We start from the raw sequence: 72,089 nt of genomic DNA on the forward strand, positions 1-72,089 counted from the left end.
ACTGAGCGGTTGGTAAGGTGGATAAGTCTGGCGTCTGGCAGCAGCATTCATGATAGACTGAAGAGGAGAGGAGCCTATGGAGAGGCAGACCAATGAGAAGGGAGTTGTAATAGTCAAGGCGAGATATAACAAGGGAGTGAATGAGGAACTTGGTGGTTTCATTTGTTAAAAAGGGGCGAATTTTAGAGATGTTTCAGAAGTTAATTCTACAAACTTTTGACAACGATTGGACTTGGGGCTGAAATGACAAGTCAGAGTCTAGGGTTACACCGAGTACCCGGGCGCGATGGGAGGCACTGATGGTCGCATTGTTGATTTTGATGGAAAAGTCACGGAGGGGGGCATGGGCGGTGGGATGTTGATTTAAAATTTGCACCAATCCTGTTCCTTCCACATCACACCTATAATAACTTGCCCACTGAGGATGACGTACAGACGCGTTTTGTCCCGGTCACACGGATGGTATCAGCAGCAGCAGCAGAGCGGTGGGAAGCAGAACCCATAAACTGTGAGAACCTGGAATAGAAGTGGAATGATATAAGCAGTCCATATAATGAACTTGGTATGGAGTTATTTACTTCAAACTTATCACAAAGGAATTATATCTGGAGGAAAATAGATGTAACCTCCACGCATGGAAGGACTTCTTCTCAATAGGAGCCGTGAATATGAGAAAAAAAGAGTCCCTCAAGAACTACTTCTGGACAGCTCAGTAGATTCATTTGGATACAAGTTGGATGAATTCCCAACTACACAAAATGTAACTGCATACTAACATGATCCAGGGAATTCTAGATTATCTTTGGGGTGACCGAGGGAGGTATTTTCCACCCACTGGAGCACCACAATGTTTTTTCTCTGCCAATGGTTTACTCCAACTTTATGTTAGGACGGAACTTTGGCTTATTGAGCGATTTAAAAAAATCGCACAAACGTTTGCCTCGCCACCCCCCTATTTGGTGGAAACCAAGTATCATGCTGTACACACAAGTGGTATTTCTGCCGTTTCTATATATGACAACTTCCTGCTGGCACTGGTTCCCAAAGAAGCAATGGATGGTTGCACCCTTCATGTCACTTGGACCCGCTGACATCGTGCCATCTCGCCTTACATGGCTGCAGATCTCCAGCCAAGTGGCATTGATAATGATGACATCACTACCCAAATATTTCAGCTATGTTTCCTGCAGAGTGATCGGTGATTGGCCCACGGCTGCCGCATAGTACCTGGGCCAATCAGAGCACATTGACCCATGTGATTAGCTGTAGCCAATCACAGATCAATAGTAATCACAGTGTCACGATAGTTTAACCACTTCAGCCCAAGAAGGATTTACCCCCTTAATGACCAGGCCATTTTTTTTGTGATACGTCACTGCGTCACTTCAACTGACCATTGTGCGGCCGTGCCACGCTGCACCCAAATAAAATGTATGTAATTTTTTCCCCACAAATAGAGCTTTCTTTTGGTGGTATTTGATCACCTCTGCGGTTTTTATTTTTTACGCTATAAACAAAAAATATATATATATTTTTTTAAAGCTATTTTTTTTTTACTTTTTACTATAATAAATATCCCACCCCCCCCCCAAAAAAATATATATAAATAAATAAAAATCTTCCTCAGTTTAGGGCAATATGTATTCTTCTACATGTTTTTGGTAAATTTAAAAACAAAAAAAAAAAAAAAACGCAATAAGCGTATATTGATTGGTTTGCACAAAAATTATAGCGTCTACAATATAGGGAAAATATTTATGACATTTTTATTATTTTTTTACTAGTAAAGACGGCGATCTGCAATTTTTATCAGGACTGCAACATTATGGCAGACACTTCGGATGATTTTGACACTTTTTTGGGACCATTGACATTTATACAGCAATCAGAGTTAAAAATAGCCACTGATTACTGTGTAAATGTCACTGGCATGGAAAGCGTTAACACCAGGGGGCGATCAAGGGGTTAAATGTGTGTCCTAGGGAGTGATTCGAGCCAAGTTAAAATATTGACTCTTAAAATAAAATTAGCAAATCTGTTGTTAATTTGGAAGGATTACCCCATATACTGTAGAAAAAAAAAACCTTTGTATGATCTGACAGCTGCTACAGTCATTATATTGTTATATCCACCCTGATGGTTTAAATAATATATATATATATATATATATATATATATATATATATATATATATATATATATATATATATATATATATATATATATATATATAATATATATATTAAAAAAATAATAATACAGATAATAGTTAATAAAACGCAAACTTACTACTGATGGCAGAGGAGTTGGGATCTGCAGAGAATAGAAAACATAACATTGTATTGATTGTATCATTTATATGACATCAAGCTTTTTAATTTTGGTAATTGATAATAAAATATAACACCATAATTGGCATAGTTGATATTCATCTATATTTGTAAAATTAGAGATGATATTCCCAGGCTGAGGGTCCACATGGAACTTTGTGGCCAAACGATCCTCTCATTACACTTGAATGGGCTCCACCACGTTATTATATCCTTTATAAAGACGGGTTTTGTGATTTTCCTGCTCCATCTCACAACCACTCAGTAGGGATTGTGCTCTCTACACCCCCTTTCCATAAATACATTAGATAAAGTGTTAATCAGAGAAGTTTCCATATTATTTAGCAGTCGGTGAGATGCACCATATTGGTGGCAGTCATTTAGAGAAGTCCTTTGGCATAGTATCATCTGGACAAGGACAAAGTGATTCTGTTCCCAAAGTTGGTGTACCAAACCGGGAATGAACCCCTAACTCTAATTGACAAACAAACAAACAAACTCCAGATATATTATTGTAATGAGAGGAAAATGTTCTTATCCATGCCTAAGTGTACCTGAGCGGATGATTGGTCCAATTCTCAGACTGTGGGAGTCCAACTCGGTTCTTTGACTTCTTCTTGAAGTACAAGACTGGAACCAAACACAGACATTTAGACAAGAGACGCTGATAATAAATGTCGTCTATATAACGTTATCACATAATTTGGAGGAGCTATTCACAGAGGTTCATATAAACGGAAAAGCTGATATAGTTGGATAGAGAAGGTACAATGTTACATTATCATTTTCATAATAAAATAATATCTTCAATCCCTTTGGGTTTCAATGACTGAATTTTGTCCGTCGGATCTTGTCCGAAACTGTTGCATACACACGGTCGGACAAAGTTGTCGGAAAATCCGATCTTTCAGAACGTGGTGACGTAATTTCGTTACGATGGGACTACGTTCAGGCTAGTAGCCAATAGCTTTGATGTAGGAATTTGATCTGAGCATGCGTGGCACTTTGTCTGATCGAAATTCTCTACACATGATTGGAGTATGTCCTATTGGACCAGTTGGTCGGAAAATATTTTCAGCAAGTTGGAAAATTTGGTCCGTCGGATATTCCGACGGAAACAGTCCGATGCAGACCACTCACAGTTGGATTATCCGACAACACGGTCCGATAGGACACATTCGGACGGATTCTCCGACCGTGTGTACAAGGGCTTAAAGGAGTTCTAAAGGCAGAAGATGCAGTCTATGCATTAAGATAAAAAATATTTTGTGGGTAGCAGCCTCCCTCAACACCCCCCCCCCAATACTTACCTGAGCCCCTTCACTCTTCAGCGATGTCCACAAGTGTCTTAGCCATCTGGGACTGATCAGGGACTCCTGATTGGCTGAGACACAGCAACCACGCCATTGGCTCCTGCGGCTGTCCATCAAAATCAGTTAGCCAATCAGGAGAGAGAGGGGCGGGGCAGAATGGCAGCTCCGTGTCTGAATGAACACAGGGAGCTGCAGCTGGGCTTGGGTTGCCCCCCATAGAAAGCTGCTTGCTGTGTGGGCACACGAAAGGAGGGAGGGGCCAGGAAAGCCAAAGAGGGACCCGAGAAGAGGAGGATTGGGGCTGCTCTGTGCAAAACCAACTGCACAGAAGAGGTAAGTATAACATCTTTGTTATTTAAAAGAAGAAAAAAAAAAACGGGACTTTACAATCACTTGAATGAAACTGCTTTATATCTTTTCAACTTGGATGATGCATCCGGTGAAGGGTGTCCCCTGAGGCAATATTTCAACAAGACCAGCCCATGTCTCCACCCAACTTCGATCTTTATATGCAGGTCTACTCACCGGTTGGCAGGCTCCAGATCTGACTTCGCACAGGCTCACAGCACAATGAAGGTAGACAAGGTCATAATCTCCCACAAATTTAAACATCTGGACAGATACCCGCCCCTGTCTGGAGACTCCGTTCTCTAGAACGTTTATGCTTTCATCTTGCTTGTTGGGACAGCTGAGGGAGATAAGAAAAACCTTAAAGTATTATACATTTTATGCACTTTGCCTATGATAGAACTTTATTCATCAAATAGAATAGAATTAAACATTTTTTTTCTTTTTTCAAAAGAGGACATCTGACCAAGTTGATGTTTTAGTGTTGGGTAGATGTGGGTGAAGCGTTTTTTGGGGGAGCGACCTCTAAACTGAAATATCCTCAGACTTTTTCATCTGCTATGACCATCATGAGGCATCCAACATTCCCCATTGGAGCCTACATACTGTACACACCAGTGTTTTTCAAAAAAATTTCAGTCAAGGCACCCTTTAAAATGATACACAATCTCATGGCACCCCAATGCAAATAATTGAACCAATACTTTTACATATTGTAGCACCATCCACTCACGTAGGACACCCAATGTTAGAGGTGGTTCATTCTTCCCAAGCAAACTGGTGCTGACTGGTATTCGAATGTTTCTCTTCTCCCTTCATTTCTCTCTCTCTCTCTCACTCATCTAGAGGCAGGGGAGGGGTCAAACAAAGATGCTATGCAGAGGCCCAACTCCCCGCCCATCAACCAATGACATCATAGGTTGGTGGGACACCAGCAGCTAGAAGCTTGTAATGGTGAACAATGAAAACCTGTGACTTTGTGTAGCTCGAATGCAGTCTTGATCCCTCCACCGGGTTATAAGCAATTTTTGGACACTTTTTAGGCATCGTGCCAGTGGTGGTACTGGACGCACCGCCACTGGCACAATGCCTAAAAAGTATCCAAAAATCATGTACAACCCAGCAGATGGGTGCCGTCCCCTCTCTTCTGCCACCACCCTCAAGCACTAATAGATTCATGCATTGCATGAATCTATCTATGGGCGCCGCTGCCCCCCCCCATATTCTGAATTACAGCAGTGGGGGGTGTTTTTTAAGCACCTGATTATAACCATAAGCTCTAAAATGTGTCAAAAAAGGTGACCTGCGAGCACCATGCTGGGCACTCGCAGGTCACTCAGCTGTGTTAGAAAAGCAAATGAATAGTCGCCTTCCTAACACTAAACCGCCACTCCTCCAATCAGGTGCTCGGATCTGTTACCCGTCACCTGATTGGCTGAAACAACAGGCATCCAATCATAGCAAAGGATGGCAAGAGAGGACAGGAGAAGACATCGAGAAACTGTCTCACCGAGACAGGTAAGTGCAGACGGAGGGCTGGCGGGGGGGCACACTGGCATTTGATATGGCACAGTGGCTGCGTTTGATGGGGCACAATGGGAGCAACAGATGGGAACAGTGTCGGCAATTGATGGGCACAGTGGGAGCAATTAATGGGCACAGTGGGAGCAATTGATTGGTACAGTGGGAGCAATTGATGGACACAGTGGAAGCAATTGATGGGCACAGTGGGAGCAATTGATGGGCACAGTGGGAGCAATTGATGGGCACAGTGGTGGCAATTAATGGGCACAGTGGTGGTAATTGATGGGCACAGTGGGAGCAATTGATGGGCACAGTGGTGGAAATTGATGGGCACAGTGGGAGCAATTGATGGGCACAGTGGTGGCAATTGATGGGAACAGTAGTGGCAATTGATGAGAACAGTGGTGGCAATTGATGGGCACAGTGGGAGCAATTGATGGGCACAGTGGGAGCAATTGATGGCCACAGTAAGAGCAATTTATGGGCACAGTGTCAGAAATTGATTGCCACAGTGGAAGAAATTGATGGGAACAGTGGAATCAATTGATGGGCACAGTGTCAGCAATTGATGGGCACAGTGAGAGCAATTGATGGGCACAGTGTCAGCAATTGATGGGCACAGTAGGAGCAATTGATGGGCACAGTGTCGGCAATTGATGGGCACAGTGTCGGCAATTGATGGGCACAGTGCCAGCAATTGATGGGCACAGTGGCAGCAATTGATGGGCACAGTGGGACCAATTAATGGGCACAGTGAGAGCAATTGATGGGCACAGTGGCGGCAATTGATGGGCACAGTGGGACCAATTGATGGGCACAGTGGGACCAATTGATGGGCACAGTGGGAGCAATTGATGGGCACAGTGGGAGCAATTGATGGGTACAGTGGCTGTGTTTGATGGCAAGTGGCTGCAGTTGATGGTACAGTGAGGCTGCAATTGATGGGGGGGGGGGGTTCAGAAATTTTCAGTTTGTTTGTGCCCCCCAAAAATTTTGAGCACCAGCCGCCACTGCATTGTGCCAAGGCACCCCTGAAGCAACCCAAAGGTACCCCAGGGTGCCTGGGCTCCCTGGTTGGAAAAGACTGGTCGATACTATATTATAGACAATGCTTTAGAAAGAGAAGATACCTGCAGAAACATTGCTAGAGTAAAGGCCCGTACACACGGTCGGACTTTTTGACAACAAACATGCAAATTAGCTGTTTTGGAGCAACATCCGACTGTGTGTACGCTCCATCGGACAAACTTTTTCCGTTTTCATCGGACTTTTGTTGTCTGTGCGAACGGACAAACTTTCTGGCAACAGAAGTCCGATGGAGCAAAGTCCGACCGTGTGTACGCAAAAGCATCAGACTTTTGTACAAGGTACAAACACGCATGCTCAGAGTCTATGCAAACGATCAGACTACAATACAGAAGTTGACCAAAGGTGGCGCTGGAGTCATTGAACGTCCTCTTTTGAAGCGGCGTCAGTGCGTTGTGACGTCATTACGTTCGTGTTTGTTGTCAAAAAGTCCGACCGTGTGTATGCAATACAAACTTGTGGACCACGCCCTTTGTACAAAAGTCCACGGAAAAGTTTGTACAAGTCCGACCGTGTGTATGAGGCTTAAGAATGAGCAAGGAAGTCTGAAGACATTCTTGGATTCATAGATGGAAGGCTTTCAAAAAATAATGTAATTAAAACCTGTCCATATCATACAAATATATAAATATTATTATTATATGCAGTAAATGGAAGAATTAACCCAACATATTTTGGGAACAAGGTGCACCCCTTAGCCAGGTAAAGTATTCATGTCATACTGGTGTTGGTCCATGGAGCCCACATCTATCAGGCCGCGTACACACGGGCGGACTGTTCGCCCAACCTTGTCCGCTGAACAGTGTTTGGGCGGACAGTCCGCTCGTGTGTGGGCTTTCAGCGGACAGTTTCAGCGGACAGTTGGACGGACAAAGTCTTTCGGAAATTCCGAAAAACTGTCCGCTGAAACTGTGTTTGAGCGAACAGTCCGCCCGTGTGTGGGCCTGTCCGCTGTACTTTCGAAATGAGCGGACTGTTCCCGCTCGGAAAGTCCGCCCATTTCGAGCGCGTGTACAGGTAGGCGGGGCCCGCGAAGGAGACGTCGCGGGCTCCGCCGCCTGGAATGGGCTTAAAGGGGAACCCCAACGCCGAAAAAAATCGGCGTGGGGGTTCCCCCAAAGTCCACACCAGACCCTTGTGCGAGCACGCTACCCGGCCGGCCAGGAAAGGGGGGCGAGCGAGCGCGCCCCCCCTCCTGAGCCGTACCAGGCCGCGTGCCCTCAACATGGGGGGTGCCTTGGGGAAGGGGGGGGCCGCGCGGCCCCCCCCACCCCAAAGCACCTTGTCCCCATGTTGATGAGGACAAGGGCCTCTTCCCGACAACCCTGGCCGTTGGTTGTCGGGGTCTGCGGGCGGGGGGCTTATCGGAATCCGGGAGCCCCCTTTAAGAAGGGGGCCCCCGGATACCGGCCCCCCACCCTATGTGAATGAGTATGGGGTACAATGTACCCCTACCCATTCACCTGTGAAATAAAGTACAAAAAAAAACACAACACAGGGAAAAAATATTTTATTGCACAGCTCCGGGGGTCTTCCGTCTTCGGGGGTCTTCTCGCCGGACTCCTCCGCTATCTGTGTGTAGCTCTTTTACTAGCGGAGGAGTCCGGCTTTCTTCCTCCCCGCCGCCGGCCTCTTCTCCCGACTTCGGGGGTCTTGTCCCCCTCTTCGGTTCTTCTGCCGGGCCACCGCGCCTTCTTCTAGCTCTTTTACAGGCGGTGGCCCGGTCTTCTGTCGCCGCTGCCTTCCGTTCTTCTGTCGCCGCCTTCGGTTCTTCTGCCGGGCCACCGCGCCTTCTTGTAGCTCTTTTACAGGCGGTGGCCCGGTCTTCTGTCGCCGCTGTCGTCGCCGCCGCTGCCGCCTTCCGTTCTTGTTCTTCTTCTTGTTCTTCTTCTTCTTCTCCTGGAGATGTTGACTCGACGAGCTCTCCGGCCGGAATGCCAGAGCCGCGCTGTGCGGTCACTTATATAGTGACAATGGGGCGGTGTCACATGGTATATGTCACATGGGTTGGTCACATGGTGACCCCGCCCCCTTACGATGTCATAGTCCCCATGTGACATCAACCCATGTGACCAACCCATGTGACATATACCATGTGACACCGCCCCATTGTCACTATATAAGTGACCGCACAGCGCGGCTCTGGCATTCCGGCCGGAGGGAGCGACGTGTCAACATCGCCTGGAGAAGAAGAAGAAGAAGAAGAAGAACAAGAACGGAAGGCGGCGGCGGCGGCGACGACAGCGGCGACAGAAGACCGGGCCACCGCCTGTAAAAGAGCTACAAGAAGGCGCGGTGGCCCGGCAGAAGAACCGAAGGCGGCGACAGAAGAACGGAAGGCAGCGGCGACAGAAGACCGGGCCACCGCCTGTAAAAGCTAGAAGAAGGCGCGGTGGCCCGGCAGAAGAACCGAAGGCGGCGACAGAAGAACGGAAGGCAGCGGCGACAGAAGACCGGGCCACCGCCTGTAAAAGCTAGAAGAAGGCGCGGTGGCCCGGCAGAAGAACCGAAGAGGGGGACAAGACCCCCGAAGTCGGGAGAAGAGGCCGGCGGCGGGGAGGAAGAAAGCCGGACTCCTCCGCTAGTAAAAGAGCTACACACAGATAGCGGAGGAGTCCGGCGAGAAGACCCCCGAAGACGGAAGACCCCCGGAGCTGTGCAATAAAATATTTTTTCCCTGTGTTGTGTTTTTTTTTGTACTTTATTTCACAGGTGAATGGGTAGGGGTACATTGTACCCCATACTCATTCACATAGGGTGGGGGGCCGGTATCCGGGGGCCCCCTTCTTAAAGGGGGCTCCCGGATTCCGATAAGCCCCCCGCCCGCAGACCCCGACAACCAACGGCCAGGGTTGTCGGGAAGAGGCCCTTGTCCTCATCAACATGGGGACAAGGTGCTTTGGGGTGGGGGGGGCCGCGCGGCCCCCCCTTCCCCAAGGCACCCCCCATGTTGAGGGCACACGGCCTGGTACGGCTCAGGAGGGGGGGCGCGCTCGCTCGCCCCCCTTTCCTGGCCGGCCGGGTAGCGTGCTCGGACAAGGGTCTGGTGTGGACTTTTGGGGAACCCCCACGCCGATTTTTTTCGGCGTTGGGGTTCCCCTTTAAGCCCATTCCAGGCGGCGGAGCCCGCGACGTCTCCTTCGCGGGCCCCGCCTACCTGTACACGCGCTCGAAATGGGCGGATTTGCCTCCTCCTTACGTGGGCGAGTCCGTTCATTTCAAAAGTTGAGCGAACTGTTTGCCCAACCTTGTTCGTCAAACAGTCCGCTCGTGTGTGGGCAAGTCCGCTCATGCAAATTTTGAGCGGACTGTTTGCCGAAACTGTTTGACGAACAAGGTTGGGCAAACAGTCCGCGCGTGTGTACGCGGCCTCACTCTCAATGTAATAATATGTCTGGTTATAGATAAAGAAGGCAATCAAAGTATATGGTGCGGTAGAAAGATGTAATACCGAGCTGAATATTCAATAAATGTTCCCCTTAATAGAACATAACAATTAAAAAGAGACAAGATATATATAAGGGGGGAAGAAGGTGAACAACGGCCCCCTAAGGTCTACTACTCCAGGGAAAGTCCTTAGGGGTTTGTGTATTCCATCAGTAACCACTTATTCAGGCAGCTCCAACTAGAAAAACACAAGGGGGCGCCACTGAGTGCAGCATTAAAATATACCTTTAATAAATGCAGCCAATGGAACACTTACATTTCGTACTATGCTATTAATTTATCAGTGTATTAGATGGGTGTAAAAGCTGATCCGCCCAGAAGGACAGTCCTAATGCTGTATGTCAATCCCAGAAGCCACCATGGAGCATGTGCCAATCAACTGAGCCACCATGGAGCATAGAACTGGAAGTTACATCACATGGGAGGGCCTATAACCATGGTAACGGGTTTCAAAGCTTTTTCGGCTTTTTTGTCATCATTGATTTGACAAAGAAGAAGGCAGAAAAGCTTTGAAATGCCTTACCGTGGTTACATGCCCCCCCCTCCCCATGACGTTACTTTGGATTCTATGCTCCATGGCGCCTCAGTTGACTTCCGAGTTTGGCATACAGCGTCTTCCTGGTTCTCCCTTCACCGCTGGTTGCAGCTTAGGACTGAATTTTTGGGCGGATCGGCTTTTACACCCGTCTATTCTACTAATAAGTGTATTGCATACTATGAAATATGAGGGTTCCATTGGCTTCCTTTATTAAAGGTGTATTAAAACGCAGCACTTAGTGGCGCCCCCCTTGTGTTTTTCCGGTTACGGGGAAGGGAATGAGTATCTGACTCTGTATCTGATACATCCACGTTTACCTGTCTTTGATGATGTAGTATTTCAGGGTGTCGTTAGCAGATTGCGTCGGGGTGGCGTAGCAGTTCCTCATCACCAGAACGTACTGCGATGTGTCTCCACCCTGAATGAAGACTCCAATATACAAGATGGTCTTAGAAGACAAGGAGACCTCCAACCCTTCATATGGAGTTGTGTAGCTGCTGTCTTTATACAGAACCATGGAGGCCTTGAATTGTCCCGTCCCTCCAACTGTGATATTTACCGAGCTGTGAGAGTTCGAAATCACTTATTAGTCATTTATTTGTGAATTTAAGGTAAAAAACATATACAAAGAACATACAACCGAAACATAAAAATAAATAAAGGATGGAGGATTTTGGTTGGTTTTCTGTTGTTTTGTTCTGTTGAATTGGGTAAGAAGGCAAGTTTTTCTTATAAAGAAAAGCAAACTCATGTTGCAATGTTCAAAATAGATCTTTTCAGTACGACCAAGTCTACGAGAAATGATATGTTCAGAGTCAATGTGCAGTATATGAGTATGGAAAGGGATGGTCAGCACTCAGGGTGACATCCAAAATAGTATTTCTTATAAACATGTAAAACACCCTTACGCGTGTCGGACATTAGTCCTTAGCCATGGCTGATTAAAAAAAAATGCAAAAGGAATAAAAAAAAAAATGCAAAAGGAGTGCAGCTCTAATAATACCAAACTGAATCAAATGTCAATTTAAGAAAAAATAAATTAAATAAATAAAATGATAAAAAAAATGAATAATCCCACTAAAGAGACATAATATAAATATATATAATACCCTTCAAGGTGACGTGAAATAAATAGAAATTTAAAAATAGAAATTTAAAAAACTTAGATAAATAAAAACAATACCCAAGTAATGGTGAAAAATAGATAAAAAACAAAAAACAAAATAAGTAACACCTAAATAGTATATAAAAAGGTCACATGACTAATCAACATTAAAAATTAAATGAGCAATCTTTGAATTCAAAATTCAAAAGGGAAAACCCGACATGACTCCACTCAAAGGAATACATCACAGAAGGTATAGGCGTTTTTCGGTCATGTCGGGCACCCACCCACCCCAGTGCTCAAGAGTGCGAGTCCCCAGAGGGGCAAGGCTCTCATGGACATCGCTGGGTCGAAAGGGGGCTCAGGTAAGTATTAGGGGGCTTGGGGGGGGGGGGGGGGCGCTGCAAACAGAAGTTTTTTTGTTTTACCTACATTTATAGAATGCACCTTGTGCCTTCACAACCACTTTAACCACTTCAGCCCCGGAAAGATTTAATGACCAGGCCATTTTTTGCGATACGGCATTGCGGCGATTTAACTGACAATTGCGCGGTCGAGCGATGTTGTACCCAAACAAAATTGATGTCTTTTTTTTTTAACACAAATAGAGATTTATTTTGGTGATATTTGATCACCTCTGCGGTTTTTTTCTTTTGCGCTATAAGCGACAATTAAAAAAAAAAAAAAAAAAAACTATATTTTGTACTTTTTGCTATAATAAATATCTCTTTTTTAAAAAAAAAAAATATATATATATATTTTTCTCAGTTTAGGCCAATATGTATTCTTCTACATATTTTTGGTAAAAAAATAAAATAAAAAAATAAGCGTATATTGATTGGTTTACGCAAAAGTTATAGCGTCTACAAAATAGGGGATAGTTTTATGGCATTTTTATTAATATATATTTTTTTTACTAGTAATGACGGCGATCAGCAATTCTTATTGTGACTGTGACATTATGGCGGACACATCGGACATTTTTGACACATTTTTGGGACCATTGTCATTTATACAGCAATCAGTGCTATATAAATGCAGTGATTCCTGTGTAAATGACACTGGCAGTGAAGGGGTTAACCAGTGGGTGGCAGTGTAGGGGTAAGGTGGGCGAGATATTTTTAGAGCATTTTTTTTTTTTTTTTACTAGTAATGGCGGCGATCTGCAATTTTTATCATGACTGTGACATCATAGCAGACACATCAGACAATGTTGACACTATTTTGGGACCATTGACATTTATACAGCGATCAGTGCTATAAAAAAGAAGCACCGATTTCTGTAAAAATGTCACTGGCAGTGGAGGGGCGATCAAGGGGTTAATTGTGTTCCCTAGTGTGTGTTCTAACTGCAGGGGGAGGGGACTAGGGGAGATGACAGATCGCTGTTCATACTCTGAATGAACGGACAATCTGTCACTGAGAGGGTTCTGAGAGTTTACACACAGAGATCTCAGGTCTGGTGGTTTTACGAGCGATCGTGGGTCATCGAGACTGCCGAGCACTCGCAACGGTTCGGGGGGGGGCAAGCAGCGGGTACGTGCGCACCCCCACCTAGTGGCCGCCTTAAGAACCGACGTAACATAACGCCGATTTGCATGCTTGCACCATTCTGCCACAGTGCACCTGAGGGCGGCTGGTTCGGCAAGCGGTTAAATAAGTCAATGAAAAGACCATGTGACCACTGCCTTGGAACTAATAATGTAACCATGTGGTAGAAGGAGCTCTGATTTTCCTAACTGGAGCAACAGGCAAGTTTTTTTTTATTTTTTATTTCCCTTCTATCGTCCTGTCTGAATTGTACAATAACAGTACAGGTCCACCTTAAACCTCTCCACCCTATGAAATCGAAATCTTCCTTACCTGATTATAGGTCGCAGGGCTAGATTCAGACTTGTGATCATATCCAGCTCATAGACACAGGACAGGGTTATGGTCAAGGTGTCGTTCCTCATAATTATCCCTCCATCGTGCAGCTCAACGACAAACGTGCTCCGATATGTGACATGGCTTCCATTTTGCTACAGAAAAATTTACATAAATATATATTTCCATATCATATTATATTTTTTACAACCTGTGATTCATGGGAAATGCATACTGTAATAAAAAAAAAAATTAAAACTAGAGCTGTGGAAATTAAAGATTAATTCCTGGATTAATCAATACATTTTTTTGATCGATTAAAAAAAAATTTGATCGGTACTCACCTCTCCGCCGGCTTCAGGGATTTCCGGTGACGTCACGGACACCGACATCACCGGACTCCTCCCCCTTTTCCCAAGTGCCTCCGTCTGCTAACAAAGGGAAGGGGGGAGGAGTCCGGTGACGTTGAAGTTCTGATTGAACATAGCGCATACAGGGGAGGAGCTACGCATGACGTCACCCGCCACTGCCCTACGGAACTAACACGATTAGTGTTTTTATCATCTTTATGTGAGTAGTTTGTGTTTTGAACACAAAAATGAAATCTTATACTTAAGCGGTGAGCACTTCGATCTTTTTTTTCTACCCATGACCCGGCATCCTTGCTGAGATCTAAGGAGAAGTGAGAGAAGTTTATGGTCCGTGTTAACTCTTTTGATACCCGCTTGCATGACCACCTCTTTGCACAGGGGTCCATGCCATAAGGTGAGAGTGATTAGTTAGACAGGAGGTGGAGGGATTGTTACGCTACTGTGGAAAAAATAAAAAAAAAACTTATGTCAGTGCTACAGTTTGAATTTAAAACGTATTTGTGTGGACTGTGAAGTCAAGTCATGGATTGTGGAAACTAACTAGTGTCGGGTGATTGTATATATAGTGTATACCACATTTACCACTGAGTAATGTAGAGTTGCAATGCAAGGAGATCAGCTAAGAGTAGTTGGATCTGTATGTGCGTTATAATTAATCGAAATTAGTTGATTAATCAATAAAAAAAAAAAAAAACGATTAATCAAACACGAAAATTGTAATCAGTAACAGCCCTAAAAAAAACACAGAGCCACGCTTTTGCCTGGGTATGACATCTGTCTATAAAGATGGGATGGTCAGCGCGTGGAATACATGGGGGGGGGAGGGAGACTCAAGCCTTGTACACACGATCTGACTTTCCGACAACAAAACCATGGAATTTTGTTCGAAGGGCGTTGGCTCAAAACTTGTCTTGCATACACACGGTCACACAAATGTTGGCCAACAATTACAAACGTGGTGACGTACAAGATGTGCTACGTGGTTTTTCAGATCTTTAGCGCCACCCTTTGGGCTCCTTCTGCTAATTTTGTGTTAGTAGAAGTTTGGTGAGTGTTGATTCGTACTTTTCTTTTCGATGTTTTTCATTTTGTGCTTTTCCGTTCATCAACCAGACATGTTGCGGAATCGGAGGAGATAACGTGTTATTTATTATTGGCCTTGGAGTTATTGCTTTGACATTATTTTTTTGGTTGAATAATAATGATTTGATTGGGTATATTTTCTATATTTTTGGATGCATAGAATGCACTTTTTGGTTTAATTCTATTGGCAGATTGCATGGCTAATTTTTTTTTTTATGCACAATAAAAAAAATTGTGTAGAATAATACTTGGCTGTGAGTTTTACTTCAAATGACAATTTGGTAGTATTATTCTTGATATCACTAGAAAAAAAAAGTCTTTGAAACTTTGTTTGCAATAACTCCATCAGTATCACCAGCAAAGCAGCTTCATTACCCTGTTTACCCGAAAATAAGACCTAGCGTGCTTGTTGGTAATGGCTGCAATATAAGCCCTACCCCCAAATAAGCGCTACCCCGTTTCCCTGAAAAAAAAAAAACTTGTGTCAATTCTCCGTTATGAATGTAAATTCTCAATAACAAATATCAATTCTCTGTTACGAATGTCAATTCTCCATCACGAAGGCTCGTTTACAAGACCGACCGCTTCCAGCTCGTCCTTGCTTCTGAGCAATGCGTGTTTGTACTTTGGACTTTTGTCCGACGGACTTGTGTACACACGATCGGAAAGTCCTAAAAACACACATTTGTTGGTGGAAAATTTGAGAACGTGCTAGCCAACATTTGTCCGTGGAAAATCTGACAACAACTGTCCAATGGAGCGTACACACAGTCGGACTTTCCGCCAGCAAGCTCGCATCCAACATTTCCCGTCGGAAAGTCCGATCGTGTGTTCGGGGCATTACAATTTTGGGACTTTACTCTTTTTAATGAGCCGGAGATATTTTACACATTGTCGTAGGGGTGAGCCTAGTGAAGAAATAATAATATTAATAACGGCACTTACATAGGACTGGACTCCGCATCCGCCAACTTGTAGAGCGGCCAGAACGGAAAACGTATTTGTGACACTGTTATCCTCAAAGCCAAAGCAGCCGCCGTCCTTCACATTCTCCCGACCGAAATAGGTGTCCAACTCCTTCATCTGACACTTCTGGAAGGAGGCTCTCATCCCGTCCAGTCCACAGGTCAGCTGGGGACGGACGTCTGACAAACCTAGAGACACACAACATGTTCAGATATCACATCAACGTTCAGACGTCCCATTTCGTGTTCCAAAAAGTTCTACAACAGGAATAATATCCGGGGTATGTTCAATGTAATGGAGGAGGTAAGAAATTCTCTCTGAATGTAGAAATGAATTCTGGGTTCATTGGGACATTGGGGGGACTCTCAATGGGTTACATACTCAGTAGGTTTTTAAAGTGTACCTGTGCTTAGATGAAAGCTGATAGACTGCTACCCGAGTGTAACGGGCCATCTACATACACATTTTGGTGCTTTGATGGTTGTCTTGTGTGGCCTTTGCCCTTTCATTTCTTATCGGCCATTACCAAGCTTCATCACACAATGAAAAAAAAAACCTGAGCCATTTTTTGGCCAACGATCCACAAAGACCTTGCAACTGTATTCATTTATGGGAAGCTGGAGGGTCAGGCGCCTTGTTTACTAATTGATGGAGGGTTTTAGATATAAATTAAATGACCCCCAAAAGGCATGTAAAGTGCACGTTTTAAACACAACTCAATGAGCGTGTGGGGCTTGCCTAACCTAGGCCGCGTACACACGCGGGGACTGTTCGCCCAACTTTGTCCGCTGAACAGTGTTTCGGCGGACAGTCCGCTCGTGTGTGGGCTTTCAGCGGACAGTTTCAGCGAACAGTCCGCTGAACAAGGTTTTTCGGAAATTCCGAAAAACTGTCCGCTGAAACTTTGTTTCAGCGAACAGTCCCCTCGTGTGTAGGCTTGTTCGACAAACAAAGTTCCGCGCATGCTCAGAAAGGATTTACACGCCGAAAGTTATAATGCAGTGTATAGGACGTCGTATTTTTCGTCCCGTCGTACGTGCCGTTCACGTCATCGCGCACGGTTTCAGCAAACTGTTCGTTCGTCGTGTGTGGCCATGTCCGTCCATGCTAATTTTGAGCGGACTGTTTGCTGAAACTGTTTGACGGACAAAGTTGGGCGAACAGTCCCCGCGTGTGTACGCGGCCCTAGAGGTGCCTACACCCACTTTGAGATTTATTTGAATAAATTAAATTTGTCTTTACCAGTTTTCCTCTATTGGTATTATTTATTTACTTAAACCTCCCGTGTCCGCCCCGAGAACGATGAAGCCCAGATGGTGGGAGCCACCCGTGTTCCATTTTTGGTTCGTAACTTGGTTCCTCATAGTGGTGAGCCATCTGCTCTGTAATACTAAAGGTGTTTATGGCTGTAAAAATACTCTGTACAATATGATTTTGAGATGTGTTTTGTATATTATATCAACAATGTTGACGTTATATATTTAATTGTAGATTTGTACCAAGATTTTCCTGAAGAAGTGACATTAAGACGCGAAACTAGTTGAAAAATACGATCAACTTGGACATCAACTATACCATCTAAATACACTATTGCGTGTTGTAATTATGTTGTTTGTCAACAAATGTTTTTAAATTTATATTTTTTCTTTGTCTAAATAAACATTATTTTAATTATATCTGTTATATTTTTCTGGGTATCTTCTGGGTATCAAGATAGTCCTTTACTCCACTGGGGGATGTTTGGCTAGTTCATGGTTGGAGTGTTCCATGTATAGGCCCTTTCCCTATTTTTGTTTTCTGTATAAATTTATGAGGATGAGGATACCGACTATATCATTACTACTTTTTTTTTAATTTAGGCACATTTTTCTATTTATCTATTGTTATTATGCCGTGTACACACGATCGGAATTTTGTCCAGCAAAAGACAGATGAGAGCTTTTCATTGGAAAATGAGACCGTGTGTACGCTCCATCGGAATTTAGCTGTCCGAATTTCCGGCAGCAAAAAAATGAGAGCATGTTCTCAATTTTCCCCAACGGAAAAAACTTTCTATCAGAAATTCCGATCGTGTGTATGCAATTCCGACACGCAAAAACTCAGGCATGCTCAGATTCAACTATGAGATGGAAGCTATTGGCTACTGGGTATTGAACTTCCTTTTTCTAGTCCCGTCGTACATGTTGTACGTCACCGAATTCTTGACGGTCGGATTTGGTGTGACCGTGTGTAGGCAAGACATCTTGAGTGGAATCCTGAAATTTCATCAGGAAAACCATCAGAGATTTTTCCGACGAGAATTCCGATCGTGTGTACGTGGCATTAGAGGAGTAAAGTGAGAAAAAAAGTCCATGTATTACTTTTTTATAGTTAAGTTGGTTCAAGTTTTTTTTTACCTTCATGCATTGCGGGAAGGTAAAAGAACAAAAACTTCTGCATGGAGCTGCCTCCCCAATACTTACCTGAGCCCCATCACAATCCAGCAATGTGCACAAGAGCCTTGGGTTTTCCAGGGTCTCTTTCTTTTCCTCATTGGCTGAGATGGCAGCAGAAGCCATTGGCTCCCGCAGCTGTCAATCACAACCAGTGAGCCAATGAGGGGGCGGGGCTAAACCATGGCTCTGTGTGTGTGAATGGACACACAGAGCCACGGCTCGGGAACGAGCCTGCTGGGTGCCTCCATTGTAAGATGCTTGCTCTGGGGGCAGGAAGGAGGGACCAAGAGCAGCAGTGAGGGACCCAAGAAGAGGAGGATCAATGCTGCTCTGTGCAAAACCATTACACAGAGCAGCTGAGTATGACATGCTTGTTTGTTTGTGTTTTCTTGTTGTTGTAAGGAAGCCTTTAAAGCGGGAGTCCACCGGGACTCCGCATTTTTTTTTTTTTTAAAGGCCAGCAGCTACAAATACTGCAGCTGCTGACTTTTAAAATAGTGACGCTTACCTGTCCAGCGCGCCCGCGATGTCGGCACCCGAAGCCGTTCACTAGGTCATCTGTCGGGTCTTGCCGCCGCCATCTTGGGTATGGGAATCAGGAAATGGAGCCTTTCGGCTTCATTTCCCGGTTCCCTACTGCGCATGCGCGAGCCGCGCGGCGCAATCCGGACGGTCCCCGCTGCCTCTGGGAACTGTGTGTTTCCCGGCAGGCAGCGGGGCACTTGCGCAAAGGGGCGGGCAGTTGCGGAAAGGGGCGTAATCTACGCCCCTTTCCGCAGACAGCTATCCCAGAAGTGGGTGCAGTTACCTGGATTATCCAGGTAACTGCACCCCCCTCCCCCCTGAAAGGTGCCAATTGTGGCGCCGGAGGGGGGGGGGGATTCCGATGAGCGGAGGTCCATTTTAGGGTGGACCTCCGCTTTAATATCACTTTCATTCTTCCTTATCTCTATTCATATGGCTCATGCCATGGTACAGGTCACATGTGAACTGTCACGTCAGAGAACTTTGTAAACAAAAACAAAACAGACAATCTCCTGCGCTCAAGGTGGGTGTTTCGGCAGTGGTGGACATTAGATCTTCAACAATATAAAGCTAAACAACACCATGCAGCCCCCTAGGGACTGGACTGGGGAAGAGCACTGAGGAAGAGGGGGCCCACCTAAAAATGTGCCCGATATTTGGTGGATATCTTCCCCATGTCGGGATTGGAGCAGTGGACCACTGTGGATATTGATGGACTTGATATCATATGTTGTTTGTGAGTACGCACTTGTTTTATTTCTTCAATAAAAAAGATTTATAAAGGCAACGCACAAGGCTGGTGCACCCTCCATTTCTGTTTTATTTTCCACTTTGGGAAGTGATCCTGTCTCTGATTGCACAAGCAGACCAGGCGCTGTATGGGTTTTCTTGTTTTTAGTGTGCTGCATGCAGGGCCAGGACAAGGGGTGGGAAGGAGGGTCACTGTGGTATCATGGGGGGGAGGGGGGTGCAGGGGCGCCATGAGGAGATTGGAAGAGAGGGGGATTGGAGATGGGTGGCGGAATTTGGAGGGCAACAGGGAGTAAGAATCATTCTAGGAGGGGGAATTTGGAGGGCAGCAGGGAGTAAGAATTGTTCTAGGAGGGAGAATTTGGAGGGCAACAGGGAGTAAAAATTGTTCTAATGCCGTGTACACATGACCGGACTTTTGGACATCAAAGGTCCGAAAGAACGATTCGGGCAGACCATTTAATCGTGTGTGGGCTGCAGCGGACTTTTGATTTGCAAAAATCTGACAGACTTTAGAAATAGAACACGTTTCAAATTTTTCCGCCGGAACTCCACCGGACCCAGTTACTACCGAGAAATCCGCTCGTGTGTATGCTGGTCCGACGGACAAAAACCGACGCGAGGGCAGCTATTGGCTACTGGCTATGAACTTTCTTATTCTAGTCCGGTCGTAGGTCATCACGTTCAAATCCGTCGGACTTTGGTGTGATTGTGTGTGGCCAAGTCCGTTCATTCGGAAAGTCCGTCAGAACTCTGTCAGAACTCCGTCAGAACTCCGTCAAAAGTCTGTCGGACCTAGTCCCTCGAAAAGTCCGGACGTGTGTATGCGGCATAAGAGGGGGAATTTGGAGGGCAGCAGGGAGTAAGAATTGTTCTAGCAGGGGGAATTTGGAGGGCAACAGAGAGTAAGAAGCGTTGTAGGAAGGGGAATTTGGAGGGCAGCAGGGTGTAAGAATCGTTCTAGGAGGGGAATTTGGAGGGCAGCAGGGAGTAAGAATTGCTCTAGGAGGGGAATTTGGAGGGCAACAGGGAGTAAGAATTGCTCTAGGAGGGGAAATTTGAGGGGAGGGTGCTACAAATGGTGATTTGGGGGGATTTGTATTGGAAGGGAGGTTGGGGAAATATGATTTGTGCTAGAACAGGTGATGTGGTCGAGGGGATTTGTGCTAGGAGGAGATGTTTTTTTTGGGTGGGGGGTTTGTGCTATTAGAGATGATTGGAGGGTATTTGTGCTAGGAGGGGAAATTTGGGGGGAGAAGATTTGTTCTAGGGTGGGGGGGGAGATAACTTGGGCTGGGAGGGGGGATTTGGAGTGGGGGGGGGGGATGTGTACTCGAAGGGGAAATTTGAGGGGTAGAGGATTTGTGTTAAGAGGAGTGTTTTTTTTCTTTTTTGGGGGGGGGGATTTATAGAAAGAGGATTTAAGCTGGGGGGGTGGCAAAGATTTGTGCTTGGAGGGACAATTTCAGCAGGGGAGAAGATTTGTCCTAGGAGAAGGGAGAACTTCTGCTTAGGGGGTAACCATGAAGGTTAGAGCTCAATTTTTTTGGAGGGGGGGTATTTTGCCAACACATAGCTTTTTATGGGGGGGGGGGAGCAAGTTTGGCTCCTTAGCCCTGGGCTCTAGAAGACCTTGTCTCGGCACTGGCTGCAGGGTAGCACAATGGTTTCTGTACAACAACCTCAACACGGTCATAGCAAAAAGAAAGCCGTTGTTAAGCAGAAGGAATCAGAATTTCAAGATGGCGGCCCTCATCAAGGTTCTTCATGGGGAAACACAAGATATACTATGATATTAGGAGGTGAGGATTTAGGTAAATGCATTTAAATATTTATCCCATGATTAGAATTGAAGGAACAGTGAGATGCACTTCAAATTCATATATACGTACTGGAGACTTTATATTGATCCTTGCAGTAACATCTGTCACCTTTGTCCCCCTCCTTCCATTCCTCGTCTGCTGAGCAGACTTCTTGAACCGCAAGTGGATCTACCAGGGAACAGGAAAAAAAATGACCATTGCTTAGTGATACAACCATAAAAGACACAACACGTTACAAACCATATCAGTAAAAATTGTGTAACATGCATAAAAGAAACAATAAATATTCCTACGATTAAATCTTACACGATCAGTCCGTCCCAAACATATAATTCAGGTAATTTGACATCTGGGGAAAGAAATGACCTTCTTGCAGCTAAAATCTTTCAGGGATCCCTCTAATGGGGTTTTTACCTCCCCATCCGAACCTTTTATGGAGTCCCTGACCTGATGGAGTAGGAGGAGCCTCTATTTTTAATTATTTTACCCACCGGGCGAATTCCAAGACTCCTCTCCTGTAAAAATTAATCATTTTGCTTTTGCTAGAAAATTACTCAGAACCCCAAACATTATATATATATTTTATTTTTTATTTTTATTTTGTGATCGTTGCAATTTTTTTTTTTTAAAGTCACGCGATATATTAATGCAGCAATTTTTCAAAACACAATTTTTTTGAAAAAAAAAAACACTTTCGTGGATAAAAAACAAACAAAAAAACAGTAAAGTTAGACAATTGTTTTTGTATAGCATAGTTTTTTTCTTTGTATAACGCGGCAGCTGATGATACGCCGAGTAAATAGATACCTAACATGCCACACTTATGGTATGGTGCCAGGGGCGGACTGACAACTCATGGGGCCCCCGGGCAACAGGAGATTATGGGGCCCCCGGGCAATAGGAGCAGATTATGGGGCCCCCCGGGCAATAGGAGATTATGGGGCCCCCAGGCAATAGATTATGGGGCCACACAGTATACACACACACACACTCATGCAGAATACACACACAGATGCACAATATACACACACAGTATGCACACACAGAATACACATACACACACTGAAAGGGTACTGGAGAGGCGGGGCGGGGCAGCTATAATCTTGTGATTTTTTTTTTTAAAACACAGATTTTTATATACTGTCCCTGGCTTTATTGAGGCTTGCAACCCTGATGGGGCCCCTTAGTGGCATGGGGCCATTGGGCAGTGCCCGAATGGTCAGTCCACCCCTGTATGGTGCCAAACTTCAGTACTAAAAAATCTCCACAGTTGACAATTTAATTTTTTTTTTTACAGGTTACCTGTTTGGAGTTACAGAGGAGGTCTAGTTCTAGAATTATTGCTCTCGCTCTAACGTTCGCGGTGATACCTCAAATGTGTGGTTTGAACGTTGTTTACATATGCGGGCGTGACTTATTTGTGCGTTCGCTTCTGACGTGCGAGCTCACGGGGGGCGCTCTCATTTTTTTTATTGTTTATTTTACTTACTTTTTTATTTTTACACTTTTTCTTTAAAAAAAAATGTTTTGATCACTTTTGTTCCTATTACAAGGGATGTAAATATGTAAAAATCTCTTGTAAAAGGAGTGGTGCCTGACAGGTCCTCTTTATGGAGAGATTTGGTGTCTATAAGACCCCACATCTCTCCTCTAGGCAGGAAAGGCTGAGATAAAAAAAAAAAAATTCACAATCCCAGCGTTTCCTGCCGAGTCCTGGGCTTTGTTTACTTCCAGCGATATTTGATATTTATGTAGTATATATGAGTGTATATGTGGCGGATGCTAGACATATCATCTCCACAGGGCAGGGCAGGATTAGTTTCCCAGCCATTTTCATAAGTGGGTGCACTTAGATGAGGTTGTCTTGCCGTACAGCCAATCCCTGGACGAAGTCGGTATGACGAAGCGCGTCGGCACGTGACTGTACAGCAACCGGAAGTGACGATCACGTACCACCAGAAGTGAATGAGGAGAAAGAGCAAAATTTGAATACTTCTTATGCTCGTCGCCACTTGATATCTCTGGCATTATACACGATACCAATGAGATTATTTCTTGGCCTTCTGGTAAGTGCCCGACCATTAGGCTGGTGATGTAAGGATTGTTCAAATAAACTTTTTTTATAAATGGTTTCACACTATTTGGAGTTTATTTTCTCCACATATTACGATGACTTTTGGATCTCCATATACTGGGATATTGCTGTCATTTGATTTGATGACTGCTTTTTTTGCCAAAAACACGAGAGTGGGAGGCAGTATCATCTGGTGAGTGTACATCTGATGGGGGAAGTGGTGCCACGTTTTCTCACACAGTGTGGTGATAGCTGGAAGCTCAGTACCAAAAGTCTGACATTGAAACTGTTTATGGACTATTAATGGACTATTATTTTTTTTTCTATTTTTCCTATTGTATATGCATAGCAGGGCACAGCACTACTTATGTTGGTTTGTGCCAGGTATTGGATACCCTTCCTTAAATGTTGATGTCAATTGATAATGATCATTCCCTTCCAAGTAATTGTACATTACTTTATTTCTTTCATCAATAAAAAAAACCAAAAAAAAACACAAATTGCTCTGGTTTTGAGGGGGTAAAACCTTCCAGAGCTTAAGTGGATCATTAAAATGGGCATTAAATGCAGTGGTTAGGCTACATTTAGTTAGGCTAAGGCCGGGTTCACATATGTTTGGCTGCGGGTTCATGCCTGGGGTCAATGTGCGTCTTTTCACTGGTTCAGGTCTGAATTTTTGCCTGAATTCGCACCTGAACCAGATCCAAACATACACAGGACCCTTTCGCAATCCACTCCGTGGCCAACCCAGACCCGTGTGAACCGGCTCCATTGAGAGCCGGTCACACTCGCCTGTCATGAAAATTGGATGCGGGGGAACCCGGATCCAGTTCACATATACAGTATGTGAACCCGAACTCAAGCCAATAAAACACTTTGAGAATTCAAGAACGTGGGCTCCTTGAGGGTGGGCTCCTTGAGGGTGGGCTCCTTTGTGGGCTCCTTGAACGTGGGCTCCTTGAGGGTGGGCTCCTTGAGGGTGGGCTCCTTTGTGGGCTCCTTGAGGGTGGGCTCTTTTGTGGGCTCCTTGAGGGTGGGCTCCTTTGTGGGCTCCTTGAGGGTAGAGACCAATGTGAGTGTGCAATGTACAATGTACAGGGATAGGGACAATTGTAGACACTCACTCAGGTTAAACTGGATGGACTGGTGTCTTTATTCAACCTTATTAACTATGTAACTATGTAACGTTCTACACATCCAGTAAATCTTTGATACCTCTAGATATTTCGCAACCTGGAGGACTTTATATATTTTTTTAAACTAGAAAAAGGAGATTCATCGCTTACCTGTACAAAAGGACGCCGTGCACATTGACTGTGGAGTTCCAATTATTTTGTACACGTGGTATCCCAGGGGACAAGCCTTAACCTGGATGGTTGATGTCCATTGGCAGCAGTTTCCACCCCAATGGGCACAAGCCGTGCGATTCACGATGCCGTCTTTCATGGCCGGGTGTTTTCCATTCATCCACACTGGAGCGTCCGTATTACATCTATATATGGGTACACAGGTTTCGGGTATACGGATACCTGCACTGCCAACAAACTGATACCATCCGTTCTTGGAACGATCACAGTTTGGGGTCGAGGATCGTGGATTGTCTAGGCTTCTCCAGGGCTCATTGAGCACAGTGCGGCTTACACAAGGATCAGAGCAAGAATAGGAGCCAAGGGCCTTGGTACACTCCAATCCAAAGCCACAGGCGCCTCTCTGGCACTCATCAATTTCACAATGGGACCCGTTCCCATAGTATCCGTTGGGACACACACAGGTATATCCAGAAAGCTCATTAATGCATTGTGCTAAGGGATGACATGTGTTGAGACTAGGGTCGTCACACTCTCTGATGGGTACACAGGAACCTCCAGAGAAGATAAAACCACTTGGACAGAGGCAGGTATAAGAGCCAAATGTGTTCTGGCATGTGCCGGCGGAGCAGTTGTGTGTCCAAACATAGGCACACTCATCGATATCGGAACAGTTGAATCCGTCTCCAACGAAGCCGTCCTTGCAGACGCATTGCAAATAATCGGCATGTTCCTCACACAGAGCGTGTAGATGGCATTCTGAACAAGATGCTGCAGCTGTTGAAAGCATGGAAAGAAAAAATAAATCAATAATCAGATTGGAACCAATACCATCCATCCTATTATCTGTTCCTGCCTCAATTGGCTCTCCCCAGATTTCATAAATGCTGTTTGATTTCCTTTCTACGTATTCAGTTCCTGGCCGCCGATTACAAAAATTCTAACTTCTAACTGCAACCTACAAAGTCTTCTACAATTTGGCTCTTCGATGATTTTTCTTGCTAGCCTCCACATACCAGTGCCCAAAGCACTCAACTCTGAGAGGTTCCAGAGTAGGAGTTGTCATTCTATTCTATGGCTGCTATGGCAGGGCAAACAATTAATCAAGCATAATCTGTGCTTGATTAGCTGCCGTGGAGGACAGGAGAGACATTGTCTAAGGCCAGCCATACACAGTGTGAAATTCAGACAGTGCTGACAGGGGAATCAGCAATTCCCTTCCTGGGGGGGGGGGGGGCATACCTGCTGGGAGAAGGCAGTGATTACTGCCAGCAGATATAGCAGCCTCTTGCGATGATTTCAAATTTTGAATCCAACAGGCTGGTTGTACCGAAGCTGATCGATCGATCAACCTGGTACCTTCAGCCTGCCCATTAAAAGTTCAAATCTTGCCTAGTTCCCTGAAGAACCGGCCAAGATTTGGCCCGTGCATGGCCGACCTAATAGACCCCTGATGTCTCCATAAAATGCACCTATCACCTACTCAATGTAGCACCCACTAGCTAGTATGCTAGTGTACAAAGTTGTTAGAGTAGATAAATTTGGCTTGGCTGTCGGCCAAGCTTGGGTTGAATCTAGGTCAGGGCTACAGTGACTCAGGAAGGCTCGATGACTTAAAAGGCAGCTTCTCTGGTAACTTCCCCTGCTCAATGGAACCTTGGAGAAGCTTCCAGAAGTAGAGGATGGAGTTTAGGAGGAACTGTCTGGGGTATTGATGAAGGCCCCAGCGAAACCCCAGTAAATGTGTTGGCTGTGCAGGGTGGGGGATCCCAAAGCACTAAACTCTGAGAGGTTCCAGAGTAGAAGCTGTCATTCTATGGCTGCTATGGCAGGGCAAACAGTTAATCAAGCATAATCTGTGCTTGATTAGCTGCCATGGAGGACAGGAGAGACATTGTCTAAGGCCAGCCATACACAGTGTGAAATTTGAATGATTACACAGACAGTGCTGACAGGGGAATCAGCAATTCCCCTCTTCCGGCAGGGGGGGTGGGGGGCATCCCTGCTGGGAGAAGACAGTGATTACTGCCAGCAGCTATAGCAGCCTCTTGCGATAATTTCAAATTTTGAATCCAACAGGCTGGTTGTACCGAAGCTGATCGATCGATCAACCTGGTACCTTCAGCCTGCCCATTAAAAGTTCAAATCTTGGCTAGTTCCTTGAAGAACCGGCCAAGATTCGACCCATGCATGACCAACCTAATAGACCCCTGATGTCTCCATAAGATACACCTACTGTCATGGTCGGTTCCGAGTTCCAGCAGCCCAGGGAAGACTTACCCACAGTGTTGGTCCGTTGAGCGCTAATAGGTCTTCCCGGGCGCGCGTTAGCGCGAACGGACGCACGCGGGTGCGAGCAAGTACGATCGGGCGCACGCGGGTGCGCAAGGTTGCGAACGTGCGCACGCGGGTGCGCGGGGTCACGGTCGGTTGCACGGTTTGACGTGGGCGCGAACGGGCACGCCGTGCGACCGTTCTTGGCGCCCAGAGGGCTTCTTAAGTGATTCATTCTAGTGGCCCGTTGCTGTCCTGTCTACAGCGTTCCTGAGAGTTGCCTCTGATTACCTGATTATTCCTGTCTCTGATCTACTCGGCTCGTTCCTGATTATCCTGCTTGCTGCCAGCCCTGACCCCCGGACCTCCTGACTATTCTTCTGCCTCCTCCTTCGGTACTTCTGCTGCCTGCCCGTTGACGACCCGGCTTGTGTTTGACCCCGCTTCTGCCTGCTGTTCCAGTCCGTGTTCTGTGACCCCTGCTGTCTGCTGTCTGCCTGCCAGCCGTTCCTGTGTGCCCACCTGCTTGCTGCCAGCTGCCGACTTCCAGCCACTCCAGAACCACCTGTCCTTATCCACTGCTGTCTGACGCCAGTTCCTGGACCAGGCCCACCTACACGGACTTGGCACTTGTGCCCTCTGCCCTCCAGAGTCCCTGTTCCCACTCTCAGGGGATCTCGAGCCAGAGGCTTACGAGAGGCCGCTCCCTGCACTCCGGGCTCCCACCACCAGGTACGTGACACCTACTCAATGTAGCACCCTCTAGCTAGTATGCTAGTGTACAAAGTTGTTAAAGTAAATAAATTTGGCTTGGCTGTCGGCCAAGCTTGGGTTGAATCTAGGTCAGGGCTATAGTAACTCAGGAAGCCCGGATGACTTAAAAGGCAGCATCTCTGGTAACTTCCCCTGCTCAATGGAACCTTGGAGAAGCTTCCAGAAGTAGAGGATGGAGTCTAGGAGGAGCTGTCTGGGGTATTGAGGAGGGCCCCAGCGAAACCCAAGTAAATGTGCTGGCTGTGCAGGGTGGGGGATTCCTTTCTACTTGTGGCTTCTACGTAGGGTGTGCTATATCAATGCTATAACATAACAGGTTTGTCCGCCCCATAGGTGTGCACAGCCTATTGCAATAGGGTGTACACCCTTAAGCTCAAACATACATGCATGTGTATGTGCCTACATATACAGTATATGCCCCCGGCACATTGATCCCCCTGCCGGCACAGTGAAAGAGAAGATCATAGACACTTCTCTTAAACCGAGACCGTGTAGATCAGGATTACAAGGTCTACTTAGACATTCGATTGGTCACAATGGTGTATGAGAAGGAGAAGAAGAAAGGAAGGTAACATGTACAGAAATTCTCAGAGTTTCCTAATGGTAGAAAAAATAAATACTCACATGATATGTTCGTGGCTGGAAAATAAGAAGAAAAATATAATTAATCAGAAATAAAATCATTCAGTTGTACAAAATCTGCCAGTTCAGGTGAAAACAGTTCTGGGCTTTCTGATTATCAAGTTCAGAAGTTTTTAAATGTAATAATAAAGATATTATACACAGCATCTCACAAAAGTAAGTACACCCCTCAGTCTTATTTTTGTAAATCTTTTCTTCTCTCTTTTCATGTGACAACACTGAAGAAATGACACTTGTCTACAATGTAAAGTAGTGAGTGTACAGCTTGTATAACAGTGTAAATTTCCTGTCCCCTCAAAATAACTCAACACACAGCCATTAATGTCTAAACCGCTGGCAACAAAAGTCAGTACACCCCCTAAGAGAAAATGTCCAAATTGGGCCCAAATTAGCCATTTTCCCTCTCCCGGTGTCATGCGACTCATTAGTGTTACAAGGTCTCAGGTGTGAATGAGGAGCAGGTGTGTTAAAATTGGTGTTATCGCTCTCACTCTCTCATACTGGTCACTGGAAGTTCAACGTGGCACCTCATGGCAAAGAACTCTCTGAGGATCTGAAAAAAAAAAGAATTGTTGCTCTACATAAAGATGGCATAGGCTATAAGAAGATTTCCAAGACCCTGAAACTGAGCTCCAGCACGGTGGCCAAGACCATACAGCGGTATAACAGGACAGGTTCCACTCAGAACAGGCCTCGCCATGGTCCACCAAAGAAGTTGAGTGAGCATTCTCAGCATCATATCCAGAGGTTGTCTTTGGGAAATAGACATATGAGTGCTGCCAGCATTGCTGCAGAGGTTGTAGGGGTGGGGGGTCAGCCTGTCAGTGCTCAGACCATACGCCACACACAGCATCAAATTGGTCTGCATGGCTGTCATCCCAGAAGGAAGCCTCTTCTAAAGATGATGCACAAGAAAGCCAGAAAACAGTTTGCTGAAGACAAGCAGACTAAGGACATGGAATACTGGAACCATGTCCTGTGGTCTGATGAGACCAAGATAAACGTATTTGGGTCAGATGGTGACAAGCGTGTGTGGGGGCAACCAGGTGAGGAGGACAAAGACAAGTGTGTCTTGTCTACAGTCAAGCATGGTGGTGGGAGTGTCATAGTCTGGGGCTGCTATGGGGGGCTAAGTTTTCACCCTCTTTAGCCAACCTTTATATGGGTTGGTGGGAGCGGTCTTGCATATTTGGAGTAGCGAACCCCTTTAGGTCCTCCATTAAACTATTTTTCAGGTTTATAGATGATTTGATGTTTGTTATGGAGGACAGGACAACTAACTTGACTCCATTCTTGGAATATCTAAATTGTAACAATAAGAATCTTACTTTTACTGGTGATGCAAATGATAGAGAGATTCACTTTTTGGATGTTCTCCTGACAGGTGTCAATCGGAGGGTCAATACCACCCTATATAGAAAACCATTATCTGGCAACTCCCTCCTGTTGGCACAGTCAGGACATCCAAAGCATACCATTAAGGGTATACGTGTGGGACAGTTCCTATGGGTGAGATGAATATGTAGGGATGGTTCAGATTCTGAACGTGAGGCAGCTGCTCTGTATAGTCCATTTTCACAGAGAGGCTATTCGAGGTGGATGATTAACAGCAAAGATAGGAAAACTCTTGTTGGTAGAAGGGCACAGAACAATGGCAGTCCATATCAAAATAAAATTACCCTTTCAACTTTTGAATTTGGACAGATTAAAGATACTATGAATAGACATATCCCTGTTGTGTTTGCAGATGATGCCTGTGCAAGCATTTTACAGGGAGGTGTCAATATGGTATCCCGGAGGGCCCCTACATTAGGTCGCTCCTTATCCCCCAGTTTCTTTGCCAGTAAGACCATAAAATCAGTTTCGGAGGCCCTGCCCCTTATGACATCACCCCCCGGAGCATTATGGGGTGATGATGTCATAAAGGGGGCCTCAGTATAACATCACCCGGTGACCCCGCCCCATGCCAATATAAGTAGTGGCACACCGCGCACCCATCCTTAGAGAAGGAGAGAGCATTGAGTCAACATCGGAAGAAGAAGAAGCAAAGAGCGAGAAGACCGTGGAGAAGACCTGGTAGAGGCAGAAGACAGAGGGAGAAGAACCAGAGAGGGCTAGAAGACATCAGCGGAGAAGAATTGGAGAGGGGAGAAGAACTTATAGAGGCAGAAGACAATAGTGGTGGAGGCAGAAGAGCCGGAGAGGGGGAGAAGAAGTCGGAAGGAGCTGCCTTAATAAATTACTTTAACACCCTGTGTGCTATGTTTTCTTTTTAAAACTTTTTTTCAGGTGAATGGGTAGGGTTGCAACGTTACCCATACACATTCACATAGGGTGGGGGGTCCGGCATCTGGGGCCCCCTTGTTAAAGGGGGCTTCCAGATTCCGATAAGCCTCCCGCCCGCAGACCCAAACAACCAACGGCCAGGGTTGTCAGGAAGAGGCCCTTGTCCTCATCAACATGGGGACAAGGTGCTTTGGGGTGGGGGGGCGCAGGGCCCCCCAGCCCTAAAGCACCCACATCCCATCTTGAGGGCATGTGGCCTGGTAATGTTCAAGGGGGGGGGGGGCGTTCGATTGCCCCCTCCCTTTTTGTAAACCTACCATGCTGCGTGCTTGGATAAGGGTCTGGTATAGATTTTGGAGGATCCCCACGCCCTTTTTTTCGGCATAGAGGGCTCCCCTTAAAATCCGTACCAGACCGAAGGGCCTGAGATGCTCTTGGAGGGAGAACCCATGCCGATTTAAAAATAAAAAGGCTGGAGCTCCCTCCTGAAGATTCATACCAATCTCGGGGATTAAAGTCGGATCCCTGTTCACTGAAGTCAGATGGATGTAGGACCAAGGTATGACCGATGTAGGACTGATGTTGCAGAGCAAAGTAGTATCCGCGAGAAACCAGCCTAAGCGCATGTGTTATGTGTGAAACGCGTCTACCCAGCATTCTGGTTCTTGTAGTTTCGGGATGTCCTAATAAAAAGGATTTTGATTTACAGTGGTGTGCAGCCATTTCTTCTATCCTCAGGGTTAAGGCAGTGCTGGAAAATAATGGCGGCCCACACAAAATATTGACACTTTGGGCCCAATTTGGAGATTTTTACCTAGGGGTGTACTGACTTTTGCTGCCGGTGATTTAGACATTAATGGCTGTGTGTTGAGTTATTTTGAGGGGACAGGAAATTTACACTGTTATACAAGCTGTACACTCACTACTTTACATTGTAGACAAGTGTCATTTCTTCAGTGTTGTCACATGAAAAGAGAGAAGAAAAGATTTGCACACATGTGACTGAGGGGTGTACTTACTTTTATGAAATACTGTATATTATGAAGAAAAAAAAAATTAGCAACTAGTAAATAAAAAATAAGAAAAACAAACATACAAAACAATCACTACAATCTTTGCTTTAATATTGCTAATGCTGTGGTGTTACCTGTGAATCCTTGTACTCGAATGGCATGCACCCCTCCGGCATTTATATCAATACTATAATTTCCTTTTGCGGGATTTTTCAGGAGACGCACAGAGCCCCAACTTTCTGACACCAGCACCTCCAGGTGAATAGTACCTGCCATGCAAATTATAAAACAAAAGGGTTTGGTTTTATAAAGCAAATCATCAACTCTTAGATAAAGCGTCTAGATGTCTTTTGCCGAACCAAAATATCTAGATCATTCTGTTCTTTGTTTCCCATGTACCGGCTTTACCTAAGTTAATCATATATGGGCCTGGTTTCCACCCAATTTGACTTCAGTTTGGCCAATGTCGATAGCTGTTTTGGTGCTTTAAGCAGTGGCGGCCCGTCCATTAGGGGTGACGCCCCCTTTATCCATGGCCGCCACCCCCATGCTTTGGCCATCGCCGCTGTCACCCCCTATTCAGGGCTCGGCCACTTTCAGGATGCCCTGAATTACCTCCTTGGGGTGGGGGGATTTGAGGTGCCACAGAGAGGTTTGTTTGCTGCCCCCCCAAACAAAAAACATGAGCCACCACTGGCTTTAAGAGCCGGTTCACACAGGGGTGCCTGACAAGTCGCGTCCCGCTCTATGCAATGGAACCATTCTAATCGGAGCGACTCAAGGCGCTCCGACTTAGAAAAAGGTCCCTGTATGAATTTTGGGGCAACTTGCATTGACTTCTATACAGAAGTCATTTCACAAGCCGCCGCTAAAGTCGGATCCCGGTCGCCTGAGGCAGTCGCGCTGCAAGTCGTGCTGCCTCAGTGTGAACGGGCTCTTAGGGCTTTATATTCAAATATTTTAAAGTTCTAATGAGTATGAGAAAATACACCAAAAGCTGCCATGTTTTACCTCTAAACCCTTGTACACTCGGTCGGACATTCCGACAACAAAATCCGTCTGATTTTTTCAGACGGATTTTGTCCGAAACTGGTGTTGCATACACACGGTCGGACAAAGTTGTCGGAAAATCTGATCGTTCGGAACGTGATGGCGTTCATTCCTTACGACGGGACTACGTTCAGGCTAGTAGCCAATAGCTTTGGTCTCGTAAATTTGATCTGAGCATGCGTTGCAGTTTGTCCGATCGGAATTCTCTACAACACAATGGTATGACTGTATGTCCTTTTCGTAGCTCTACCTTCGGGGACCCCTCCTCCTCTCTTCCTTCTCCTTCCTGTCTTTTCTTTCTCTTCCTTTGCATCCCCTTTGTCCGATCGGATCATGTTGTCGGAAAAATTTATATCCAGCTCTCAAACTTTGTTGGTCGGACATTCCGACGGAAAAAAGTCTGATGGAGCCCAAACATGGTCGGATTATCCGACAACACAGTCCGATCGGCCATTTTCCGTCGGCATTTCCGACCGTGTGTACAAGGGCTTAGAGGTTAATTTGAAATTTTTTTGCCCATAAGGGTCAATGTGTGAAAATATCACCAAGAAAAGCGATCCAACCAAAGTCCATGGATGTCCAACAGAGCACAATGTCAAGCCTTTCGTCCACAGGTATCCTCATTCAAACATTTTTTTTTATTGAAAAGATCAATGAATAGCATTACATATAATATATAAAGAAATGCCAGATGGGTTGAATTAAGTATAGCACGGGGGAGGAAAAAACTAGCTGTACATGGCCTATCCATTGGCAATCTGTGTAACTAAAGTCAGAGCAAATAAGATTATAACTTATCAAGCTGCTCGAGGGTTAAACTTATGTATATAGACTCATTCTAAACAAAATCTACATTCAAAAATCCCTCAAGAAAGGGATACCATGGTCTTCCAACTGCTGAGTTACGGCCTAGTTACATCACTAGAGATTGATTGTGCTATACAAGCACAATAGAGGTTACCTGGGAGAAGAGGAAACATGGGGGGGGGGGGGACAAAGGAAGAGAAAGAAAAGACAGGAAGGAGAAGGAGGAGAGGAGGAGGGGTCCCTGAAGGTAGAGCTACGAAAAGGCCATACAGTCATATCGTTGTGCTCTTTCTACTAAGCGCCTAGGTATCAATATGATATGAATCCCCCCCCACACACATAATATTGGTGCCCTGACAATGAAAAAAAATTTTTTTTTTTCGCTTACGTGCAACAGGCCCAGCAAGTTGCAAAGAATTAATCGGACCATCTGTGGTGATCATTAGTGAAGAGAAATTGCCGTAGACTAAGAAACGTTCAGTGTGAACAAGAGCCGTGAAGTCGCCAGAGAAGAGCAACTCTGAGCTGTTAACTGGTATTGAAAGGGTGAAATCCAAGTAATGAAATACCTGAAATACAAAAGTGATAATTAATATACCGCATTCCAAAATGAGGGACATAATATAGCCCCTGGAGGATGTTGGACGATGAAACGCGTAGGGAGGACGTGATAACACTATACATACTGGGTCTGTACTCGCAGTCTTGGATCATGGCTTTTTTATGGAACCTGAAATACTAGTGTCAGTGGAGACACACACCATTGGGAGTGGTTTGGATTGCGGAATAAAGATTTTTTAGATGGTTTTACTCTATGCAAGCTTTTTTTCTTCCTCCTTCATGTGACACGATGAGATATATGGAGTGGCTATTTTAAAGGGCTTGTGAAGGAAAAAGATGCATTCAATGCATTAAGATTAAAACCCTTCTGTGTGCAGCAGCCCCCAACCCCCCCCCCCCCCCCCAATACTTACCTGAGCTCCATCTCGATTCTGTGATGATGCATGAGAGTCTCACTTGTCCAGGACTCTCCATCCTCCAATGGCTGAGACACCATTGGCTCCCACTGATGTCAATCAAAGTCAGTGAGCCAATGGGTAGAAAGAGGGGGTGTGGCTTAGTCATGGCTCATTGTTTGAATGGGCACTCCTAATAATTACCAGAGCCCCATCACGATCCAGCAATGTGCACAAGGCTCGGCTCTCCAGGGACTCTTCCTTCTCATTGCCTGAGACAGCAGCAGAAGCCATACACAGCCAGTTGAGACAATGAGAAACATGTTATACTTACCTGCTCTGTGTAACGGTTTTGCACAGGACTGCCCCATTCTCTTCTGTTTGGGCCCCCCAATGGCTATCTTTTCTGCTCCCTCTGCCCCTAATAGCAAGTCTCTTGCTGTGTGAGCTCTTCAGCAGGCTTGCTCCCAAGCCATACTCCTGTGAATAGAGATTGTCCATTCACACATAGAGTGTGGCCTCAGCCCCACTCCCTGCTTTCTCCTCAATGGTTCACTGGCCAATGGCTCCTGCTGCTATGTGAGCCAATGAGGAGAGAGAGAGATTCAAGCAAGCCCCTGCTCTCATGAACATTGTTGGGTTGAGATGGGGCTCAGGTAAATATAAGGATGGGGGGTGGGGGAGTTGCACTCAGGTTTTTTTTTTTTAACCTTCATGCATAGGACCACTTTAAAGTCAGATACTAATGTTGGACTAGAAGACCTGACTCACAATTGGTTTTCCAATTACTCCCAAAGGTGCAATCATAGATACATCTGGATGTACCAGGTTTATAATAAGATCAGAGCTCTGTGCAAGACCTTTACATTCCTCAACCCCAAACTGGTCAAATCATGAAGGTGGATTTATAGAAATGGGCACAGTCATGCCGGAACAGGAAATGGCAACAGGGAGAAAATAGTCCAGTTAGAGATATCTGTTAATAGAACTCAACATTTAAAAATACTACAGTTAACATTTTAAGGCCAACCCTTGCCAAAACAAATATGTCTTATGCCGCGTACGCACGATCGGATTTTCCGATTAGAAATGTTGGATGTGATCTTGTTGGTGGTAAGTCCGACCGTGTTTATGCTCCATCGGAGTCCACACATGCTCGGAATCAAGGACGAGCCGGAAGTGCTCGGTCTTGTAAAACTAGCGTTCGTAATGGAGACATCACGTACGTCTTGTACATCACCACGTTCGTAATTGTTGGCCAGCATTTGTGTGACGATGTGTACGCAAGACAAGTTGGAGTCAACATCCTTTGAACAAAAATCCACGGTTTTGTTGTGTGTACGAGGCATTAGAGTTTGTATGGAGTGGTCTCTTCATTATGATGGGACTGGGAAAAGTCTTATTCTTCCATAGTTGGATTTCTATTATTTGTTTATTCTAAATGATGGAGAAGGAAGTTGGAGATAACACTCCATACTATGACTTTGAAGTGGTGACATTTGGACGGAATGGGGAAATCTTTGTAGGCATATATTGGTACTAAAAGAGCCTGAGAAATGTAAAAAGCCAACCCTTAAAGCAGTAATAAACCTTAATCAAAAAAAAAAAAAAAGGACCCCCTGTAGGCTCTGGTCATAAATGTCTGGTATGCACATCATACTAGCGCACTACGACAGACTTAACTGAAAACTGAATCACTCCAAAGACACTCTCTAATTACTGACAGGGATTCCATCGTATCTTCACCCGGTCTTCCTTTTGGGTTTGGGCCATTTGAATGGCTAAGCCACAGTGACGTCACTCCCGTACTAGCGGCAGTCATGGCCATGACACAACTCTCTCAATGGACAGCATGTCATCAGTAGTGGCCCTTTCAGAGGGGGGTGCAGGGGCACCATCGTCATAATCCATGCGCCCGGCCCCTAATCTACATGTGGGTCGCCAGACGCATGGATGTCAATGTTTTTTGTTTTAATTTTTTGAAGTACATGATTAGAGCCTAAGGCTCTAATTGGCTTCAAAAAAGGGGTAGGCTTGGGGTGCAGAGGACTGCACACTGAGCCCACCCAGTTGTGGGACAATAGTGAATTGATAATCGCTATTTTCTCCCTGATTCTCCTCCCGGCCAATCAAGAAGCGCGTCCTAAGTCTTAGGACTCAATGGCCAATTGCTTCTCAGGACCCACTTCCTGTTCGGCCGGCAGGAGAAGCAACAGCCCAACTCTTCTTTCCCCCTGCTTCCTTAGGTAGACCCTCTGCTTGCCACCTTCCCATCCATCTCCCTTTCGGGGGGAGAGGGGGGTCATTTGGCGCATTCCCGTTGGTCTCTAATGGGGGGGAAAGGGTCGACGGCCGTGGGTCTCATCAATCTCCCATGGGGGGGGATTGCCGCCTTCCTGTACCACAAGAGGAGGGGGTGGTGTTTTTTTTGCCACCCTCCCCAAAATATGGAGCACGGCCGCCACTGCATGCTGTCCATTGAGAACACAGCGCACATATTTTTATATATGTAAAAAAAAAAACAGACCCCTGATGTCTTACTTTTGAGATAAAAAAAAAAACTGAGGACAGAGATTCCCCAGTGCCTTTCTCTGCAACCGGCAGTAAACATTGTTTACTATGCTTCAGTTAAGGGTAAATACTGGAGCGATTGGTACAGATCACTCACTGTGTTCATTCATAAAAGGAAGGGTCCGGTTAATGAAATATTTACCAACCCCTTCCCGCTCCTGAGATAAGGGGGAGAGAAGCTGGCAGCACTGCAGGGGAAAGACAGGAAGCAGGGGGATTTGGGACCACAGGGGGTGATTAGGGTGTACCCAGGCACACCCGGCACACCCTGTCCGCACGCCTATGCCTACAAGTACAAGATATAAAGCAGAGTTTACTACCGCTATAATGTAGCTCATTGATTTGTTGTGTTGTGGCAAAAAAATAAAATAAAAATGACTTACTTTATTCAGATCTGAAAGGGGAACGTTAAACACGTGACCATAGCTGAGATTGGCAATATCTCTGTATATAGTATAACCTGGATCAAAAAAACTTCCACACATTCCAGTGATGAGGAAAACTACCTACAGTGAGAAAAAAAAAGCACAACATAGATAAAAATGAATGGCGGATGCTATCCTACAGGGAACAGTCACAACCAGAAAAATCAAAAAGAAATGGCTGTGGGCCCAACCCTTCCTAACTTATTAGAGGAAATATATCCTAAATGAAATAAACACAAAAGTCAAGGAGAAAGGAAAGAGAAAAAAGCCCAACAAGAGCGCGACTAATCCCATTTATGTATAAAAGTGTATCGTTATTGTGTTAATGTTAAAACACCTAAAAAAAAAAAAAAAAGCCACAACATAGCACATGACTTTTAAAATTGCCTTTCCAGCTAAACCTGATCACATTTCTTAATGCATTTATATTCATGTGAGAAAAGTCATTACTGATATCAATTCAGAATTTGGTTATATACCGTATTTATCGGGGTATAATGCACACTTTTTTCCCCTTAAAAGCAGGGGAAAATCGCGGGTGCGTGTTATACGCCGATCCCCCGCAATTCTGAGCCTCTGGGCGGCTTTCAGCTGCCTTCGGCTCTTCCCGGAGGCTTTCGGCCACCTTCGGCTCTTCTCTGCGGCTTTCGGCTGCCTTTGGCCATTCTCGGCGGCTTTCGGCCGCCTTTGGCCGTTCTCTGCATCTTCCGGCCGTTCACGGCGGCCAAAAGCTGCCAAGAAGGGCCGAAAGCTGCAGAGAGCGGCCGAAGGCAGCCGAAAGCTGCGGAGAAAAACCAAAGGCAGCCTGAGGCCGCCGAGAACTACGGCGCCCCTCACACAGGGCACAGGACATCCGGCTCTGTATATCGGCGGCGGCATTTAAAAAAAAAATACAACTGACAAGGCTGCAATAGTGGACAAGGCTGACTGACAACGCTGCAATGGTGGGCAAGGCTGACTGACAAGGCTGCAATGGTGGGCAAGGCTGACTGACAAGGCTGCAATGGTGGGCAAGGCTGGCTGACAAGGCTGCAATAGTGGACAAGGCTGACTGACAACGCTGCAATGGTGGGCAAGGCTAACTGACAAGGCTGCAGTGGTGGACAAGGCTGGCTGACAAGGCTGCAATAGTGGACAAGGCTGACTGACAAGGCTGCAGTGGTGGGCAAGGCTGACGGACAAGGCTGCAGTGGTGGGCAAGGCTGATGGACAAGGCTGACTGACAAGGCTGCAATGGTGGACAAGGCTGGCTGACAAGGCTGCAATGGTGGGCAAGGCTGACTGACAAGGCTGCAATGGTGGACAAGGCTGACTGACAAGGCTGCAATGGTGGACAAGGCTGACTGACAAGGCTGCAGTGGAGGACAAGGCTGACTGACAAGGCTGCAATGGTGGACAAGGCTGACTGACAAGGCTGCAATGGTGGACAAGGCTGACTGACAAGGCTGCAGTGGAGGACAAGGCTGACTGACAAGGCTGCAGTGGTGGACAAGGCTGACTGACAAGGCTGCAATGGTGGACAAGGCTGACTGACAAGGCTGCAATGGTGGGCAAGGCTGACTGACAAGGCTGCAATGGTGGACAAGGCTGACTGACAAGGCTGCAGTGGTGGACAAGGCTGACTGACAAGGCTGCAGTGGTGGACAAGGCTGACTGACAAGGCTGCAGTGGTGGACAAGGCTGACTGACAAGGCTGCAATGGTGGACAAGGCTGACTGACAAGGCTGCAGTGGTGGACAAGGCTGACTGACAAGGCTGCAATGGTGGACAAGGCTGACTGACAAGGCTGCAGTGGTGGACAAGGCTGACTGACAAGGCTGCAGTGGTGGACAAGGCTGACTGACAAGGCTGCAATGGTGGACAAGGCTGACTGACAAGGCTGCAGTGGAGGACAAGGCTGACTGACAAGGCTGCAGTGGTGGACAAGGCTGACTGACAAGGCTGCAATGGTGGACAAGGCTGACTGACAAGGCTGCAGTGGTGGACAAGGCTGACTGACAAGGCTGCAGTGGTGGACAAGGCTGACTGACAAGGCTGCAATGGTGGACAAGGCTGACTGACAAGGCTGCAATGGTGGGCAAGGCTGACTGACAAGGCTGCAATGGTGGACAAGGCTGACTGACAAGGCTGCAGTGGTGGACAAGGCTGACTGACAAGGCTGCAGTGGTGGACAAGGCTGACTGACAAGGCTGCAATGGTGGACAAGGCTGACTGACAAGGCTGCAGTGGTGGACAAGGCTGACTGACAAGGCTGCAATGGTGGACAAGGCTGACTGACAAGGCTGCAGTGGAGGACAAGGCTGACTGACAAGGCTGCAGTGGTGGACAAGGCTGACTGACAAGGCTGCAGTGAAGGACAAGGCTGACTGACAAGGCTGCAGTGGTGGACAAGGCTGACTGACAAGGCTGCAGTGGTGGACAAGGCTGCAGTGGTGGACAAGGCTGCAGTGGTGGACAAGGCTGCAGATGGACACTGTTGAGGCTGCATTGATGGGCATTTAAATGTAAGGTTTTATATATATATATATACACAGTATCTCATAAAAGTAAGTTAGACAAGGGCTTAGCAAGGTCAGGTTTTTCGAATGGATGGGGTATCTCAGCCAATTTTCTTTAGTCTCTTTAGTCTCATTCTTTAGTTTCTTTAGTCCCTTGGCCTACTTATTAGCTTATTTATTTGGGTGGAGTCAGGTGATCGGGGTTCGTTAAACCTAGGCGGCTGTCTGGGTGGACGTGTGATATGCTGCCCCGGGGCTGCCAGGCCGGAAGCCTGAGGCCTAACCCGGGGACACCTGGCTGTCTGAGGCAAGAAAGAGACTGTGGGGGGCACCTCTTCATTCTGTCTGATATAATGGCCCCCAAAGAATGTAATCCATATGAGTAGTAATGAAGATCAACTGACATAAATAAATTCCATACCTGGGACTGTGTGGACCTTATCAGTGAAAAGACTTCATTCACCAGAGCTATGTTTGAATAATCTTTAGCTGAAGCGTCTGTTAGTACGAGGATGAATGACTGGCGGGGGGAGGACAGGAGAGCCTGCTTTATTCCTGCTACTGACAGTTCCGGACAGTCTCCTCCACCTGTGGCTACCAGTTTGTTAAAGAACTCATCAAATGTTTCCTTCGACTGCGTGAACCTGACGGGTCCAACTTCTGGAAAAACAAGTCTCAATCAGTTCTGTACACTGATAAAAAAGATTCCGTTGGCTTGTAATTTTAACATAAAAATTGTATCATTTTCAACATAAAAATAAATGTTAGTTAATTTACTTTGATATTTTAAGTACCTTACTTCATTTTCGTTGTTTCTTAAAACACACCTTTTTTACTTACGAAAATAATGTATAATATTGAGTAATCTACACAAAACTTTTAAGGCACGTGCATTTCCATATTCTAATTGAGTTACATTTACTTAAAAATGTATCTTTTTTTTTTTTAAATCTTTTCACTTGACTTAAATTGCGGGAGTTTTGATGCTGTATATCAGGGATATCCAATCAGAGGACCTCCAGCTGTTGCAAAACTACAAGTCCTATCATGCCTCTGCCTCTGGGTGTCATGCTTGTAGCTGTCAGAGCCTTGCTATGCCTCATGGGACTTGTAGTTCTGCAACAGCTGGAGGTCCACTAATTGCATATCCCTGCTGTAAATTTTAGACGCTTCAGCAACGGAAGATTTGGCTGCTGAATGACCAGGCCATTTTTTGCCACACGGCACTGCGTCGCTTTAGCTGACAATAATTGCGCGGTTGTGCGGCGCTGTACCCAAACAAAATTGACATCCTTTTTTTCCCACAAATAGAGCTTTCTTTTGATGGTATTTGATCAGCTCTGCGGTTTTTATTTTTTGCTCTACGAACTGAAGAAGAGTGACAATTTTGAAAAAAAAAAACACATTTTGTACTTTGCTATAATAAATATCCCCATTTATTTAAAAAAAAAATTTCCTCAGTTTAGGCTGATACGTATTCTTCTACATATTTTTTGGTAATGAAAATCGCAATAAGCGTATATTGACTGGTTTGCGTAAAAGTTATAGTCTTTTGTCTAGTCAGTCACAGCGCTGGAGCCGCGATACCTGGAAGTCACTTCGGGATAAATGGCGGCGTTGGAGGAGGGCAACGAGGACCGCTTCAGGGCTTTGATCTCAGGTAAGTAATTCATAATGAGCTAGTATGCTATGTATACTAGCTCATTATGCCTTCGTCTTGCAGGGGTTATTTTTTTTATTTTTTTCTGAGGCTTTAGTTCCTCTTTAAAAAACTATTGTGAACAGGAGGAGGGGAGCGGGGTGGATGCCTTTGGTGGCTTTGACTCATTTGTGGTGGTGACCTCAGCAGTAGTGATGACGGTTCTGGTCAATGTTCCCGTAATTTGCATCTTAAGAGAGTGGAGAGGTGAATACTTTGGATGGGAAGAGAAGCAATATGGTAATGTAAGCACATTGTACGGTGTTGCTTTACAAAAGGGATTTCTGTGTTCCTTTAAACTATTTAAAACTCTTCAACTCTTTAATAATGTCGAATGTTGCTGATTTTGATTATGATATGAGAATCAAAAGACATACTAGGATCGTTAAACTCCACCATGGTATACTGCCGGACGCCACATGGAAATTTGGCTTCCACGCGATCAAGAAGCCAGCTGTTCACTTTCTTCAGCTCCATGAAATCATCATACATGGATCCAGTGGTGTCCACCGCATAGGCCAAGGATGAAGACTCTGGGGAAAAGAGAAAAAACAGACATTTGCCAGGTTGACTAGAGAGTGATTTATGTGTTTTATGGGTGCCGGTATGCTGAGGCCCTCCTTGACTTGTGACTCTAGAGGACTCCAACCTCCTGAGAGCCCTGAGCCATATATACTCACCTGACAGCTCTTTCTTCCATTTGTAGCACCCTGATGTCTAGGCAGGGTTGCTCGCAAATTGACCTGTCAAGTGATAGTTGCCTTGGCCGATTGACAGGAGGTCAATTGATTTCATCCTAATTCTGGAGTTGCTGCACTTCTCTCTTCCGTCACCGGGTACCTGGTGGCATTAGATAATACAAGGGCATTGCAAGGACAGATTATGAATGAATGGGGTGTCTTAGCCAATAGGCAGGAATTTTCTTGGGTCCCTTGGCCTGCTGGGAAAGACTATTTATTTGGGAGTTGTCAGGTGATTTGTGTTCTGTTCCACCTGGACGGCTGTCTGGGTGGACATGTGTTGTATTGCCCCGGGCTGCTAGGCCAGAGCCTAAGGCCTATCCCAGGGACATCTGGCTGGTAGGCTGTCTGAGGGCTATCCAGAAGCAGGAGAACAGCGTAGGGTTTGGATTGCGGCTTGCAGTCCAACCAGAAGTAATGGTTCTTCCAACTGGAGAACCTGTTGTGGTCGGAGGTAGAGAGGAAACTGTCGCCACTAATGACCATCCACTTTATTACCAGGGACCAGAGTGAGTAGCTGAAGCAAGCACCAGGGCAGAATTCTCACCAACCCAGGACGGTGAAAAATTGGGAAACTTCAGCAGATGTCAAGCCAGTGGAGGAGAACCTTGCAGAGCAGCCTTGTGTGCCAAGCCAGGGACCGAGCCGGCCAGTGGGGTGACGCTGGAGGAGAATCTGTGAGTGCCAAGTTAGGGACCCAGCAGGGACGAGGGGGTGACGCTTGAGATAGATACTGAGTGAGAAGGTTGGACGAGCTCAGGAGATCCAGTGGCAGTGGATCAGCAGGTCTAAGTGATAGACTGGGAGCTCAGTTGAGTAAAGATTTGAAAAGGAGATTGTGGAGGAAGTGAAAGAGTTCATTACAACCTTTGTTAGAAACCGTTCAAGATTGTTGCCATAGGAGACAGCGTGTCTACCCATGCACATGTGGTGTCCGGCTGGGTGCCTTTCCCTGCATGGCTGTCTACCTATAGAAGTCTTCGAAGAACAGGGACACACCGGACCCCCTACTGTGAGATCAAGTGTGAACCCAGCCTTAAATAAATGGAAAACATCCAAGCAAGTAGACCTCCCCCCCCCATACCGCATAATATTTATTTACTACTTATGAAGGATAAAGACTAAAATATACAATGGCGGAATTTACCTAACTCGGAGGTGCATCTTCCATCAACTCTTCCATCAACTCTGCTGAGACCTGTTGGGATAGACAAAGCAAAACACCTATGAAAATCCAACCAAAACTTTATTTCACGCTTCGCACACAGTAGGGGAGTGTTGGATCCTCTGTCAGGGTTTCATTGCTAGAACCCAGGAGAACCAATTCACAATAAAGAAAATATATATATATATATATAAAAAACCTCAAGGGGAAAAAATAAAATCCACAAAACTGGGGACAACACCTTGAATCCAAAATATAATGCTAAGAGGAAAAAAAATATGTAAAGTGCTTTACATGTCCCTTAAAAAAAAAAAAAATCAAAAGGTAAAATTAGTAGATAGAAAAGATTTTTTTAATAAAAAAAAAATCTTTATTCACCTAACTGTATTCCTAAACCCTAACCCATAAATAAAAACAATTAAAATAGTCACATCCTTGGGAGTAACGCATGAGTAGAAATAAAAACCTAGCAAAAAACAAAAATACTCAAAAAAATCACCAGGTCATTTTATTTTTTTGCGATGCGGCACTGCATTACTTTCACTAACAATCGCGCGGTCGTGTGACACTGCACCCAAACAAAATTGACATCCTTTTTTCTCCACAAATAGAGCTTTCTTTTGGTGGTATTTGATCACCTCTGCATTATTTTTTTTATTTTTTTTGCTATAAACAAAAAAAGAGCGTCAATTTTTAAAAAAAAAAAAAGCAATATTTTTAACTTTTTGCTATAGTAAATATCCCCCAAAAATATATAAAAAACTAATTTTCTTCCTCAGTTTAATGCGATACGTATTCTTCTACATATTTTTGGTAAAAAAAAAAAAATCGCAACAAGTGTATATTGATTGGTTTGCGCAAAAGTTATAGGGTCTACAAAATAAGAGATAGATTTATGGCATTTTTATTATTCATTTTTTTTTATTTATGGCGGTGATCTGCGATTTTTATCATGACTGCGACATACACTTTTGACACTTTTTTGGGACCAGTGACATTTATACAGCGATCAGAGCTATAAAAATGCACCGATTACTGTGTAAATGACACTGACAGGGAAGGGGTTAAACACAAGGGGTTAAGTGTGTCCTAAGGAGTGATTCTAACTGTGGGGGAGATGGGCTTTCACTCACATGACAGCGATCACTGCTCCCAGTGACAGGGAGCTGTAGATATCTGTCATGTCACAAGGCAGGACTTGTTTACATAGGCATCTCCCTGTTCTGCGGCTCCGTGACACGATCGCCGGGACACTGGCAGACATCAAGACTGCGGGAACCGTGGTCATGGTCACGCTGTTCTGGGCCGGAATGCGCGTGTGCGCTAGCCCTGCCGATTAAAGGGGACGTACAGGTATGCCCATTTGCCCACCGCTGCCATTGCGCCAACGTATATCGGCGTGCATCGGTCGGCAAGCGGTTAAATTGTATGAGTTTATCTCAAAGAGAGACAAGTGTCTGAACGGGGAATCTCCATATCTCCTCCCAGTTCCCCTCCTCAGGAACATCTCTTTTTCAACATGATTGAAGTTCCCTCATATCTGTCAGTGATGCTCCTACCAAATGGGTATATAAAACTGAAATAGGTTTCTCTTCCAATCCTCCTTCTAGATATCTGCTCCAACCCTAATTCCTCCACTTGTGAAAGACCTTGACGTAAATTGGGCAGACAGAGCATGGACAAGTTACATATATCTGAAAAAAAAATTGCTTCCTGGAATGTTCCAGTATCCTATCATTTATGCAAAAGCTATCGCTGTTCATCTCTGCACTACCTGAGCTAGCTTTTTAACCTTAAATCTGGTACCAGGCTCCTGGATCTTGAATGGAGTTTAAATGAGGAAGCTGAGGAAGATAAGGATAAATGAGGAAGCTGAAGATTCCTCCAGAGTGGAGTATTTGGAGGTAAAATCACCTTGGAGTGTTTTTTTTTTTCCCCACGCTAAACTAGCTCTCCATAACTTTATAGTTGTTACCATTAAAGGAGTCAGGCCATATGAAGATTTCAAACCTTGGAACAGCAATGCCTGCAGTGGAATCCACCAATTGGGGACGATATCTAAAAGTTCTCCATCATTTTTTACTAAATTTCCTACAAATTGTCCAAAATCTTCCCCAACCAGCCATCACTGTGCTATCGCTTCTGAGAAGAAGTAAGCTCGCTCTATCATGTCTTCTGGCATTGTACATCTATACATTTATATTGGAACCGGGTCTTCTTGGAAATTTCCTCCCTTAGCCCTTGTACACACGGTCGGAGATTCCGTCGGAATGTTTCAAATCGGACCGCTTTGTCGGATATTCCGACTGTGTGTGGTATGCATCGGACTGTTTCCATCGGAATATCCGTCGGACCAAGTTTTCCAACTTGCCGGAAATATTTTACGACAAAATGCTCCGATCAGACATACTCCGATCATGTGTAGCCTACTCCGACGGACAAGGTGCCACGCATGCTCAGATCAAATTCCTAAACCAAAGCTATTGGCTACTAGCCTGAACGTAGTCCCGTCGTAACGAAATAACGTCATCACGTAATGCACGGATTTTCCGACAACTTAGTCCGACCGTGTGTATGCAACATCACATCCAGACCTCTTCTGGAATTAATCCGTCGGAATAACTCCGATGGATTTGGTTGTCGGAATCTCCGACTGTGTGTACAATGGCTAAAACAACTCAATTTAACCCTGAAGTGATTTTACACCTGGGTACTGACTCTCAACAAGCTGTAGTTATCCACCTACGAAATATCGCTACAGTAAGTTGTGGAACTCTCATAGCATAGCTGACACGCTGATAAGGTTGGGGACCTTCATTACCAATGCGAAATGGATTAAATATTGGCCTCAACTTATCTAGCCTTGGAAGAAATTTACTACACTCTGGTCATCGCACTTTAATTGTACAGTTAACGGTTGACGACATGTATACACTTTACGTTTCTCTTGGGTTTTCTATGACTGGATATCATTATTTTGTAGACATGCGCGCACTGAAATATTTCGCTTCAGAATTTCGTTTTCATCTGAAAAATTAATTTATTTAGTTACTCCCAAAATTCATTTTTTATTTATTTTGTTTTGTTAAAAATGCATTTGTCAGAAAATCCAAAATAATTAAGGTCAAATCTGTCATTGAAGGCTTATGGTGTCTGTCGAATGTTCTAAGAAGATTCGATGGAGCAGTGAAACTGTACAACGCCGCAATCGTACATTTCCGGTCGAATGTTCCGCCTACAAGCTATAGTAGAATTCTAATGTTATATGACACTAGAAATAATTATATTTATTCATTATTATTACCAGTCACCCAACATTAGAATTCTTCTGTAGCCTATGGGCGGAGCATTTGACCATTAATGTCCGCTCACAGCGACTGCTTCGTCTAATCTTTATGTCGAATCTTTTCTCTCTATGTGGAATAATCTTGGACTAATAGAGTTAGGTTAGGCACATTCAGCCTTTTTTGCTATTGTCTCTATAATGTTGAATATTTTCTCTCTATGTCGAATCTTTTCTCTCTATGTCGAATAATCTTGGACTAATAGAGTTAGGTTAGGCACATTCGACCTTTTTTGCTATTGTCTCTATAATGTCAAATCTTTTCTCTCTATGTAGAATAATCTTGGACTGATAGAGTTAGGTTAGGCACATTCGACCTTTTTTGCTATTGTCTCTATAATGTCAAATCTTTTCTCTCTATGTAGAATAATCTTGGACTAATAGAGGTAAGGTTAGGCACATTTGACCACAGGTCCAATGGACACAGATCGCTATTGTCAGCGTCATGTCGAATCTCCTATCTATATCCAACTGTTGCCACAACGAAAACTAAAATAAAGCATTTGTTTATGTCGGATCTTTCGGTTTTTGGATTCTGCACGTTCGTTATCGTTTGTTAAAATTATAAAGAAAATACCTGAAATTCGGATGAAAACGAATGCACGTCTATTATTTTGTTGCTTTTTACTGCCTACCATATTCATATTCATTTCAGGTACTTATTTATATAGTCAATTTATGCAACGCTTTACATATACAGTGTACATTCACATCAGTCCCTGTCCTCAAGGAGCTTACACTCTAAGGTCCCTGACTCACATACTAGGGCCGATTTCAATGCGAGCCAACTAACCTTTCCAAAGCTTGTCGTCTCAACCTCCGCAACATCTCCAAACTACGTTCCTTTCTAATCAACGAAACCACAAATCTCCTAAATTCACTCCCTGGTTATCTCACGCCTTGACTACTGCAACTCCCTCCTCATTAGCTTAACTTTATATAGACTACCCCCCCCCCCCCTTCAGTCCATAATGAATGCTGCTGCCAGACTCATCCACCTTACAAACCTCTCTGTGTCTGCTACCCCTCTCTGCCAACCCCTCCACTGGCTTCCACCCGCCCAACAAATTGAATTCAAAATGCTAACAATAAGTTACAAAGCCATCCACAACTCGACCCCCAGCAACATCACTAACCTAGTCCCAAAATACCAACCTAATCGCCCTTTTCGTTCCTCCCAAGACCCCCTGCTTTCTAGCTCGCTCATCACCTCATTCCATATCCGCCTGCAGGACTTCTCCCGAGCCTCGCCCATCCTCCGGAATTCGCTACCCCAATCCGTCAGACTGTCTCCAAATGTATCCACTTTTAGGCGATCCCTGAAAACGTTCCTCTTCAGAGAAGCCTATCCTGCCTCCGTCTAACAACTGCACCATTTTCTCCATTAGCTCATCCCTCACAGCCCTTTTGTAGAACTTGACCCTCCCCCCCTAGATTGTAAGCTCTAACGAGCAGTGCTCTCTGATCCCCCCCCCTGTATTGAATTGTATTGCAATTGTACTAGCTGCCCCAATGTTCTAAAGTGCTGCGTAAACTGTCGGCGCTATTTAAATCCTGTATAATAATACTAATAATAACTAATCAGCCGGCTTGTCGTTGAAGCATGGGAGGAAACCAAAGTACCCAGAGGAAACCCACACAGGTACATGGAGAACATGCAAACTCCATGCAGGCTGTCCATATATATGGGCGGTCGATAATATATTATCTACTCTATTATTTTTTATTGATCTTATACACATTTAATTAATTATCTGGCACCATACTACTTAGTTTAACCCCTTATTCCCCCCATGTTTCCTAGCATATTCATATACTTGAATTATACTTGTATATTTCTACAAATGCTTAAACATCTGATAAATACATATAATAATTGATAATTATTTATTTACTCATATACAAATTATTGCTTATAGCAATGTGGTTCACATGCTCAACGCCCATCTAATTTGGGCGGATGTATAGCATGGAGATTGATACATATTGATAAAAAGTATCTTTTTTCGTTAGTCTCTTTTTTTACTCAGTATTTTGCTGTTTCGTATTTATGGATGCATGCATGTTTTTTCCTCCTTTTTCCCTTTCGACCCGGCACTTTCTTGCCAGCCCCAGTGTTTCCCTGTTATTGGCCCAGCTGCCATCTATTTCCCTTGTCTTTTCTACAGGGGTCTTCCATGGGAGTGTACATGGGATCATTTTCCCTCGGCAATAATTTATTAAGTAACTTTAGTTACAAATGACACGCTTTTGCTTCATCATCTTCCCCTTCCACCCCCCCCCCCCCCACCCCGGGAAGCCTTGGATACTGGCAAGACTTGCATACCATCCGGCATTGTTTACCGTTCTTTTAAACTGTGAGATACATTCAACTGTTATTACACTGAGTTATGTAATTTCCAATTGCATCTTATCTTGTCTTCAACCCTCCATGTTCTACAATTTACCTGTTCTAATATTTTGTTATCTGTTCTTTAATAGAACCTTATCCTTATGTTGCATTTACACCCCTGAAGAAGGAGACTATTTTCAGCTCTGAAACGCGTAGGGTGATCACATCTATAGCTGATTATGTATAGCAATGCGTTTTGTTACCATTATTGCTATAAATTCTTATGATATGTATCCACTTTATATTTGTATGTGATTTTATATACATTCAATAAAGAAAGTTAATTGTTTTTGATTTTTGTTTGTACGTGCCAGTAAAGTCCATCATTAGGGGGTCCTTTTTGATGTAACTCCATGCAGGTAGTGCTCTGGTTTGGAATTCGAACCCGCAATCCTAACAGACAGGCAGAAGTGCTAACCACTTAGCCACTGTACTGTGTTTGCCACTGTACTACCATATTTGACTGGTCCTTTACGCTTTCCCCTCTCTACCCACCCATATCTTTCCCTTGCATTCCCAGTTACGTCCCCTTTCCCTTCTTCCTGCCCACCCCCTACACCCTTCCTTTCAATGAGATGTAGCACCTCAGATATGATTTGGTCGCCCCCCCCCCCCACACCCCCCGCGCCCCAAAAAACTCTGTATATTACATCCTTACAATAGCTAATGTTTGCATTAAGGTGATTTTCATCTGGTTGATATATTGTAGGATTTTCTTTCTAAAACTTAATTAACTAAGAACTATTTAAAGTAAATAATGTAAAGGTTACATACCGTACTGTCCTTTGGATTGGACTGCAGTGTAGGTCACTACTGATTTGCTCGCCAAAATCATCAAGATTACAAGCAGCTTAGACGACATGGCGGTTCGATGTCCCAAACAGAAAATATATGTAACTTTTCAGACCAGGTTCCGACCCAGAAGTGGATGGCCCCTAGAGAGTCTTCTTCCTTTACCTGAGACACAAGGGATACAGTGGCTTTTCTTTGCCTGACTTTATATACCATTTCTGAAGGAAGTAAAAATGAGTTTGCTATTGATTAGCAAGTTTACAAGGTTCATGTTTGTATCTTTTCCCATTTTGATTAGACTGTATTATGTTTATTGATGTACATTATCTACCTGATTTGCATGTAAATGCATTACATCATTGTATTTTATCCATGTTTTTTTTTTTTTTTTTTTATTACTTCTAGTTATCTATTAAAAAGGAGAAAATAACTGTTTAATTATCATGATGTTGCTATATATTAATAAAATGCTTCTGTCTTCCTTGTACAACCACTATAAGGAAAAAAAAAATGATCTTCTCTGAAGACCTCACTGAAAAAAAAAAAAATATGGATTTAATTGACCTACCGTATTTTTTTTTTTTTTCAGCAGTAGCAGGAAATATGGTCCATCGCGTGAATACTGAGAAATTTAATTATTTAAATATATATATATTTATATATATATATTTATTTATATATATAAATAGAAGTGGTATACCACACTAATTAAAACTGTAAGAAAAAAACAGTGAAGAAAAAGCAGCGACACAAAAAAAAAAAAAACAAGAGATATAAGATATAATCATGCACACAAAAGTATTAAAAACAATAATAAAGTCACGCTAATGTAATAAATGTGAGTGGACCAAAAACTGAAGAAAAAACAAATCAAAACATATGAAAAACAGTGGGTGAATATATAAAAAATATCAATAACACATGAAAATGCGAAGGAGTATTGATAACAAGAAAACCTCTGAAGATAATCAAGGAAGCAAGTTCTGCAATGAAAGAGTTCCAGCAGGATGGAAACTTTTCGGGGGTTTTCACCACCTCCAAGGGAAAAAAAAAATTGGAGATCTCCTGTGGCAATCACTTAAAGAAGTGGGGACTCTTACCGGAAGGAGTGGACCTCCTGTAATAGCGAAGGTCACACACAATTCGCAGAAATAGCCCTCTGCAGGGTCTGAGCTGGATCCTAGTCCAAGGGATGCACTGGCAGTCTGAGGGCATCCTTCCCAGTATACAGCTAGCGTCCAACGCCCTTCTTCGAGCTCCCAATCTTCTCAGATAGCACAGAGCGTATAAAGGAATAAAGGCTCCAATAGTGCGTTATCTTTAAAATTTTGTTTTTGCATATGTAAAAAGTATATGTCAAGGCAGAATAGAAATAAAAAATGCAGCACATATCTACAATACATGCACATTTCCTGATGTTTTATCCCTTTAACCACATCCCTTGGTGGAACGCACGCTAACTCTGTTGTGGGTCCCGCGGCTTCCATCTCCTCCAGGCTGTGTAGTTTTGAGGTGACTCACAACAGGAGGATACATCGTTATTATTTTGGTTTATTGGCAATGTTTGTAGCCACTGAGACATTTACTGTAAATAAATCATCAACGGTATTATACTACGAGGAGTGTGTCCTCTTTTATTTCTTTTTCTTGCACCGCTGGTGGCATCCCGATTGGAGCTACGTCTCATACCGAGGTGGAGGGCACTGGATGATCTGTTTAAAGACCCCAGGAGGTCGGGAAGACCCCCCAAGCCTTTACAAGCCTTTCTACCATAAGGTAGGAGGATCCACATTATCTGGTGAGTGGACATCTACGCTTTATCCGTTTATATGTCCCATGTAGGAAGTTTTCATCTGGACCATACAAGAATTTGTTGTGGACTTTTTTGCTTTTTTTGTGCTTTCTAGGGTATTGGACATTTTTACATATACTAAGTCACCTATTTATTAATTGAACAGACAAATAAATAAATCATCGATGGTATTATACTACGAGGAGTCCGTCCTCTTTTATTTATTTTTTTCTTGCATGGCTGGTGACATCCTGATTGGTGCTACGTCTCATACTGAGGTGGATGGCACTGGAAGATCCGTTTAAAGACCCCAGGAGGTCGGGAAGACCCTCACAAGCCTTTATAACATAAGGTAGGAGGATCCACATTATCTGGTGAGTGGACATCTACACTTTGTCCGTTTATATGACTCACATAGGAAATTTTCATCTGGACCATACAAGAATTTGTTGTGGACTATTTTGTGCTTTCTATGGTATTGGACATTTTGCCATATACTAAGTCACTTATTTTTTTATTAAAAAGACATTTAAAAAAATCATCAACAGTATTATACTACGAGGAGTCCGTTCTCTTTTATTAATTTTTCTTGCACCGCTGGTGACATCCCGATTGGAGCTACATCTCATCCCAAGGTGGATGGCACTGGACGATCCGTTTAAAGACTCCAGGAGGTTGGGAAGACCCCCATAAGCCTTTACAATACTTTCTACGATAAGGTAGGAGGATCCACATTATCTGGTGAGTGGACATCTACACTTTATCCATTTATATGACCCACTTAGGACGTTTTCATCTGGACCATACAGGAATTTGTTGTGGACTTTTTTGCCTTGTTTGTGCTTTCTAGAGTATTGGACATTTTGCCATATACCAAGTCACCTATTTATTTATTTATTTAACAGACATTTAAATAAATCCTCAACTGTATTATACTACGAGCAGTCCATCCTCTTTTATTTCTTTTTCTTTCACCGCTGGTGACATCCCGATTGGAACTACGTCTCATTCCGAGGTGGAGGGCACTGGAGGATTGGTTTAAAGACCCCAGGAGGTCGAGAAGACCCCCCACAAGCCTTTACAATCCTTTCTGCCATAAGGTAGGAGGATCCACATTATCTGGTGAGTGGACATCTACACGTTATCCGTGCGGGTGATTAATTTGAGCAGGAAAATTGGTCCAGCATTACCTGAACACTGAAAAAAACAATGGGGTGCCCGCTGTTTACGGGAAATGTAACTATTTAACAGGTAAACTGTACCCCTGTGTGCATCTCAAAATGTGTTATTCAATTTTGGCTTAAAGTATATGTCAAAATAGAAATAAAAAATGCTGTACATCTCTGCAATACATGCATATTTCCCAATGTTTTAACCCTTTAACCACATCCCGCCCAGCCTATAGCAAAATGACGGCTGGGTGGGTGCGCTCCTTTTCTGACTGGGCATCATATGACTTCCATACAAAAAAAGGTAAGCGACTACCACCACCTATAACTGGCCCTTTTAGCAAAGGGCATTGGAGGGCAACATATGTTAGAAAAATTCCAAGGAAACTCCAAGCTCACTTGCTGACCAGCTTGCGGACAACCAAATGAACCTGCCTAACAGAATGTGTTTAAAAAAAAAGGGGGGGTTTCGTCTGCAAACATTTGCAATCAGACTGGTACAGAGGGAATAAGAAAGTATCAAAAATATGTATTGTACGAAGTAAAATCATTTAGAAAGACATACAAAATGTACGCATGTACTGAATACAGAACATCTAATGAAGCACAGAAAGATTCTTCTTATTGTAAATAATCACCAACCCCACTGCAGTGGGGGATGAAAAACTTTTGCTGCAACTTCTTCCGACGCAGATTGTGCTTCACGGGACATAACTGTCACGTACCTGGTGGAGGGAGCCCGGAATGCAGGGAGCGGCCTCTCGTAAGCCTCTGGCTCGAGATTCCCTGGAAGTGGGGACAGGGATTCTAGAGTTCAGAGGGCACAAGTGCCGAGCTGGTGAAGAGTAGAACTGGCCCTGGAGCTGACGGCAGAAAACGGCAGGCACAGGTGGTCAGTCTGGAACAGCTGGTAGGCAGGCAGCAGCTGGCAGCGGGTACAGATGGTCACACTGGAACAGCTGGCAGGCAGGCAGCAGACAGCAGCAGGCACAGATGGTCAGACTGGAACAGCTGGCAGGCAGGCAGCAGACAGCAGCAGGCACAGGTGGTCGGACTGACACAGCTGGCAGGCAGGCAGCAGACAACAGCAGGCTCAGGTGGTCAGACTGGAACAGCTGGCAGAAGAAGCGAGGTCAAGGTACAAGGGTCGGTAACAGGCGGGCAGCAGCGGTACACAGGAGAAGGCAGAAGCGTGGTCAAACAGTCCGAGGGTCAAAGGCTGGCAGCAAGCAGGAGTCGTCAGGAACAGGCCGGGTAGCAAGGAACAGGAACAATCAGGTAAGCAGGAGGCAGAGTAACCGGAACGCTGTAGACTGGACAGCACAGAGGCACTGAAACGGATTCCTTAAGTAGCCCTTTGGGTGCCAAGAACGGTCGCACGGCGTGCCTGCTCGTGCCCGCGTGAAACCGTGCAGCCGTTCGTGACCCCGTGCACCCGCGTGCGCCCGTTCGTGCCATCGCGCACCCGCGTGCGCTCGTTCGCAGCATCGCGCACCCGCGTGTGCCCGTTCGTACCTACATGCACCCGCGTGCGTCCGTTCACGCCAACGCGCGCCCATGGGCACCTGTTAACTCTCAACGAGGGGATTCCATGGGTAGGCCTTCCATGAACCACTGGATTCTGGAGACGACCATGACAATAACCCACTTCCTTAGGAAAGTATCATGCGGTCATACACTAGAATAGATAATCTACGGTTGTGCTCATAAGTTTACACACCCTGGCAGAATTTATGATTTCTTGGCCATTTTCCAGAGAACATGACTGATAGCACAATAACTTTTCTCTCACTCATGGTTAGTGTTTGGCTGAAGCCATTTACTATCAGTCAAACTATGTCTTTTTAAATCAGAATGACAACAGAAACTACCCAAATGATCCTGATCAAACGTTTACACCCCCTGGTGATTTTGGCCTGATAACATGCACACAAGTTAACACAAAGGGGTTTGAATGGCTATTAAAGGTAAGCATGCTCACCTGTGATCTGATTGGCTTGTAATTTGTGTGTGTATAAAAAGTCAATGAGTTTCTGGACTCCTGACAGACCCTTGCATCTTTCATCCAGTGCTGCACTGACATTTCTGGATTCTGAGTCATGGGGGAAAGCAAAAGAATTGTCAAAGGATCTGTGGGAAAAGGTAGTTGAACTGTATAAAACAGGAAAGGGATATAAAAAGATATCCAAGGAATTGAGAAAGTCAATCAACAGTGTTCAAACTCTAATCAAGAAGTGGAAAATGAGGGGTTCTGTTGAAACCAAACCATGGTCAGGTAGACCAACTAAAATTGCAGCCACAACTGCCAGGAAAAATGTACGGGATTCAAAGAAAAACCCACAAATAACTTCAGGTGAAATACAGGACTCTCTGAAAACATGTGGTGTGTCTGTTTCAAGATGCACAATAAGGAGGCACTTGAAGAAAGATGGGCTGCATGGTCGAGTCACCAGAAGAAAGACATTACTACAAAAATGCCACAAAGTATCCCGCTTACAATACGCCAAACAGCACAGAGACAAGCCTCAAACCTTCTGCCACAAAGTCATTTGGAGTAATGAGACCAAAATTGAGCTTTTTGGCCACAACCATAAATGCTTCATTTGGAGAGGAGTCAACAAGGCCTATGATGAAAGATCCCCCATCCCTACTGTGAAACACGGAGGTGGATCGCTGATGTTTTGGGGATGTGTGAGCTACAAAGGCAGAGGACATTTGGTCAAAATTGATAGCAAAATGAATGCAGAATGTTATCAAAAATTACTGGAGGAACATTTATGTTCATCAGCCAGGAAGCTGCGCATGGGACGTACTTGGACATTTCAACATGACAGTGATCCAAAACACAAGACCAAGTTGACCTGTCATTGGCTACAGCAGAATAAAGTGAAGGTTCTGGAGTGGCCATCTCAGTCTCCTGACCTCAATATCATTGAGCCACTCTGGGGAGATCTCAAAACCTGCCCTTCATGGAAGACAGCACAAGAATTTACAGGAACTGGAAGATTTGTGCCAAGAGGAATGGGCAGCTTTACCATCTGAGAAGATAAAGAGCCTCCTCCACAAATACCATAAAGGACTTCAACATGTCATTAATCTTAAAGGAGGAAATACACGATATTAAGAACTGTGGTATGTAAACATTTGATCAGGGTCATTTGGGCAGGGCCATCTTTAATATTGATTGGACCCCGGGCAAACATTTTCTTGCCCCCCCACATGCAATTTCACTCTCCACCTGCTCTGATACACATACAATAAATAGCAGCTAGACTTAAAATCAGTTAACTGTATCAGATCAGGCAGCAATTGTGATTGGTTGCCAGCGGTTACAGCATATCATTACTGCTTACAGACTGGTTGCTAGAGGTTACAGCACACATTACGGCTCACTGATTAGTTGCTAGAGGTTACAGCAAATGATTTCTACTTGTTAATTGGTTGCTAGTATTACTGCTCACTGATTGGTTGCTAGAGATTACTGTACAGCATTACTGCTCACTGATTGGTTGCTAGAGATTACTGTACGGTATTACTGCTCACGTATTGGTTGCTAGAGATTACTGTACAGTATTACTGTTCCCTGGTTGCTAGAGATTACTGTACAGTATTACTGCTCACTAGTGATGGACGAACGTCCGACGGGACGTTTCGCGAACGCGGACAGCGAACGAGGCCGATCGTTCGCGAAACGGAATGTTCGCGGCGGGCCCCATTGACTTCAATGGGAGGCAAACGTTGCAAACCTACAGGTCAAATTTTCAGCCACGAAATAATTAATAGCTGTGCAAACATAGTCCCACCACATGGCCAATGACATAACACATGTATGATGTGAATTTGGGATCGACAACTACAAGCATTCTTTTTTTATCTGGGAAATTGTTCTGATAATTCAGGACTGTGGAGCGCATGAAGGCAATGGAGGAGAGGGAAGGTCAGGGTAGGCAAAGAAGAGGGTGCAGGAGATGATCACCAGCAGCGTGACATACAGCAATGACACCTGCACCATGATAGAGTCATCTGACAGCAGCACCGTGATACAGAGCACTGACATCAGCAGCGTGACATAAAGCACTAACAGTAGCACCGTGATAGAGAGTACTGACATCAGCACTCTGATATACAGCACTGACACCTGCACCGTAAGCAGTCCCAGGAGGAAGTCAGCATAGCACAGGGATGGTGGGAGCCCCTCATAATGAGCATAGCACAGGGATGGTGGGAGCCCCTCATAATGAGCATAGCACAGGAATGGTGGGAGCCCCTCATAATATGCACAGCAGAGGCAGCAACACCGGGGACCAACCTCCTCCTTGGGCTGATCTGGGTACTGTCGTCAGACTGCTGAGTAGCGGTTGTTGCTACCTCCTCTTCCTGATCCAATACCAAGAGTGGCTGCGCATCAGAAATGTCCTCTTGATATGGATCGGAAAATAATTCCTGTGACTCAAGCGGAAGGTATGTGGTGGTGGTGGTGGTGTTGTTGGTGGTAGTGTCTTTGGGGGTGCACATAGCAGAGAGTGAAGAAGAGGGTGCAGATCGAGAGGATGAGGAGGGTGCAGAAGAGTAAGGCTGAGCGAGCCATTCAACCAAGTCTGGTGCGTCCTTTGAAGTAATTGAACGCACCTTCTGCAACTTCCCACTTTGGCTCAAGCCTGTTGCTCCTACCCTACCCCTACCACCCCTGCGGAAGGGCCTGCCTCTTCCTCTGCCTGTCATTTTTTAAATGACCCTGTGACAAAACTCTCAGTCCCTATACCGATGAAGGACTGCTGCAGTATAGGGCAGCGGTCAGCAGTAGTGCACCTCAACCCTATGTATTGTGGACCGATAGCGGTCCTTATAGAATAGCAGACTGTACCTCACTCAACCCTATGTACTGTAGCACCCTAGACCAAGTTACCAGTCCTTATAAGGACTTTTGTGGACCAAGTAGGTTGTGTGTGACTGATTAGCAGACTGTACGTCAGTCCCTATACTGCTGAAGGACTGCTGCAGTATAGGGCAGCGGTCAGCAGTAGTGCACCTCAACCCTATGTATTGTGGACCGATACCAGTCCTTATAGAATAGCAGACTGTACCTCACTCAACCCTATGTACTGTAGCACCCTACACAGACCAAGTTACCAGTCCTGATAAAGAGCTTTGTGGACCAAGTGAGTTGTGAATGATTAGCAAACTGCAGCAGAAGGGCAGCAGTCAAGTATAATATTCTTTCTATATTTGGAAGAAAGAATATTATACGTGTACAAGCCTATTACCATACCACTGATACCAGTCCTAAAAAGAACCTTTGTGGAACTAATAGTAACAGCAACTGTTTAAACTGATCCTCACTGCCTGACACACTGCTTCCTTCCTGTCCCTATATAAACTGGCAAAACAGAGGAGACTGGAACAACTACTGGTTACTGGAATAGCACTTTTGTGGACCTGATAGTAACAGCTAATGATGATGATGATGATGATGATGACTAATCTGGCTGTCCCTACAATAGCAGCAGACACCGCGCTCTGTCCCTTTATCTAAACTGACAAAAGACACTCAGGCTGCTGCAACAATCAGTAGCACAGCAAACCTATATACACCTAACACCTATACCAGTCCTGAAAAGAACTTTTGTGTACCAAATTGCTAGCGATTTATCTCTCCCTGCTCCAAACAGCAACCTTTCCCTATAGTGACAGAAGAAAGAATGTAAAATGGCCGCCGGATCGGGTCTATTTATAAGTTAGGGGGAATGTCCAAGTGTCCATGTGCTGTAATGTCTCAATTGGCTGTCCTGTACCCCATGATGGATGTGTCATCATAGGTCAAAGTTCTTTTACACAGAAAAACGCGGAAGTCCGCCGGGCGAACGGCGAACGACCGGAATTCGCCGCGAAACGACCGCCGGGCGAACCGTTCGGCCATCACTACTGCTCACTGATTGGTTGCTCGAGATTACTGTAAAGTATTACTGCTCACTGATTGGTTGCTAGGGGTTACAGCACATCATCTCCTTACTGCAGGGGGGGAATAATCTACATATGAATGCTGCCTTTATTTACATATCAATGCCGCCAGCCGCAGCTATTTACTTATGAAAGCCGCCACTATTTACATACAAATGTCGTTTATTTACATGTAAACATAGGATCTGCAGGGGAGTCATCTGTACACAACATTGGGCAGATCTGGGCAGCATTAGTAACAGCATTTCACACTGAGATATTGGGACACAACACAGGACTAAAACTTTAAAGGACAAGGGAATTTAAACTGGGATAGTTGGCAATTACGGAGGCAGATGCTTTGGGCCCCACAACAATGACAGGGCCCAGGGAAGCTGTGCCATTTGCCCTGCCTTAATGACCCCCCTGCATTTGGGTAGTGGTGGTGGGGTATAATTACAGTCACATTTTATCACTCAGTATGGTGGCTCAATACTCTTATTACCACATACCTTTAAATCTATATATGAAAACATATGAAAGATTAAGAATTGTGTACGGTCTTCATACAGCTAGCCGCTGCCACTTCCCGGTCACAAGGGGTAGTCAACACACAGGTTTATGGGAGGGACAAACTCCAATATGGTTACTGCTTGTAAAGGTCTGAAATTATACATTACCTGGATAACCTAATAACTGGTGTACTCTGTAAGCATGGTGCTAAATATAGCTTACAATGGAGCCAGGGAATGCCTTAGTGTGAGGTCCCTCCTAGTTACAATCCGTACCCCTACTCCCCAATTCACAAATACAAGTGAAAACACTAATGCCGCGTACACACGATCAGACTAGCCGGCGGACTTAGTCTGGCGGACAAACCACCGTAAAGTCCACCGGACTGTCCGAATGAGCGGACCTGCCCACACATGGGACTTTTCCGGAGGACTATCCGCCGTTCTTTTGAAATTAATGGACTTGCCAACACACGGAGGAAAGTCTGTTCATTTTGAATGCGGCTCCAGGTAGCCGGGACTAGCAAAGGAAGTCAATGTTTGATTGACACGCCGCTGGCCCCATCACCTGGTATGGACTTAAAGGGGAAGCCCTACACTGAAAAAACGGCGTGGGGTCCCCCCCAGGTCCATATCAGACCCTTATCCGAGCACGCTACCCGGACGATCAGGAAAGGGGGTGGGGACGAGCGAGTACCCCCCTCCTGACCTGTACCAGGCCACTTGCCCTCAACATGGGGGGGTGCTTTGGGGAAGGGGGTCCGCACGCCCCCCCCCCACCCCAAAGCACCTTGTCCTCATGTTGATGAGTACAAGGGCCTCTTCCCGACAACCCTGGCCATTGGTTGTCGGGGTCTGCGGGCGGGGGGCTCATCGGAATCCGGGAGCCCCCTTTAATAAGGGGGCCCCCGGATACCGGCCCCCCGCCCTATGAGAATGAGTATGGGGTACAATGCACCCCTACCCTTTCACCTGTGAAAAAAATGTAAATAAAACACAACACACAAGGGTTAAAAATAATTTATTGCACAGCTCCGGGGGTCTTCTTCTGTCTTGGAGGGTCTTCTCGCTGGAATCCTCCGCTATCTTCTGCTAGCTCTTTTACTAGCTCTTTTACTAGCGGAGGAGCCCGGATTTCTGTAGCCCTCAGTGTGTCCCTCAGGGCTGCTGGCAACAGCTGCGTCAGTGGAAGTTGCAGCTAAAGTTTTACATCCCCCACTGTAGTGGGGTTGGTGATTATTTACAGTAAGAAGAATCTTTTTGTGCTTCATTGGATGTTCTGTTTTCAGTACATGTGTAATTTTTTTTTTTCCCAAACAAGCTTTATTTTGAGAAAATTAAGCAATACAAAGTTCTGTTAAGGTACAATAACAGTAATAGAACTACATCAAATACCTTTTCATAGGGGTACAAACAGGTATTTTATATCTTCTGGGAGGGATTGTCACGAACACACGAACATACTGAGTGGGTACATACCAAAGTAATGTTAAGGTGTCAATGTTCTCTCGTTACAACACTAGTGATCAGCTCTGATTCTGCTTCTTTCCCTTGTGTTTAAAACTAGGTGTACCAAAGCATAAAGGTCGTCATAGTTAACCGGAATCTTGAATTAGTACTGTAATGTGTGGGTCTGTAAAACCCTTCCATGTCTTTTCCATCAAAATTAGCAATGCAACCATCAGTCCCTCCCTTCACACCAGGGTACTCGGTGTAATCCTAGACTCGTCATTTCAGCCTTAAATCCAATCGTTGTCAAAAGTTTGCAGAATTCACCTCCGAAACATCTCTAAAATTCGCCCCTTTTTAACAAATGAAACCACCAAGCTCCTCATTCACTCCCTTGTAATCTCTTGCCTTGACTATTGCAACTCCCTTCTCATTGGTCTGCCTCTCCATAGGCCATAGCCCATTCTATGGATGGGATCTGTAATTGATGTACTGTTGCTTTGTTTTTGTTTTTCCAAACGTAATGCTTGTGCTAATAAGTGGCCACTCCTATTGCTGTGCTTCTGAGAAAGGGTGTATTTTCTCTTCATTTTTTGTCCTAGTTCCTCGAGGAAGAGTTTACGTGTCTCTATAAGTTCTTGGTAAGTGTGTTAGGTTGCGTTCATGTGACCTTTCTAGTGTTTGTATTTAGTTGAGGAGGTTATGTTTCTTTTATTCGTGTTTCAGTGCGGAGGCAAGCGATATGAGTTGTCCCCGTATCATACACTTATGGGCTTCCACTGAGTAAGAGAGGATGTGTCTGGGGTATAATTGTCTTGGAAGTAATTGGTGATAGTAGTGTGGAGTTTGATGACTCTTTCCTTGTCACTTTGAGTCAAGTCTCCAAATTTTGGACATGTTGCTTTGTTCTGGGAAAGTTAAGCAAGGGGTGATTGGGTGGTGATCGGAAATGAACACTGGTTCTATTGTTGTTTTGGATAGGTAGGGTAGATCGTGTTGGCGGAGTAAGAGGTAATCAAGACGTGAGTATTTGTTATGGGGGTGAGGCATGTCAAGCTCGATAAAGAGTGGGCTGGTCAAGAAAGTTTGGGAGGAGCAAATCTTCATTCCGAGCAAATGGGGTTTATCAGGAGGGGCGGAGGGCATGGACAACTGTAAGAGGAGTGTAAGGGAAGTGGGGAGGAGGAAGGGGTTGGGTGTAGTTGATGTGGGGGGGGGTGAATAGTTAAGTGGGTGGAACGGAAAGGGCTGTATGGGGGAGGGGCTGGGTAGGAGAAGTGGAAGTGGGTGGAGAAGGGAAGGGAGGTAAAAAAGTAGGGCCAAGAGGGGTTAGGTGAAGGGTCAATGCCGGGAAGTGGATGTATAGAATTCCAGATTAAGTCAGCAAGAACTTCCAGAGTTTGCTGGGTGGGGGGTTGGTAGGTATCGGTCCAGAGGTGGCTGATTTCTCCCAGACCTATGAGGTCAGAGGTGATTATGTAGAGGTACATGGGGATGAAATTGTAGGGAGAAGTCAAATGGTTAGTGTCTTCTGGATGTGGGGCGAGTGTAAGAATAAAAGGTTGCAGGCTAGGGCTAGTATTAATGAGCCTGGGTGTGGGGTATAGAGAAGTGTGGATGTAGGGGGCAGTCTTGGGTGGGGGGTGATGCGTGGGGGTTAAGAAGAGAGAATTGAAGGAACAATCAGTGAAAGCGGTGTGCCGGCCTTAATCCGCAAGATGCAGCCTGTAGTTAGAAGGTGTTTTCTTTAATCTGATAGATGAGCTTTTCGGTGGGCTGGTGAAGTTGTTGGACTGTCATTGCTTGGAGTGCCTTGGGCAGCTGGCGGTATATCCACTTGCCGACCGCCTAACGCCGATGTACGTCGGCAGAATGGCACGGGCAGGCATAAGCACGTACATGTACGTGATTTGCCTCCCGCGGGTCGGGGGCCCGATCGGGCCCCCGCCCGGTGCCTGCGGCGGTCGGTTTTCGTTCGGGAGCGATCCCGGACGAGGGGACGGCCATTCATTCATGGCCACCCCCTCGCGATCGCTCCCGACGAATAGAAATCCCCGGTGACATCACTTCCTCTCCTGTAATGTAAACACAGGAGAGGAAGTGATGTATTCTCTCCTCCGTGTCGGTATTTTTCGTTCCGACACGGAGGAGAGCGGATCAGTGAGTTGCACCAACACATCCCACACACAGTAGAACATGCCAGGCACACTCACACCCCCCCTTTACCCCCCGATCACCCCCCCAATTACCCCTGCCCCCCAGTCACAGTGACACCAATGTCATTTTTTTTTTTTTTTTTTTTTTTTTTTGCATTGGTGTCATTTGTGACTGTAATAACTGTTAGGGCAGTTAGAGTTAGCCCCCTTTAGTTCTAATGTACCCCCCTAACCCCCCCAATAAAGGTTTAACCCCGTGATCACCCCCCGTCGCCAGTGTCACTAAGGCTGGGTTCACATTGCAGCGGTTTATGAGAACGAATGTGATTCGCACCGCACTGCAGTGCAAATCACATCCGATCTCTGTGCGATTCGAGTTCAGCCATTCGCCGCACCCGCCGCACCCGCCACACCCGCCGCACCCGCCGCAAATTCGCACGGGACCCTTTTTTTGGCCCGCAGCAGAATCGGATCGCATGGGTGTTCACACCATGCGATCCGAGTTTGCAGATCGCACTGCGATATGCGAACTGATCTGGGGGTGTCAGTAACATTTCACTGACACTCCCAGCAGTTCGCATAGGGCAGTGTGAACTGCCGCCGGGAGGCATGCGATGCGGGAACCCGCCGCGGATTCGCGGCGTTTCCGCATCGCTCCAGTGTGAACCCAGCCTAATAAGCGATCATTTTTCTGATCGCCGTATTAGTGTCCCAGGTGACGCTAGTTAGGCAGGTAGGTATTTAGGTTCGCCGCAGCTTTTTATAGCGCCAGGGACCCCCATATACTACCGCATAAAGCCCCCTGATTGCCCCCTAGTTAACCCTTTCACCAGTGATCACCATATAACTGTTACAGGTGACGCTGGTTGGTTAGTTATTTTTTTATAGTTTCAGGGCACCCGCCATTTATTACCTAATAAAGGTTTAACCCCCTGATCACCCGGCGGGTGTCATTTGTGACTAATAACTGTTAGGGCAGTTAGGGTTAGCCCCCTTTAGTTCTAAGGTACCCCCCTAACCCCCCCAATAAAGGTTTAACCCCGTGATCACCCCCCGTCGCCAGTGTCACTAAGGCTGGGTTCAGATTGCAGCGGTTTGAGAACGGATGTGATTCGCACTGCAGTGCAAATCACATCCGATCTCTGTGCGATTCGAGTTCAGCCATTCGCCGCACCCGCCACACCCGCCGCACCCGCCGCAAATTCGCACGGGACCCTTTTTTTGGCCCGCAGCAGAATCGGATCGCATGGGTGTTCACACCATGCGATCCGAGTTTGCAGATCGCACTGCGATATGCGAACTGATCTGGGGGTGTCAGTAACATTTCACTGACACTCCCAGCAGTTCGCATAGGGCAGTGTGAACTGCCGCCGGGAGGCATGCGATGCGGGAACCCGCCGCGCATTCGTGGCGTTCCCGCATCGCTCCAGTGTGAACCCAGCCTAATAAGCGATCGTTTTTCTGATCGCTGTATTAGTGTCACAGGTGACGCTAGTTAGGCAAGTAGGTATTTAGGTTCGCCGCAGCTTTTTATAGCGCCAGGGACCCCCATATACTACCGCATAAAGCCCCCTGATTGCCCCCTAGTTAACCCTTTCACCAGTGATCACCATATAACTGTTACAGGTGACGCTGGTTGGTTAGTTATTTTTTTATAGTTTCAGGGCACCCGCCATTTATTACCTAGTCTCACTAGTGTACCCCTAAATTTAGGGGTGTCTACTTTCCAAAATGGGGTCATTTGGGGGGGGTTTGTGCCATCTTGGCATTTTATGGCCTTCAAAACTGTAACGCCCTTAGAAAGCCTGAAGGCGGTGCTTGGTTTTCGGGGCCCCGTACGCGGCTAGGCTCCCAAAAAGTCCCACATATGTGGTATCCCCGTACTCAGGAGAAGCAGCAGAATTTATTTTGGGGTGTCATTTCACATATGCCCATGGCATGCGTGAGCAATATATCATTTAGTGACAACTTTGTGAAAAAAAAAAAAAAAAAAAAAAAGTTTGTAATTTTCCCGCAACTTGTGGCAAAATATAAAATATTCCATGGACTCAACATGCCTCTCAGCAAATAGCTTGGGGTGTCTACTTTCTAAAATGGGGTCATTTGTGGGGGTTTTGTGCCATCTTGGCATTTTATGGCCTTCAAAACTGTAATAGGTAGTGAGGAGTGAAGTCAAATATTTACGCCCTTAGAAAGCCTGAAGGCGGTGCTTGGTTTTCGGGGCCCCGTACGCGGCTAGGCTCCCAAAAAGTCCCACATATGTGGTATCCCCGTACTCAGGAGAAGCAGCAGAATTTATTTTGGGGTGTCATTTCACATATGCCCATGGCATGTGTGAGCAATATATCATTTAGTGACAACTTTGTGAAAAAAAAAAAAAAAAAAAAAAAGTTTGTAATTTTCCCGCAACTTGTGGCAAAATATAAAATATTCCATGAACTCAACATGCCTCTCAGCAAATAGCTTGGGGTGTCTACTTTCTAAAATGGGGTCATTTGTGGGGGTTTTGTGCCATCTTGGCATTTTATGGCCTTCAAAACTGTAATAGGTAGTGAGAAGTGAACTCAAAAATTTACGCCCTTAGAAAGCCTGAAGGCGGTGCTTGGTTTTCGGGGCCCCGTACGCGGCTAGGCTCCCAAAAAGTCCCACATATGTGGTATCCCCGTACTCAGGAGAAGCAGCAGAATTTATTTTGGGGTGTCATTTCACATACGCCCATAGCATGTGTGAGCAATATATCATTTAGTGACAACTTTGTGTAAAAAAAAAAAAAAAATTTTTTTTTTGTCATTATTCAATCGCTTGAGGCAAAAAAATAAAATATTCAATGGGCTCAACATGCCTCTTATCAATTTCCTTAGGGGGTCTACTTTCCAAAATGGGGTCATTTGGGGGGGTTTTGTACTGCCCTGCCATTTTAGCACCTCAAGAAATGAGATAGGCAGTCGTAAACTAAAAGCTGCGTAAATTCCAGAAAACGTACCTTAGTTTGTAGATGTGACAACTTTTGCGCAAACCAATAAATATACAATTATTGACTTTTTTTTTACCAAAGACATGTGGCTGAATACATTTTGGCCTAAATGTATGACTAAAATTGAGTTTATTGGATTTTTCTAATAACAAAAAGTAGAAAATATCATTTTTTTTCAAAATTTGCGGTCTTTTTACGTTTATATCGCAAAAAATAAAAATCGCAGAGGCAATCAAATACCATCAAAAGAAAGCTCTATTTGTGGGAAGAAAAGGACGCAAATTTTGTTTGGGTACAACATTGCATGACCGCGCAATTACCAGTTAAAGCAGCGCAGTGCCAAAGTGTAAAAAGACCTCTGGTCATTTACCAGCAAAATGGTCCGGTCTGAAAGTGGATATAGTGCGGTGCAAGAGAGCTTCAGCATTTAGTGTAATGGTGACCTTCTTCGCGAATATCCCTCATGGAGGTTGCGCGTTTTGTTGGTGGTAGGCGAAAGTCACTATACCAATCAGGCAGGTCTATTACTGGGATCTCTAGGGTATTGCAGAAATGCAGGGGCTCTAAGGTTTGTTGTGCAGCCTTGGCTGTTTGCAGAGAGGCAAAAAGGAAACTTACAGATGTAGCTGATGGATTTAGAGCGTAAGATGTGAAGGAGAGGTCTCAGCTCTTTTCTGCTCTGCAGGGTGATATTTGATAGTTCCTGGAAGATTTTTACTTCTGCACTGTGTGACATCAGGTGGCCTCTTTTGCAGGCTGACCTAAGGATTTCTTCCTTCCCCAGGGAAGCTAATCAGGCAGCAGACTATATACCTTGGGGGATCTGTGTCTCTTCCTCGGGGTCTGAGTGCTCTGTGTAAGCATTCTATCTCTATTGGGGTGTCTGGGGGTCTCTCCAATAGGTTGTTGAAAAGGGCAATAGTGGTGTGGGTGAGCTGATTGAGTTCAATGGTTTCAGGCAACCCTCTTACCCTTAAGTTGTGGCGCCTGCCACAGTTGTCAAGATCTTCCAGATGTCGGTCGAGCCCTTGCTGGTGTATGGAGTGTGACTCAGTGATTTGCTGTACTTGACAGAGTGAGGCGTCATGGCAGGTTGTCGTTCTCTCCACCTCCCCCACTCTGGTACTGATGTTGTGTATGTCATCTCGCAGGTCAAGGATGGCTGCCGATAGAGTATTTTTTATATCTGCTGCAATCTCGCACAGATCATGAAGGCTGGGTGCAGATGCTTCTCTGTCCGCTGCAGTGTTACTCCTTTCCTGTGATCGTGGAGGGCTGGTGCTGAGAGAATGGGATCTCTATGAGGAGGCCTATGTATCAGACATGGCGCCCCTCTGCCTCTGTGTGCGGAATAATTCCGGGATGTTACCGCTTAGCTGGGTTCCCAGGTCTCGGGGTGAGCGGGCCCTGGTAGCGGAGGCTCTGCGGTGTGTTCTCCCTGTCATTCCGTGTGCAGTACCGCTGTTAGTGAGAGTGCAGGACCTCATGGTGTCGGAGCTCAGGAGTTAAGCAGCCATCTCGGACCAGGACCAGGCCATGCCCCCCCCCCCATTATCTATATTATTATCACACAACTGGGGTCATCGTAATCCAGGGACATCTCTGTTTCCCGGAGTTTGTTGTTGTTGATTGCCTTGGGGTTTTCTATCTTCCTCCACAGAGTTAACAAGATTTAATCTATAGCTGAGCCTATGCTGACTGTGGGGACATTAGGGTCAGGGCCAGTGCTACCACTAGGCGAACTAGGCAGCCGTCTACCTCCTCCTAGGGCGCAGCCACGGCCGCTTGTATTTCCTATTCTACAAATGTGAAGACAAAAGAGGAAAAAGAGTGGTGCCTCTAAGTGTAGACTGTTTATTAAGCTCATAATTGTAGCAACTCACATAATGTAAAACAAAGGAAGGCTCATCAATGATAAAACCCCATGGAATGGCCGACAGCTGGGCATTCATCCTGGGTGAATGTCACATGATGTCCCCCCTGGAATCTGCCTTGCATGCTCTCCACAGGCCCAGCTGCAGCACCATCTGCCGTCTACTGTGTCCACCAGACACAGCCGATGATTGATCAGTGTATTGGCCGCTGCCGGTACCATGTGTCCTCTGTGACCAATTACAGTTGTATAAAATTAATGGCTTTGATTCATACCATCCATTGTATACTGTTGTCTTGATCTTTGTGATTGGTCACAGTGATTACATGGTACAGACGGGGCCAATCAAAGCCCATCTGTATCATGTGATTAGCTGTGGCCAATCACAGCTAAAGTCAATAGCAAACATTGAATGAATTGATTTTATTTATTAAAAATATTGTAGTTGTTTTTATTTTTTGCTAAACCAACTAAGAAAGAAAAATTTTGAAAAAAAAAAACTAATGGGCACTGACGGCCACTAAAAGACAGCATTGATGGACACTGATAGGTGGCAGCGATGGGCACTGATAGGCGGCACTGATGGCACTGATAGATGGCATTGATGGACACTGATAGGTGGTACTGATGGGTACTGATAGGTGGCACTGATGGGTACTGATAGGTGGCACTGATGGCACAGATAGGTGGCACCGATGGGCACTAATAGGCGGCACTGATGCCACTGATAGGTGGGACTCATGGGCAATGATAGGTGGCACCGATGGGCACTGGATAGGCAGCACTGATGAGGGACTACTGACAGGCATCACTGATGGGCACTGATTGGCACCTTTTTGGGCACATTTATGGGCACTGACAGGCACTCTTTATGGGGCACAGGCTGGCAGCTGATTGACAGTGATTTGCAGCTGATGGGCACATCTGATGGGGGCTGTGCTTATGATCAATGTGCTGATTATCAGCAAATACTCCCCCACTCTCCCTGCCAGCCTCAACTGAGGAAAGCCCTTTACTTGGCCCTTCCTGGTTCATGTGACGATCAGCTTTGATTGGTCAAGGCTGATGATCATGTGGCAAGAAGCCTCCACACTTCCGATCACTGCACTGCGCCCCCCCCCCCCATGGGTGTGCGCCGGCATGCTATCCTGATTGTGTCATATGACGTACTGATCAGGATAACTAAACCACTTTGCCAATGTCATACTCCCATATGGCGGGCGGCAAGTGGTGAAAGTAACGCAGTGCCGTATTGCAAAAAATGGCCTGGTCATGAAGGGGGGGGGGGGTAAATCTTCCGGAGCTGAAGTGGTTATGAAAAATGAAATTCTGCCTGAAAAGGTGAGCTTAGCCTTTAACACAGTTCCTTTTCGATTTTTTTTTTTTTTTTTCTTCTTCTGGTTAAGATTTAAAAGAAGAATAAGATGAGTGTAGGAGGAAATGATAACCTTGATGCCCTTTCTTGCTGGTGATTGTGCAAGAAGAAGGGGACCTTGTTCTCTTATCATAGGCTGGAGACGTAGCCGCGGTTTTATCAGTACCGGTGTAGTGTTCAGCAATAATGACACTGCCAGTTCTCATACCGAATATTATAAGTATGGAATTAGTATTTACTGTAGCAGAGCGTCCCAGAGAGAGAGTCGGGAAAAGTCCTGTCCGAGATTTACACATCTCCCAGGCTCCTCTCCTACACGTTCTCAGGGGTCTCTGATCCGCGGTCCAGTTCAGATCTTGATCCTCTCCCCCCGGGGCCAATTTAGGGGCCCATGCACACAGGACTTCTATAAAAAAAAAAAAAAAATGCCAGCGCTACAGCATCGCTAAAAACATCCGTTTTTTTTTGCGTTTAGCTGCATTTATTACATTAGCGTTTTGACGCGATTTGTTGCGCTTTGCCACGTTTTTCATCGTTGCCGTTTTTTGGGTGTTTTTCATTAAAATCACTCCCTACAATATAAAAGATGCCTAAAAACGTCTAACGCGGCTTGACGTATAATCGCGTTTAGGCACTTTTTTTACATTTTTTTTTACAGCCCGTTTTTACTGCTCCTGAAAGCACAAGCTGATGATTTTTTTTTTTTTTTTTTTTTTTTTTTTTACAGCCTCCAAAGGCTAACATGGAGAGGCGCTTTTAGAGGCAGTTAAAAAAAAAAAAAAAAAAACGTTAAGTGAGGACCTGTATATTTTGTATAGTTAGGCCCCATTTCCACCGGAGCGAATATCTGCTTGAAGCTTGCAGCTCAAAAATGCTGGAGGCAAAAAATAAAAAAATCAATGATTCTCTATGGAGACGGTTCACATCTCCACTCCTAGTCGCCTGAAGCCAAACGCCTGGAGATCAAACAAGTTCTGAGGCCTTTTTTGTCGCTCAAATCGGGCAGATTTGGCCAGTTTTGGTGCGTTTGTATTCCCATAGAAATGAAAGGAAACATGCGATTTTCTGCTAAAATTTAAAAAAGTAAAAAAATTAAATAGTAATAATATATGAATAAATACATGTAAAATAAATATACAAATAGCTAAAAGTCATCATAAACAAGTGAAATAAATTAATAATATGAAATAACACATAATAAATAATAATTAACCTCTAACCTTAAAAAAATACATTATTATTGTTATTATTATTACTATTAATAATATAATAACAATAAACACCCAAACTTGAATAAAAAAAACATTAATAATGATAATAATAATAATAATAATAATAATTTATTTTGTAAAATGTGTATATTTGGAAAAACCCATAAAATAGGACCTTCAAGCCTGCCCCCTGTGGGTTACATTCTTGCTGCTGTTCTGGAACCAACTCCTCCCAGGAACATGTGACCCCCAGGCGAGGCCTGCCCCTGCCAATACAAGTTAAAGTGGAGTTCCACCCTAAAGTGGAACTTCAGCTCATCAGAACCCCCCTCCCCCTCCGGTGCCACAGTTGGCACCTTTCGGGGGGGAGGGGGGTGCATATACCTGTCTAAGACTGATAAGGCGGCACTGATGGGCACCGATGATGTGGCACCAATGAAGTGGCACTGATATGTGGCACTAATAGGTGGCACTGATAGGCAGCACTGATAGGTGGCACTGATATGTGACACAGATAGGCACTGATAGGTGGCACAAATAGGCACTGATAGGTGGCACGGATTGACATGGATAGGCGGCACAGATGGGCATGGATAGGCGACACGGATGAGCATGGATGGGCACTGATAGGGGGCATGGATGGGCACTGATAGGCGGCAGGGATGGGCACTGATAGGTGGCATTGTAGTGTACAGTATTGTATGGATGGATGCCAATCAGTGCCAAACAATAATGCATGCCGATCAGTGATGCCCATTGTGGGCACTGATTGGCATCCATTGTGGGCAATGATTGGCATCCATTGTGGGCAATGACTGGCATCCCTGGTGGTCTGGTGGCATCCCTGGTGGTCCAGTGTGGGCATCCTCGGGGGAGCTGCACTGATAATCGATCAGCACAGACCCCCCCTGTCAGAGGAGCAGCCAATCGGCTCTCCTCTACTCGCGTCTGACAGACACGAGTGGGGAAAAGCCGATCACCGGCTCTTCCTATTTACACTGTGATCAGCCGTGATTGGTCTTTACCGAGATCAGAGTTGCGGTGTGTCAGACTGACACCCCACGACAACGATCGCCGCAGAGGTTTAATATCCTGATCATGTCATATGACGTCCGGTCAGGATATTGAAACCACTCTGCCGGCCGTCATTCTGCTATATGGAGGGTGGCAAGTGGTTAAAGAATATGTAAACTCAACATTTCATATTCCAGATATGTGGCTGCTGATCCCCATGTAGTGGTATGAAGAAGTCTTCTGATCTCTTTGTATTGCTTCCTTTATGTGAAATCCCCGGTGATCCTGCCAGTCTCTCTGCTTTCCTAT

At 45.2% G+C, this 72,089-nt stretch overlaps 1 protein-coding gene across 1 annotated transcript; it reads right to left on the reverse strand.

Moving 5' to 3' along the window:
* Positions 1-205: 205 nt before the first annotated feature.
* Positions 206-50,504, reverse strand: LOC144000343 (uromodulin-like). The gene is made up of 17 exons (XM_077494134.1): positions 50,301-50,504; positions 43,774-43,824; positions 42,264-42,419; positions 40,609-40,847; positions 37,648-37,770; positions 34,126-34,306; positions 32,015-32,149; positions 28,564-28,578; positions 24,871-25,668; positions 21,580-21,678; positions 15,957-16,165; positions 13,555-13,712; positions 10,904-11,149; positions 4,169-4,331; positions 2,885-2,960; positions 2,290-2,313; positions 206-516 (listed from the first exon to the last, which is right to left on the reverse strand). The coding sequence occupies exons 1-17, from the start codon at positions 50,386-50,388 to the stop codon at positions 452-454; spliced, it is 2,826 nt and encodes a 941-aa protein (XP_077350260.1). The 5' UTR covers positions 50,389-50,504; the 3' UTR covers positions 206-451.
* Between the last annotated feature and the right edge of the window lie 21,585 nt (positions 50,505-72,089).

The sequence above is a fragment of the Lithobates pipiens genome, unplaced genomic scaffold (assembly GCF_037356315.1).
Source record: "Lithobates pipiens isolate NorthernLeopardFrog02 unplaced genomic scaffold, aLitPip1_a1.2 Scaffold_22, whole genome shotgun sequence".
In the NCBI taxonomy this organism is placed as follows: Eukaryota; Metazoa; Chordata; class Amphibia; order Anura; family Ranidae; genus Lithobates; species Lithobates pipiens.

Coding starts and splice junctions, on each gene's coding strand:
- LOC144000343 (XM_077494134.1), bottom strand. CDS start 50,388: ATGTCGTCTAAGCTGCTTGTAATCTTGATGATTTTGGCGAGCAAATCA. Junction 37,771..40,608: donor TAAGGTCCACACAGTCCCAG/GTATGGAATTTA, acceptor TTCTCACTGTAG/GTAGTTTTCCTCATCACTGG. Junction 34,307..37,647: donor CCCTTTCAGATCTGAATAAA/GTAAGTCATTTT, acceptor TTTGTATTTCAG/GTATTTCATTACTTGGATTT.